Source organism: Durio zibethinus, chromosome 17 (genome assembly GCF_047325235.1).
Source record: "Durio zibethinus cultivar Kanyao isolate XHJ-2024 chromosome 17, ASM4732523v1, whole genome shotgun sequence".
NCBI classification, from domain to species: Eukaryota; Viridiplantae; Streptophyta; class Magnoliopsida; order Malvales; family Malvaceae; genus Durio; species Durio zibethinus.
Genome location: NC_143178.1, coordinates 11,928,997 through 12,001,085, shown reverse-complemented (window position 1 = coordinate 12,001,085; position 72,089 = coordinate 11,928,997). Strand labels below are relative to the sequence as shown.

The window sequence follows — 72,089 nt, the reverse complement described above, 5'->3', positions numbered from 1 at the left end:
GATTGCATGTGCTACCTATTAAGATATGCATGGGATAGAATGTATGTACCATCTATTAACATGTGCATAAAATGGAGTGTATGTATTATCTACTGATGTATATAAGACTGAATGCATGTATTATCCTATTATGATGTACATAAGATTGGATACATGTATTATCTTATTATTTCCAAAAATGTATGAAAGAATGAAATGAAAAACATGAAAAAACATTCAAACTCAAAGCTTTTTTTATTTTTATAAAGAAAAATTCAAAAAACACATATAACATTCAATCACATAAAATGACAAGGATTCAAAGATTTTTTTTCTTTATCCATTTTTGTTGTTTTTGTCTCTTTTTGTTTTATTTAGAACAAGGAAAATTTCAGAAACACAAAAAGAATCACACAAAATTAACTAAGATTCAAATATTTGTTTTTCATTTCTAATTTTTATTATTAAGCCGATAAACAAATAACTTAAGGAAAACCCTTTATTCTTTTTTTTTTTTTTTGCCAATTTTGGACACTAATAAAATGAATCAAACTACATGAATGAAGAAATTTTACTAGAAGTATTTTTTTCTTTTTTTTTTCTTTTTGTTAACACCAAGGATTGTTTTTCTTAATGATTCTTTTCTTTTCCTTTTTATGAAAAGAAATAATGCAAACTATTGAACTAACAAAGAAAAAAAAAAAACAAACAAGAAAAGTGAGAAGTTTTCTTTACGTGACTTATTCGGGGAAATTATTATGGAAATGATGCCACATGGCTCTACCTAGGGCTGGCTCCCTAAAGCTGACTGTATGCTAGGTCAAGAATTGATGCATCTAAGGTTGTCAAATTGCTTCTCACATCATCATTCATCACATACTAACGTGGCATCTTAATCCTCACTCATTAAAAGTTGCGAGTAGAATGAATTCAATTTGAGTGAAAGTGTTTAACTAGCTATTGCGACGGTTTACACCTCATGAAGACATAGCTACTTTACTTTCTCATAAATAGGGTTAGAACCTGAGTAGAGAGCTTATGCATGCAATATAAATGTGAGCGTGTGCGAAGGAACAACCAAACCTTTCACATTTTGCTAAACTACCCCTATCCTAAATGCCTATAAATATTAAGAACAAAATAAAGAACAACAATATATAATAAATACTATAATTAAAATATGCATGAAATGTAAAACATGCACTTTTTTTTAAACAAAGAAATTAAAACATTTTTTTCAATTTTTTTTATTTTTTTATTTTTTGAAAACAAGGAAATTAAAATCAAGACTTTGTTCTTTCTTTTTTCTTCAATTTTTTATTTTTTATTGATTTTAATTTTTTTTTAATTTCACTTTTTAACAAAATCGAGGAATTAAGATTAAACACTAATTAGGACAATTAAATCAAAATTAAGAATAACATGCAATCAATATTTGGTCTAACTCTCTAAATGTATCCCCAGTTGAGTAGCCAAGCTGTCACGACGTCTCGAGACCTGAAGGTGGATGACCCCAAAGTTGAATGAATAGGGAAACTTGGAAAGCAAGGACTTAAACATATTTTCGATAAAAATCAAAATAATGAGTCACAACCAATCTGCTTTAGGGTGTGATTAGCCACCCAAAAAATTGTATTCATTTAATAAAACATTTTAAAACGGGATTAAAAGTTTTAGAAATAGAGTAAATTTATGATCTGTGAAATCATAGTTGAGTTTAGGAGTCAGTTATGCATAGGAAAATATTAGTACACTCATAATGCTCGTCGAAGATGATACCAATTGATTACATGTTATTCTTTAATTTTGAAAATACTGGTCCTATTTTTCTTAATGTTTAAAATTATTTTCTTTTTCATTTTCTCTTTTCTTTCTTTTTTTTCTTTTTTTGTCTAGAAATAAAAATGAAATGAAATTCCAAAAAAAAAAGCAAAATTCTTTTTTTTTTATTTTTAGATCAAAATGGAAACATCTTAAATATCAAAACACTTCTTTCCCTCTACTATAAGTAGGTAAAGCTTAAAAATATTTCTAATTTAAGGGTTTTCAAATTAACCTACAAAACCAAGATAACACCTATCATCAATAATAATCATCGAGAGTCCCCTATAGTTAGGTAAGATCTCAATGACTATAATTACTTGAAATCTTATCTTATTTTAAAATATTTGAAAACCAATATTTGAAAAACAAATGCATAAGATACATGAACATAAATAAATATGATGAATGCATGACCATATAATATAGATGACAAAGTATGAATGCATGATACTATAAAAATCCACATGATGACAAGGTAAAATGAAGTGCAAATGCATGATTAATTTAAGGTTTGAGGATTGATTTGAAGTCTAGGTTAAGGCTTATGGTTTTAGGGTTTAGGGTTAGGGTTATGATTAGGGTTTAGGGTCTTACTTTAGGGTTTAATTTATGGTTTAAAGTTTAGGGTTTAAGATTTGGGGTTTACAGTTAGATTTTAAGGTATTAGAATTAGGTTTCATGGGATTTAGGGTTTAGGGTTTGATGGAATTTAGGGTTTGAAATTTTCGGGTTTCAAGTTTGGGATTTCAATTTTTTGGGGTTTTATAAAAGTGAACATGAAATGAATTCAAATTACAAAAATGCCATTAATGAATGCATGTACCAAAAGTATGATCTTGAAAAATAATTACAAACTATGGTATTTTTAAACTTAATATCACAAACATGTAATGCATGAAAATTCAAGACCAAAATGGATCAAACATTAAAAAAAAAAAAAAAACTTTGAATTTGGTTTGAATGTTCTACCATTTTTCATCATTTAACTGAACCAAGCAACTTTAAAATTCCACCAAAAACAACCATAAAACAATATTTTTTCAATGAAATTTTTGTTCAAACATGTTAAAAACTTACAAATCATCATAAAAAAAATAACCTAATACAAGAATCAAAGCACCAAATATTCATAAAACAAATAGTATGGCTTGGCCAAACATAAGCACACCATAGCCAAACTTACCTAGCCTACTCTTCAAGCATTTTTTCATCCCATTTCATCCAAACAAGCATTAACCACATGAAACTTATCTCATGAAGGGATTTATAGCATTAAAACAATCTCAACAAACATATAATGATCCAAGAATGGCAAAGAAATCATGAGAACAAAAATAGTAACCAAATAACAACATATACATTCAAAGAACCAAAAATCATGCTAAACAACAATATATTCATCATTTAAGCATCATAAGCTACCTTTTGAAGCAACAAGATATTAAAAAGGGCCAAAAAGGCATTCAACCAAACAAAAGCACACCATGGTTGAACCTCTAACTTGTTTTTGTATGGTGTATTTGTGGTTTTTGTCACTTGAATTTTGGCTTCAATCCAACTATTGGTTAATTATATGAAGTTAGTTCAAGCTTCAAGTAAATAAAAATGAACTAAAATACTTCATAAAAATAAAGAAAATGGAGTGAACTAAAATTAAAATGCTATGAAATGTGATGAAGAATGCAAGAAGATGGAAAAATAGGGTTAAGAAAGTATACCTTCAAAACCAAGTACAAAGAATTTTTCTCTCTTTTTTTCACAATTTTTTCTTAAATTTTTTTTTTTCGTGAGCTTCTTTGTTTCACATTTTTCTCCTCTAGTTTCTCCATATGGAAAATGTCCATTCTCTTGAATGAAGAAAAAGTCCACAAAAATATCTTTTTAAGATTGAATTATGGCCATAGGATCAAAACTCATCTAGTGACAAAAATTTTCCCTTGTTTTTAATCCAATAACCAAACTTTAGCCATTGGATCAAGATTTCTTATTTAGATCTAATGGTCTATATTGTTTACTGCAAATGTTGAATTTTTACAACCACTAAACCAAGTGAAAAGACAATTTACCTTTAATTCAAAGTTTTCAATCTTTAGGTCATTTTCATAGAAATCAATGTTCTCATGCTCATTTTTATGATTTTAAACCATCAAAAATCATGAAATATTATGAAATTAAGATATAAAAATTTTCGTGAAAATTTGACCTTAAAAAGATCGAATTACAAAATTAACCTTAAAAAATATTTAAGTAATTTCACACCTTTTAAAGTACTGCTATGATTTTGAATACACCAAAAATCATCAAATATTATAAAATCATGATCTAAAAAGTTTCGTAAAAAATCAACTTCAAAAATATCAAATTGTGAAATTACCCCTAAAAGGTATTTTGAAAATTTCAAACCTCTCAAGGTACAATCAAAGTTTTCAAAATTTTAAAAATCATCAAATAATATTGAACTATGATCTGAAGTGTTTCATAAAATTTCAACCTTATGAAGGTCAAATTATGAAAATACCCTTAAGGGTATTTTTGTAATTTCACACCTCCTAAGGTGTGATATAGGTTTTCAATGCATCAAAAATCATTAAGAAATATTCAATTATGATTTTGAAGTTTTCACAAAAATTCAACTTTGAGAAAGTCAAATTACGAAAAATACCCTTAAGGATGTTTTAGTAATTTTTCACTTCTCAAAGTACAATCAACTTTTTAGTGCTTTAAAAATCATAAATTTTGATCTTTATACACATTAATTCCAACCTGATTGTGAATTTTGAATGTTGACCCAAGTTTTATCCGTTTTCACTAATGATTTACAAATGGTCGAAATTTTGCTCGGATAAATTTAACTATCTACAATAATCATACAATAAAAACGATCAAAATAAGACTTAAGATAACATATAACTAACTAATGGCTTCACTCTTTAATGTCTCTAATGGATTTACCAAATTGTCATAACATTTAAGTCCAAGAACCTACCCATTAAACACAAAAGTATGGAGTCATCATCAATCTTTTTAATCTAAATATGATTGATCACCTATGTGAATCTATATTTTTTAAGATTGTCTTAAGCTTAAATTAAGAGTCCCTAAAAAGAATAAGTTTTAGTCTACATCAATAGAATTAAGTTTAGGAGCCAATTATATGTAAAGAATGTTTTAGCACCTCAGAACGTCCAAAAATTGATACCAAATTGGTTTGAAGTTATCTTGTTGAAGTCTTAATTCAAATGATTTTTATCCCTTATTTTAATTAATTTTTATATTTTTAAATATTGAAAAAGTTTTTACGCTTTCATCAAAAAAAAATTCTTACCTAAAAAATATTTAAGATAAACTCATTATTTACTTAAAGAGGTGCCGTTATCAAATTTATTATATATCTTATTAAATTTTGATTCCTTTTATTTATTTACAAATTATAAATTTTAAATTAATTCCAAAATGATTGTACAAAACAATCAAACAAATATGTTGTAAAAAAAAAGTTACAATTTCCAAAGTTCACATTCTCAAATTATCATATAAAAATAAGAAAGCATTAAAAATTGAATAAACAAAAAAATTAAAACAAACAAAAAATAAGCAGAAAAAGAAAAGAAAAACTTAGCAATTCGAGTCACGTCGGCTTGGTGCGACGCCCGTATCGCCTTTACACAAGTCGTGGGTCTGCAGCTCTCCTTGATCAAAACGGCAATGCTCTATTATTGTTTAAAAGCAAAATTTCTTGACTTGTTCATTTCCTACTACAGCTATCTCTCTCCCTACTTTCAAACTCTCGAACTTCTCTCAAAAGATTCTTCAACCCAAGAACAAATTCAACCTGAAAACGAAAAGCCTGAACCCATCGAACATCATCGTTACCGCCACCTGTTATCTTTATCATTTAACCACTGTCAGGCTTCTTCCTCTTTTCCTTTTCTTCTCTTCTTTCGTTCTTTTACACCGAAATGCCAAAATCAAAAATCCATAATCCAGACCACTGAAAAACCTCCAAACTCCTCTTATTCTCCTCTTCTCTTTTTCTCGAAAGCTTCTCTTCAAATTCTCTTTAAAAACCCAAAAATTGGCCTCCCTCTCAACCACTAGAAACACTTTAAGCTGTGACCCTTTAAAACGCAAATTCCATCCAGTTTGAACCCTTGTCGCAACCCTTTTCAACTGCCCAAAAGCACCGAAAGCTGCTTCCTTTTCTCGCCAATTATTATTTGATACCACCAAGAATCTCTAAAGCCTTCTCAAACTGTGACCTAAAATAACTTTACCCCAATTTCCATTCCTTCGTAATTTCTAGCCTTCTGTGTGAACTGGTTTTATTATTGCTAGAATTATGCTTGCTCTTGATGATGTGTTGATGTTGGTAGATTGATTTTCGATTTTTTTCTTTCTAGGTTTGGGTTTAGGTATAATTTTGCGCTCAGGCTTTGGTTCTCAATATTCTGGGTTGAGGCTACTAAGTTGCTTGGGTGTTCGACCCCTTTGTGTGCCCTGGAAATTGTCTCTATTCCAATTCTTTTTTTTTTTTTTTTTTTTGCTACTAGATGCTTGTGGGTTGCAATTGGTGGGTCTATTATTGGTTGTTTGGGTTTGGTTGTTTGTGTTGTGCCTTTGTCTGATTTTGTTTGCTAATTGAGGTCATTCTCCGCTTTTTTATTTTTCTGTGTATGATTCTGTGCAAGGTTCGGTTTTGCTGACAATTGAGTTTCTTTTGTATTGAAATTTAGGCATGGATGATTCTAGGTTTGGTGGGTCAATTCGATTTTGCTTTTCTAGAAATTGCTTCTGGTAGTTTTTTGGCTGATGAGCGATTGCTTGCTATTTGGATTATGGATTTTGATTTCTGTTTGGCGATTTCTGATGGGTTCCCGAATTGGCTGGCTACTGTAGGACTGTGTAAGGCCGATTCTATTTTTGATTGCGAATTTGTGATCTCAACTGCTGTTGAACGCTTCTGCCCTCCTGATTGCTTGATTGTCTAGACTTTTCTGAACCAAAAACATTGTTTGCTAGGAATGGCCTTGACTAGGTTTTTGGGTGCCAATTTTTGTTCTTCCACCCTAGAACATTGGTACTGGTCAATCTATATAGGAAGTTAAGATCAAAAATATCTAAGACACTATTAAGAAAAAATATTGAGGAATTCAATCTGCCAAAATATTCAATTAAATTCCTTTCCTTTTGCACAATTTTGAAGCTTTAAATTTTCCCTAACACAAACCCAACAATTAATTTTCAAAATTTGAAAACAAAATCGCAATCTAAAAGAAATTCGTATTTAATTTCAATTTTCCTTTTTTTCTTCTGACCAACAAATAAATAAAATAAATAAATAAAATTATTTTGGATCTTTTTATTTGGGCATAAAATGTAATTGCATAACTAAAAGTTTAATATCAAATTAAATCTCGGAGTCCAATAATATCGATAAAATTTTGGACAAAAAAAAGTGTTTACAATAGATAAGAGAAGGAGGAAGACAACAATTGTCAATTTTGTCTAATTGTATTGAACATTATTTTTATTTTGCTTTGGATTTTGATTTTCTAAGAAAAAATTGGATTGTGAAGAATGATTTCAATTTACTTTTACATCAATACCTGAAGGCTTGAAGGTATTTTTGAGACTTTCTAAATATTAGGATAAAAACTGACACTGCTGTTTCATTTTGGCAACGAAAGTCAACTATGTAGTTATAAGTGCGAAAAAAATTACATAGGAGTGAATCTGAAAAATGTGTACACCAAAAGGAGTAAAGAGTGCATATGAGGTTTACCTTTTAAATTTTGTATCTTTTATTAATCAAAATTAAAATTATATTTAGACAAAGTATAAATTTTAGTTAGTAATTCGTCCATTATAAACACTTTACAAACTAAAATAAATTGTAAAAATTAGAATCAACATAAAAAAAATCATTCTTTATTATCACGGTAGAGATCACAAAGCAAACAATTTACAGTCAACTTGTTTAGTTAGACGGAAAGGAGCATGCATAATAATTGAATAGGCTAATTTGTTGGAAGGACTGTTTAGCGAAATAATTAATTTAACCTTATTTTCTGAAGAAATATCTATTTTTGATTCCCCTTAGGATTAACAAGGAGCAAGGAGTAAAAACTTACTGATGATTTCACCTTTATTTTTTTTTTCTAAAATTCTTATATTGACTTTTTTTTTCTTTTCATTTTCCTTTTTTTTCTTTTTTTTTTTCTCAAATTTTATTCCCTTACTATATCTCTACTTTGGCATCCCATTCAAGTATGATAGGCAACAGATTTCAATATCTAGAGCATTAATCTAGTGCTTTTAGAGATTAGAGGTTTATTCAGATTAACAGTAAAATTAATTTTGATGAGATTTAAAATAATAATAAAGATAAATTAATTATTGTAACGATAATATTAAAATAAATACTAATATATGTTTTTGAATACAAAAGTAATCATAGTGGTAAAGAGAATTATAATAAGAAAAAAAATTTATCATTAAGAACATTACACTAAAAATTATATGTAATAAGCATTTTAAATTATTTAATATTTATAAAATTATAAAATTATTTTTAAATGAAATAATAATGTTGATAATAAATAATTAAATATTATTTATTTATATATTAATAAATTTTTATTTATTAGTACATAATTTTAAATAAAAGTAAATGAAAAAAGAAAAGTACATTTCTATTTCTACAACTTAACTTGAAGGATAAAAAGAATAAAAACAAAAAAAAAGCCAAAAAAAAATCAGCAGAATGAGACATTGGAACAAAATTGGCCGGTAGCCAATTGTGTCGCACTGGCCTTTCATTTGGGTATCTTCGGTGCGGTTGGCACCATTTTCGATTATAATCAACAACCCATGGAGTGTTTGATGCAATCCAAATGAAGTCTAGATCAAGCTATTGGTGCAACAAATCAACAATTTTAATCAAGTTGTTAAAGAATCAGGAAAATTAAAAAAAAAAAAAATTTTGATCCAAACTACAATGAAAAAATTTGTTATTTGTATTATCGTAAAATATTTTGATTTCTACAACTTTTGTCTAGCAATCAATGAAATTAAAATTATAATGATAAAACTCAATAAAATTGAAAGTATAAAAAAAAATTTCAACAAAGAAGTATAGTTTTAAAATTAAATATTGAATCATAGTATAGTGGCAATTATCACCTTAACAGCAAAACAATTTTTCCTAACATTAAACTTTAAAAAAATTATCCAAGTGTTGGACTATGAATCCAAAAAATGATTCAACAAATTTTCTCAGTTATCCGGGCTTTGAATCCAAAAATAGATTCAACAATACTTCTCAACATTAAACTTAAAAAAAAAAAAATTATCCTATAGTTGGGCTATCATCCAAAATTGATTCAAGCTATTAAGTACAATAAATTAACAATGGTCAAATTGTACCAAAGTTCCTTGTATTTTGTAAAAATTTAAAATTTAGTTCCTATACTATAATTTTTTAAAAATTAGTCCTATGCTATTTTTATTTGATAATTTTAATCTAATTACTAATTTCATCAATTTTTTAATGTTAAAAATGTTGATTTAGGCATGATTTGATGATATAAGCATTGATTTTGCCTACATAAGTTGACTTATTAACATGACAACTTAGATAATTAAAATTAGTTATTAAAATATAAAAATAATCCTTATACTTGCATAAAATTTGAAACTTAATCTCTCTAATATAATTTCATAACAATTTAGTTCTCATACCAGTTGAAATTAATAATGTTGGTACAATTACTAATAAAAATCTTTTTTTACTTTTTATAAAAATTAGATTTTATTTTTTAAAAAAATGAAACAAATATCAATTTTTTGTAGAAAATTTTCATTTTTTAAAAGCCAATTTAATATTTTTTAAATATTTTAATTTTTTAAAAATATTTTTTTTTAATTTTTAAAATCAAATTTTAATTTTTAAAAAATTCAATATTTTGAATTTTTTAGAAATTTTCTAGTGTTTTAAAAGTATTAAACGTTTTTCCAATATTTTAATTTTTAAATTAAAAACTTGTTTTGAATTTTTTATTTTTTCAAGTTTTAACATTTTATTGAATCAAATTATTTAATTTTTTGTTTTTAACTTTTTGTAATTTTGATGAAATTTTTTATGTTTTTTATATTTTTTTAATATTTTAAATAAATAAATTATAAAGAAGACACAAATCTTTAAAATTTGTTCTATTTTAACATATTTGAGGTGAAATTGCATAAAAATCTGGGGTAAAAAAGAGAAATAACGACGCACGAGCAGCTTTTGATTTCAATTTACTTTTTACTTGAATAAGATAAAAAGAATGTAAAAAATTTTTCATTTTAAAAACTTTTTTTTAAACATAAATATTATAAAAATTTCCTAAAAACATAAAATTAAAAAATATGGAAAGTTTTATAAAAATTCTATAAAATTAAAAATAATAAAATTAAATAGTTTGTTTAAATAAACATGTTAAATTTTGAATAAATAAAAAATTTTCAAAAAAATTAAATTAAAAAATAAATATACTATTTTTTAAAATCTAGAAAATTTATAAAAAAATTTCTAAATATTGCATTTTTGTACGAAAGGGATTAAATTTTAAATTTTGTACAAGTGTGGGGACTAATTTTTAAATTTGATACAAGTATAAAGATTATTTGTATAATTTAACAACTGATATTATCCATCCAAATTGCTATGTTAACAAAATCAATATCGCACTAGCAAAGTCAATGTTACCATTATGAAATCAACAGTCACATCAACATTTTTAATGAAAAAAATTCCTGGAGTTAATTATTAGATTAGAATTATTAAATCAAAATAATATGATGATTAAATTTGTATAAATTATAGTATAAGAATTAAATTTTAAATTTTGACAAAATGCAAAGACCTCTTATATAATTTAACCATCCATAATTAACAATGCATAAAGAGAATGGAAAAATAACAAATATATTATATAAAATAAAAGCATACAAAAACAAAAAAGAAAGAAATTTCCTCAAAAGTCTCCTTAAGGTTTAGGGTTTTGTAGGAAAAGTGTAGATATTGTTCGAATGTAAAAGTACTACTTGTAGACTTTTAATTTTGTCTTAAATACTTTATCTTTTAAAATTCAAGCTCGGTTCTGCAATTTGGCTCTAATTATAATTTTTCAGGTCTGAAATAAGCATGAGTTGGTATGAAAGTCTCTAAAAGAAATTATAGAAAGCATGAGTTTGCTAAAAGAAAATAATTTTGAGGATAATTATATTTGACATCATACTTATTTATGTATATTTTTATATTGAGTTAAAAATAAAAGTTTTAAAACTTTTATGAAAAAAATAAAAAAATAAAATATTTACTAGTTATATTTCACTAAAAGTGGATTTGAAGGCCTCTTACTAAAAAAAAATCACAAAATAGTGAAAAGATAAAAAAAAAAATTACAAATTGATTAAATATATATGATATATAAATAATTAAATGGGACATTCTTTAATAAAATAATGCATATTTGCACATGATAGGGGTAATAAGAATCAAAAGAAATAAAAAAAAATTACCATCATAGTGTTTTAAGATTTTAGTATAATTTTATAAGCAAATTTTACAGCTAATAAGTTTAATACACTTATTAAAATAAAACCTTTAAAAAAAAGTCTTTACATATCTTAAAAGAGCTAAAATGTTTTGGTTTATTTATTGATTTTATTCAAATATACTAAAAGTATAATTGTATTAAAAAAATATAAAGTATGGAAATAGAATCTGTGGACATCAAATTTGTCCAGTCACAAATAAATAATAAATAAAATAATAATACTATTATTAAATACAACAATAAAAATTAAACAAAAATACAAAAAATATATAAAAAAAACAAAAAAATGAGGGATGGCAGTGGTGCCTTCCCCAGCACCACTGCCACCACGCCCTACCCACCATACCTTATCCTACCACTCATACTCTGATCACCCATCCCACTGGCTCTTAGCCCTACCACTGTCAGATCAGACAAAAATAATAAAAAAGGCATGGGGCTCATGCTTGCACCCCATACCAAGCCTTGTGCCACACACGGTCAGAGCTCTATAAATAAAGCTCCTAGTCGAACCTAAAGAAAAGAAACGAAGAAGGAACCCTGTGAAAAAAAAAAAACACATTCTACATAAAAAAATGCAAAAAAAAAAAACAAAAGCTTAGTCCTCCCCGCAGGGAGGAACCCAGCGCCGAGAGCCCTTGCACAAAGAAAAAAATCAAATCAAAATACACAAAAAAAGAGAGAAAAGGTTTTAACCGAAACTTCAAAAGTAGATCTATGCCGTTTAGGTTGCTTTTTGGTAAAACGGAGGCCAGATTTAGGTTTAGGGACTCGAGAAGAATATTTTGATGATTTTTCAAATTTTTTGGCAATCGGCGACTGATGACTGACGGTCAAAACGGTGGTTGGTGATCGGCCGATCACCTTAAAGAAAGAGGCTCTGAGAGTGTAGAGAAAGAGAGGGAGAAGGGAAAATGAGAGAAAATTTTTTTTTGGCTTTTATAGAAATTGTCAAGGCCAAAATGACATCGTTTCAATAAAACCTTAGGATCCGCACGCCAACCTGCTGATCCGACCCAGGATCCGTGTAACTGACCAGCGACATGACTTATCCTTAGACCCAGATCGGTTCAGCTGAATGGGCCTAGACCAAGTCAAACAATCAAACCAACAAATCGCGCCTGAACCGACCGGACTCGCGTTGACCAGACCATTAACCGATCAGGTTCATGTAAAAAAATTTTTTTTTTTGAATTTTTTTATTTTATCTATATATATATTATTTTCAGTAATATTTTACATATTAGAACATTCATATATGTTAGATTAAATGATGAAATATGTAGTTAAAATTTTTATAATTTTGTTAATTTTTAAAATAAACTTTTAAAAACAAAATAAAATAAAAATAAATTTAATAATAATTAATTAATAAATAAGAAAAAAAATTTTATCCGACGATGAGATTCAGAGGTACTCCGCGTAGTGATACCTACGAAATCTCTAAGTGAGAAAATTTTTAAAATACTACCAGTGTATTGGAGTATTTACAAAAATATTTTCAATACAATAAAAAAAATTTTTCTTATAAAATAATAAATAAAAATTAATCAATATATTAAAAAATAATAATATAAATAAGGAAAAAAAGAAATTTTATCCAATGATGGGACTTTAAAAGTATTTTGAGTAGTGATGCTTTACGAAAATCCCTAGGTGAGAAGTATTTTTTTAAATATTACCAGTGTATTGAAATATTTATAGAAAATCTTCAATATAATAAAATTCCTTCAAATTTTCAATTAAAAAATAAAAAATTAATAAAACAATAAATAAAATTTCTAAAAAAAGAATAAAATGTGTGCATCAATGTGGTAATATTCTGCATTGTATGCATGCATAATTTTTTATGAAAAATAAATTCGAGCCTCAAAGGATGGGATTCTGAGGTATTCTGAGAAATGATGCATAAGAAATCTCTAGGTGAGAAAAAGTTCTTCTAATATTACCAACGTATTGGAACATTTTAAGAATTATTTCGATAAAAAAAGTTCTAATTTATCTTTCTCGAATAAAAATGAAACAACAATTAATAAATAATAAAAAAATAATTTCTAATAAATAAAATCAAGAAAACTATTTTTTTAAACATAAAAGGGACTGTTTTTGTCAAAATCAAAGGATAATACATAGTTAATTGGTACCATTTTTAAACGGACGCTGTGGGGGTACTAATCCTTCCCCACGCGTAATTGACTCTCGAACCCAAACTATTACGCAAACCTTAAAATTATCCTTTTAATAAATTCTAATTAATTTCATTAAAAGGATATGTTTTAATAGGTGACCAATCGCACCTAGCCAAAAAAGATTGGTGGCGACTCCATTTTTCGTTCTTTTATTTTCGTTTCCAAATTTGTCGGGCGAACACAAAATCGTTACGACAGCTTGGCGACTCCACTGGGATGCCTTTTGTTTTCGAAAGTCAGGTCAAAATTAACTACTTGTTATCCTCAAATTTTGATTTAAACAGTCTTAATCAATTTCTTAGATTTTTATTTTTCATTTTCAATAAAAAAGGTCAAAAAAAAAAAACAAATCGAAAATAAAAAGCAAAAAAATTCACACACATTTCTTTTACTATGCCTCTTATGTTTTATTTTTCTGTATATATATTACTCTTAATAAATTAGGATATATTTGCACACAATGGCACGATGCATCTCATGCATGAGCTCTATACTCGAGCTCCGTCATTTATAAGAGAAAGTAAAGTATGTATGCCCTCGTGAGGTGATAACCTCTGTAAAGGCAAACGAAATACTTCCACTCGAATTGAACCATTTCTATTTATAGTCTGTAATGGGTGAGGATCGAGATGTCTTACTAGTCTAACATAGACTACAGTGAGGAGCAATTTGGGAACCTTTAAACTGTGTCAATCCAAACCCAACATGTAATAAGCCTAAAAACCAGCCTTAGGTAGAGCCTCATCTACCTTCTTGTAAGAAATACCTAAGAATAAAAGTTACGTATAATACAAAACAAAACAAAACTAAAAAATTTCAAACTAAAAAAAAATATTTTTTTCTTAAACCACATCCTCACACTAACTTAATTTTGTTTCATTTTTTTTTCTTTTTACATTAATCATACTATACAATTCTGCATCGAGATATTTGCTTTAGGACATATTTCTTCCAAGAAGTTTTCACGGATCCCGTAGAACTATAAATTTACTCATCCTCAGTCAGTGTGCCATGTGAGCCATATAATGAAGTACATGTTTGGTTGAAAAAAGCTTAACAAAAGAATGAAGATTGTTTGCCTACCAGTTATGTGTCTGAATTACCCGAAAAAGTGTATTTAGATCTCACACAGAATGATTTAAAAGAGTTAGCTGCTGTCTGGGGTCAGTTAAGTGAAGAAAGAAAAGAAAGCTTTTACAAAAAGTACGGGCAGATTACATCATTCATTTTAGTAGTGATCGATGAATAGCTGGTCAAGACAGCTATACAATTTTGGGATCCATCCTATAGATGCTTCACTTTTAATCAAAAAGATTTGGTGCCAACTATTGAAGAGTATTCCATTTTGCTTGGAATAAAACTACAATGTCTAAATAAAGTATTTACCCAAAAGTCAAAATCAGGTTATCGCAAAAAGTTAGCCAAGCTTATAAGGGTTAAAGTAGAAACCATTGATTCCTTTGTGAAGCCTAAAGGTGAACATCTCGACGTCCGTTAGGATTTTTTTTGAAACTTCATTCAGGGGCATTTAAATGATGATCAAAGTATGGTTGTGTTTGCTCTAGCATTGTATAGCATGGTAATCTTTTCAAAAACTTTGGGTTATATTGAAGTAACTGTGGTAGATTTTTTTGAGTAAATTAAAACCCAAGCAATTAATCTCGCACCAGCAGTCCTAGCTGAAACCATCAAGTCATTGAATTTTTGTCGACGAAATAGAAAAGGATAATTCATAAGATGTGCATCTCTATTATATGTATGGGTTAAAAGTCATTTCAAGTGTAAGAAGAATGCATTTTTGAAACCATATCTTTAAAATAAGGCACCAATCAAAGAGTTTTGTAAAAGTCAATGGTCGACGTTGAAGACTAAGAAAGAATGGGTTTTTTTCTTGTGAAGGCTTACTGAGGATGAAATTGAATGGATGGTGCCTTGGATGCATCGTGTCCCCTTGTTGTATCGTGGAAAAAACGAGCCATGGATACTGTTATTAGGGCTATAGGGCGTTATAAGTTATGCTTCATTAATGATGTTTAGGCAATTTGGTACAAAATAGTTTGTTCTTGTTACTCATGGCCTAGTCCAAGTAGAATTTATTTATGGGGAATCGAATCCATCAAAAATCTTAAAGCAGTTGATCTAAGCATGGAAGAAAACACGAAGAACGAAGTTAGAGCCTCTCATCGACAAAGTCACTTCTGATTATCAGATTTAGAAAGTAATGTGACCTAGAGACATAGTACTCCCTCTTGATAATAGCTCATATCAATTGGTTAATCTTTTGGAATAAGTGCAATTATCAAAAGTTGAGCTTGTTAAAAAAGAATTAGAAGCTAAAAAAGAAGAAATAAGAAGAAAAAATTTGAGACTTTGTGAAAAAGTAAGACAATTGAAATATGAAACAGAGATACAAGAGAGTAGATTAGAAAAAGTCATAAAAGAACAAGATCTGATTAATAGTGATTTGAAAAATCTATACTAGGAAAATAAGAGGTTATGAGTCTAATTCAAAACAAAAAAAAGTCACTGAGTCTTATCTTAATCGGCAACGCGAAATGGATGAGCTCTGAGAGAAAATGACCCAATAAAAGGGCAAAGCTCAAGAAAAGCAAAAGGAGACCACCCAAATTTCTCAAAAATATCAGAATTGGAAGGGATTATACTCTACAACCTCAGTAAGATTGGTAGAATGCCAAAACAAAAAGGAAATGTTGAAAGTCATGCTCACAAAAGAGAGAAAAAATCACTTCACCAGGTGATCCAAGGGTTAGAGATACAATTACAAGACTATAAGAGCCATATTTCAGTAATAATAGATGAGTGGCATAGAAGGGAAAAAGATTGGATCTTCACATATAATTCAAAAAGGGATGCTCACATGAGATAGAAGGAAAAAAGCTTAGGGAGGCAACAGTACATAGAGCATTGGACTAATCAAGTTTGCAAGGCAGTGAAGAAAGCATGGGAGATGGTTGAAAAGGTAGAAGCATTAAGAAGAGAAGTCAATCCCATAGGAGAATATGGACAACGCCTAGTGAACTTTCTAAACAAGGCAAAAGACCATTATGAACAAGTCAAACACTTCTATGGATATAACTTTAGGATGGTAAATCTCATGTAATAAAAGTTGTATGGAATCAATAAAAATTTCTAATGTTGAAATTCATCCAAGAGTAAATATCTCTCACTTGCATTCATGCATCATGTACATTATTTTTCATCAAATAAGTGAAAAATAAAATTTTCAACACATAGCATTCTAATTTTTTTTTTCTTTTTCCTTTTCAAAAAAAAAAATTGTGGTAACAAAAATTCAAAAATAGCTTGCCCATCAAAAATTTTGACCCAACCTACTCGTCATTCATACAATACCAAGACGTAGACAAGAATCATGGAGCAAGAACATGCCAGTCGATTTGAGAGAATAGAAAAAGTTTAAGAAGAACTAAGAGGGGATCTCAGTACAATAAGGGAAATGCTCAGGAAACTTGACAAGGGAAAAATAGTTGAAGAAAATCCTAGCTTTCAAGAGCAATCGCCAGATATGGTATATCCTGTTTATCCTTCAAGGTTTGAGCCACGATCGACCCAACCTTCTCAAGGAACTAGAGTACCAATTTTAACTTCCAGTAGATATCTCGATCTTTATCTAGGAATGACATCCACACCTACTCCGGGATAATTTTAAAATTTTGTTAATCCTGTCATGATGGAAAAATCACATGAGTCGATCTTAGTTCTTAATTTAGATGATCCCAAAGAAAGAGAAAAGCTAGGGATAAAGACAGCTGAGAAAATGAAAGATACCAGTGCCTAAGAGAAGATAAAATTATTAGAAAAAAGACTTAGGGCCATAGAGGAAATGAATTTTTATGGCCCTACAGATGTAACTGACCTTTGTTTAGTCCCAGATGTGGTCATTCCACCAAAATTTAAGGTCCATAAAATTGAAAAATATGATGGCATGAAATGTCCAATGACTCACATCACCATGTATTATCGTAAGATGACAGCACATACTCGTGATGAGAAGTTATTGATGCACATATTTCAAGATAACCTTATGAAATTTATAGCCAAATGGTATGTTCAACTAGACAAGACTCGTATTTATTCTTGACAAGAGCTCACAAGAGCATTTCTTACATAATATCAGCATGTCAGAGATTTAGCTCTAGATCGTCTATCTTTGTAAGGAATGAAAAAGAAAGTAACTGAAAGCTTCAAAAAATATGCACAAAAATGGAAAAACATGGTTGCACAAGTTTAACCTCCCCTCACTGAGAAAGAAACAACTGTTTTATTTGTGAACACCCTGAAAGCACCATACTATGAGAGGTTGATAGGTAATGCAACCAAGAACTTTACAGATATGGTGATATCAGGTGAAATCATTGAAAAGGCCATAAAGAATAGTAAGCTCGATGCAGGAGAGACAAGTAGAGCAAGAAAAAGTGGAGCTCCTAAAAAGAAAGAGAATGAAGTTCAAGCAGTAAACTATGTGGGGCAACAATTCAAAGGTTTCACACCTTATCCTACACCAGTCTACCAAACCCATTACCTTTCTATAAGTAATATTACATCCACTTCTTATCTATACCAGTCATACCAGCCATTACCACAACCAGCTTATCCATCATATTTTTAGTCATCTTTTCAGACACCCACCTACAATCATCCTATTGCACCTACAAGACCATAATAGAAACCTAATCCTAATAATATTTTGAGTGCCCCAAAAACTATCCAAGAAAAAACCACGTTCAATCTCATACCCATGACATACATAAATCTGTACCCTCAACTTATCGAGAAACAATTATTAGCCATTGTTATTGTTGAGCCTTTGAAACTTTCATTTCTTAAATAGTATGATCCCAATGCATATTGTGATTATCACTATGAAAATCCAGGTCATTCTATTGAGAACTGTACTGTTTTAAAGCGTAAAATACAGGGGTTAATCAATGAAGGGGTGTTACACTTTGATACCAGCCAATGAAGAACTCTAAATGTTAATGGAAACCCTCTGTCGAATCATACTAAACCATCAATAAATGCTTTGATTGATGGGCAAGCAAGCTATGTGAAGAAAGGGGTAAAAAAAGTTAAAACTTCGATGGTTAAAGTATTTGAAGCCTTGGTCAAAGCTAACATGTTAAAACTAGTAGAGCTTCAAAATCACTCTGAAACAATTAACTCAATTGAAAGATGTGACTTTCACAAAGGTGCTTTGGGGCATTCTATTAAGAATTGTCAACAATTTTGTCAAAAGGTACAAAAGTTAATGGATATAGGTCGGATAGAGTTTTACGAAAAAAAAAAGAATTGATGAAAGCTGAAGTGTCTACCATTGATTCAAAGAATAAATTTATGCGTAGACTAGTAACAATTTATTATCATGAGAAGTCAACATTGAGGCAAAAAAAACCCACTTTTTGACCAATAGTGATAATTAAAGTTTCTAGCTCTTTTTCATATTAGAATGATAAAGTAGTACTATAAAAGTATGATTGTGATGTTGTAGTCAACCCAGATACTACGAACATAATAAGCATAGGAGGCATGACTCGAAGTGGGAGGTGTTATACCCTAGAGGCTTTAGAAAAAGCTAAAAAAGAGAAAGCCAAAATAGGAGAAAAAAAGAAAAGTCAGAGTGATCTTGACGCAGTCCTAGAAAAAGAATGTCAAAAGCTAGTCTCTGAGAGTGAAGCATGTGAATTTCTAAAGTTAATAAAACATAGAAAATATAGTGTGGTAGAATAGCTTAATAAGATGCCAGCTAGAATTTCGTTATTGTCATTATTGCTCAGTTCAGAGTCGCACTGTAATGCTTTGCTGAAGGTGCTAAATCAAGCCTATGTATCTCACAATGCTTTTATTGAATATATGGAATAGCTTGTTAGCAATCTGACAATTTCAAATTATATCTCTTTTAGTGATGAAGAGATTTCTCCTGAAGGTCGAGAAAGTACTAAGGCTCTTCACATTACTGTGAAATGTAAAGGTCATATAATGGCTAAGGTTTTGATTGATAATGGCTCATTTATCAATGTTATACCTATGACTACTCTAGCAAAACTCCATGTTGATGGATCTTATATGAAACCTAGTCATATGATAGTGAAAGCTTTTGACGAAACCCGAAGAGAAGTGCTGGAAAACATAGAAATGTCATTACAGATTGACCTATGCACTTTCAACATGAAATTTCAAGTTATGGACATCTTTCTTTCACACAATTGTTTATTGGGTAGGCCATGGATCCATATAATAGGTGCTATTCCATCCTCATTACATCAAAAAGTTAAATTTATTGTTGAAAGAAAGCTAACATATATGGCAGAAGAAGAAGATTTATTGGTAACTCAACCGATAAATACTCCTTATGTGAAATCAATAAATAAAGCTCTGAAATGCTCTTATAGATCTTTCGAGATTGTCAATACAACATATATAGCTGAAGGATCTAAATTGTATTCATCACATTTGTCTACGATAACTAAAATGATAGTCAAACAGCTTACCAAGATGGGATGGTGACCTAAAGCCAAACTTGGGAAAAACTTGCAAGGAATGACGAAGTCATCAGCCATATATAAAAAAAGAGATAGATTTGGGTTGGGATATAAGCCAACAAGAAGGGACAGAATAAGAATGGTGAATGAGAAAAGAGATAAAAAGATAGCTAATCTTAGGGGATATGAGTCGGAGTCAGAATCTATGGTTATTTCATACCTCTATGATTTTTTTCACTCGAGAGGATATATTTATCCAGATTTATCAAGAGCCCTAAGTGCAGGATTCGTGGAAGAATTTTCAGAGCTGGCCATTCAAATGGTGGATGATAAAAAAAAAGAGTCGAAGTGAAAAGCTGTTTGTGTACCATTGTCCTTCAGATTTTGAGCTAGATAATTGAAAAGTTATAGAGTTGCCTGTTATCTTTAAAACTTTAGAAAAGTAATGTACTGTGAAACTTTAAATCCCTAATTGCTTTCTATGAGTATTAGGAGATCTTTTGTGATATGTTTATGTTTGTCATTTTAATAAAAAACTTAAAAGATGCATTCGTATTTCTTCTATTATTTTCATCTTTATTTTGTTTTCCATTCTTCTCTTTCCATCATTTTCTTGCCATTCCATTTTTGTGTGCCAATATTCTCTTCATCTTACCTTTTGCAGGGTCTCAAATAATGAACACGAAGATAATCATGGCAATAATATCAGATTTGATTTCGAAAACTTAATTTATATTGATGAACTTAATAATGAGAAAGATTCAGATAACTACACATTGCCTCTTGATTTGTTAAAATTAATAGAACATGAAGATAAGCTAATTAAACCCTACCAAAAAATTATCGAATTAGTGAATTTGATAGATGGTGAAAATAAAAAAGAGGTTAAAGTTGGTATATGTCTTTTGCCAGCTTAAAGATGAAGCTAGAAGAGCTACTCTAAGAATATATAGATATGTTTACGTAGACTTACCAGGATATGCCAAGACTCAGCACTGATATTGTAAAGCACAAATTACCTTTAAAACCAGGATGTAAGTCGATGTAGCAAAAGCTAAGGTGCATAAAACCAGAGATGTTACTAAAAATTAAAGAGGAAGTGAAGAAGCAATTTGATGCTAGATTTTTAGAGGTGGTAAAATATCCTGAATAGGTAGCCAATAATTCTTAAGAAAGATGAAAAAGTGAGAATGTGTGTCGATTATCAAGACTTGAATAAGCCTAGTCCCAAGGATAACTTTTCTTTACCTCACATTGATACTCTAGTGGATAATACTGCTAGGCATTTCATATTTTCCTTTATGAATGGCTTTTCAGGCTATAATCAAATTAAGATGGCTCGTGATGATATGGAGAAAACTATATTTGTGACTATGTAGGGAACATTTTGTTACAAAGTCATGCCTTTTGGGTTGAAAAATGCTGGTGTCACTTATCAAAGAGCAATGGTGACTCTTTTTCATAATATGATGCATAAAGAAATAGAGGTATATGTCGATGATATGATTACGAAATCTCATGAAGGAGAATATCATATGTCAATCTTAAAAAGTTGTTTGACAGGTTGAAATGATTTCAGCTGAAGTTGAATTTTGCTAAATGTACATTTGGTGCCAAATCAAGAAAACTATTTGGCTTTATGGTCAGTAAAAGAGGAATCGAAGTGGACCTAGATAAGGTACAAGCCATCCAAAACTTATCTCCTCCTTTACCCTAAAAGAAGTGCGAGGTTTCCTAGGGAGACTAAACTATATTGCTCATTTCATCTCTTAACTCACCTACAAGTGCGATCTTATTTTCAAGCTTCTTAGAAAACATAATCCAGGAGAATGGAATAATGAATGCCAAGAAGCTTTTGACAAAATCAAAGAATACTTACAAATCTACCTATATTGGTACCACTTGTTCCAGGAAAGCCTTTGATCTTATACTTAATGGTACATAAAAATTTCATGGGATGTGTGCTGAGGCAAAAAGATGAAACTGATAGAAAAGAATGAGCAATATACTACTTGAGTAAAAAATTCACTGATTATAAGTCCAAGTATTCACCATTAGAGAAGATATGTTTGCATTAACCTGGACAACTCGAAAGCTTAGAAATACTTACTTTATCACACTACTTGGCTCATAGCAAAGCTGGATCCTATTAAGTATATCTTCGAAAAGCCCTCATTGACAGGAAGAATAACGTGATGGTAAGTTATGCTTTCAGAATATGATATCATTTATGTGACTCAAAAAGCTATAAAAAAAGTTCATAACCAAGTTTCTTGCTGATCGTGCTATCAAAAATTATGAACCAATGAACCTGGAGTTCTCTGATGAAGATGTATGGCCATTGAAGAAAATGAATCTATTGAAGAGTCTTGAAGGATGTATTTTGATGGAGTGCTAATGCTTTAGGTCATGGTATTAAGGTAATTTTAATATCTTCTGATGGTCACTATTATCCCATTACAACCAGGTTAAATTTTAATTACACAAATAATGTGGTTGAATATGAGGCCTGTGTTATGGGCCTACAAGTAGCAATTGAAAAGAAAATCAAAGTATTAGATGTGTTTGGAGATTCAGCTCTAGTCATCTATCAGTTGCGAGAAGAATGGGAAACCAGAGATTCTAAGTTGATACGATACCATAAGTACATCTCTCAGTTGGTCAAACAATTTGAAGAATTTTAATTTGAGCATTTACCTAGAGAGAAAAACCAAATTGCTAATGCACTGGTTACTCTAGCTGCAATGATTAAAATAGATACAAATACTAAAATCTAACCCATCAAGCTGGATATGAATGATGAACTAGCATATTGTTCAAGTATTGAAGAAGAAGTTGATGGGAAGCCATGGTATCATGACATTATGCAATATATTAAAAGCTAGCAATACCCAGAACATGTAGCAAAAAATGATAAGAGGACTGTTAAAAGGTTGGCTATGAGTTTCTTTCTTGATAAAGACATCTTCTATAAAAGCGATTGAGATCAAGTACTCTTAAAGTGTGTGAATACAATTAAAACGAAGAGGATTATTGAAGAAGTGCATGATAGAGTTTGTGGGGCACATGCAAATGGTCATATGATGGCTAGACAAATTATAAGGGCTGGATACTATTGGTTGATAATAGAGAGTGATTGTATTGATTATGCCTGAAAATACCATAAGTGTCAGATCTATGCTAACAAAATCCATACTCTTCCAATAGCATTGCATGTTTTGGCTCTTTTATGGCTATTTTTTATATGGGGTATAGATGTCATCGATCTTATCACTCCAAAAGCTTTAAATAAACATAGATTCATATTTGTGATGATTGATTACTTCACAAAATGGGTAGAAGCCATATCATATGCTAGTGTGACCCGATCTATAGTATGTAAATTCATAAAAAAAAGAGATAATATGTAGATATGAGCTTTCAAAGACAATTATTTCTAATAATGCCAAAAATTTAAATAGTAAAATGATGAATGAGGTTTGCACTCAGTTCAAGATTCATCACCGTAATTGACACCATATCGTCCAAAGATGAATGGGGCAATGGAGGCTACAAACAAGAATATCAAAAGAATCTTTGAGAAAATGACTGATACTTACAAAGATTGACATGAAAAGTTATCTTTTGCTTTGCATGCTTATAGAACATCAATCCAAATATCTACTGGGGTCACCTCATTCTCTTTGGTAGATGGAATGAAAGTTGTGCTATCGATCGAAGTGAAAATTCCCTCGTTGAGAGTCTTGATGGAGGTAGAATTAGAGGAAGCAGAATAGGTTCGAAATCGCTACGAGCAGTTGAACTTCATTGAAGAGAAAAGACTTACAGCACTTTATCATGGTCAATTATATCAAAAGAGGATGATGAGAGTACATGACAAGAAAATTCATCCCCGTTACTTTAGGGAAAGAGATTTAGCGTTGAAAAAGATCCTTTCAAATCAACATGATAATCGAAAAAAATAGACACCAAATTAGAAAGGCCCGTATGTGGTGAAAAAGGCCTTTTCTGATGGGATATTAATTTTGGCAGAAATGGACAAAAGTGATTTACCTACTCCAATAAATTCAGATGCTATAAAGAAATATTTTACTTAAAAAAAAAAAGAAGAAAAATGATGTATCTAAGCTGAAAACCTAAAAAAGGTGACTTAGATATAAAGGAGAAGCATCATCAAAAGAAGATCCTACAACACCAAGGTAAGCGTAGTTTGACAAACTCTGAAGAATCAAAGAAATCATCTAATTTAATTTTAGAAAAAAAATCTGAGAATATTTTGCTCATAATTATCTTTTGATCATTACTTGGGCACCTTTGTTTCAACTCAAACACTTTTGTTGCCATGCACTTATTATCAGTCTAATGAAATATGCTATCTTTTCTTTGAAAATAATGCCTATCCATTCCTCTATTCTCATTTGATATTTTTGTTCACCGTACAAATAAGAGAGATGTATGATTGCATTTGTTTGTTTTGAACTTAAAATGATGGAAAGAAACACAAACATAAAAGATCTCAGCATTACTTTAAAAAAAAAAAGTTGACAAAGGCAGATGAAAAAGAATGAGAAAAGCATGACAAGACATTGATGTTGCAGACTTTTGAAGAAGAAAAATATTATGGTTAGATGTTAAGAACAGATTGGTCATATGAGAATTCTGATAAAAGAAGTCAAAAAGTGAGAGATTTCGAGAACTTTTTTAATACAATGAATAATTTTGATTGCATTACATGCATTACATTTAGAACACTCAGTACATGCATCCATGAGCAGTTTTAATAAGGACAGAGACTTTCTATTTCCTAATGAAAAACAAGATCAAACAAAAGATTTCAAAAGAGAAAAATTTACTTGTTCAAAGATGAAAACTCGATTTGGAGCTTTTTTTCATATGAGATTTTTAAAGTTGTTGAGCCTCTGCTGAGAGGAGCTTTTTGTATATGAAATGTTAAAGTTGTTGAGCCTTTACTGAGATGAGCTTTTTTCAAATGAAATTTTAAAGTTGTTGAGCTTCTGCAGATGAGAATTTTTAAAGTTGTTGAGCCTCTGCTGAGATGAGCCTTTTTCAAGATGAGAATTCTCATTTTTAAAGTTGTTGAGCCTTTGCTGAGAGGAGACCTTTTCAAGATGAGAATTTTTAAAGTTGTTAAGCCTTTGCTAAGAGGAGCTTTTTCAAGATGAAAATTTTTAAAGTTGTCGAGCCTCTACTAAAAAGAGCTTTTTCAAGAAAAGATTTTTAGAGTTGTTGAACCTCTACTGAGATGAACCCTTTTCAAGATGAGAATTTTTTAAAGTTATTGAGCCTTTGCTAAGAGGAGCCTTTTTCAAGATGAAAATTTTTAAAGCTATTGAGCCTCTGCTGAGATGACCCTTTTTCAATATGAGAATTTTCAAAGTTGTTGAGCCTCTGCTAAGAAGAGCTTTTTCCAATGAGAATTTTAAAGTTGTTGAGCCTCTGTTGAAAGGAGCCTTTTTCAGATGAAATTTTTAAAGTTGTTGAGCCTCTGCTGAGATGAACCTTTTTCAAGATAAAATTTTTAAAGTTGTTAAACCTATACTGAGATGAGCTTTTTCAAGATGGATTTTAAAGTTGTTGAGTTTCTATTGAGAGGAGTTTTTTCAATATAAGATTTCAAAAATTGTTAAGCCTCTGCTGAGATGAGCTTTTTCAAAATGAATTTTAAAGTTGGTGAGCCTCTGCTGAGAGGAGCCTTCGTCAGATTTTAAATTTTTAAAAATTATTGAGCCTCAAGTGAAATGAGCATTTTTGATTTGACGAGAAGACTTTTTGAGTAGTTTATGTTAAAAAAAAAAAAGAAAAAAAAGAAAAAAAATCCATTTGGATTTCGGACAAAATTGTTGTCTTTGTCTTTGCCCTATTACTGATTATCAGCAATATGCAAAGAAGGACAACTGTGGACATCAAATTTATCCGATCACAAAAAAATAATAAATAAAATAAGAATATTATTATTAAATACAATAATAAAAATTAAACAAAAATACAAAAAACATATTAAAAAACATAAAAAAAGAGGGATGGCAGTGGTGCCTTCCCCGACACCACTGCCACCACGTCCTACCCACCATACCTTACCCTACCACCTATACTTCGATCACCCATCCCACTGGCTCTTAGCCTTACCACTGTCAGATTAGACAAAAATAATAAAAAGGGCATGGGGCTCTTGTTTACACCCTATGCCGAGCCTTGTGTCACGCACGACCGGAGCTCTATAAATAGAGCTTTTAGCCGAACCCAAAAAAAATGAAGAAGGGAACCCTGCGAAAAAAAAAACACATTCTACCAAAAAAATGCAAAAAAAAAACAAACAAAAGCTCAGTCCTTCCTGCAGAGAGGAACCCAGCACTGAGAGCCCCTGCATAAAGAAAAAAAATCAAGTCAAAATACACAAAAAAGAGAGAAAATGTTTTAACCAAAACTTCAAGAGCAGATCTAGGCCATCTAGGTTGCTTTTTGGTAAAACAGATGCCAGATTTAGGTTCAGGGAGTCAAGAAGAACATTTTGATGGTTTTTGAAATTTTTTGACGACCGGTGACCGACGACCAATGACTAGCGGTTGGTGATGGTCGATCACCTTAGAGAGAGAGGCTCTGAGAATGTAAAGAGAGAGGGGGAGAAGAGAAAATGAGAAAAAAAATTTGACTTTTATAGAAACTGTCAAGGCCAAAACGACGTCGTTTCAATAAAACCCAAAAATAATGTCGTTTTAAACCCCAGGATCCGCACGTCAACCCGTCGACCCAACCCGAGGTCCGCGTAACATACCCGCGACCCAACTTACCCTTAGACCCAGATCGATCCAGTTAAACTGACCTAGACTAAGCCGAATCGCACCCGAACTGTCGAACCAACCGGACCGTGCCTGAATCGACTGGACCTGTGTTGACCAAACCATTGATCGGTCCGATTTAGGTAAAAAAAAATTTTTTTCTTTCTGATTTTTTTTTTTATACATATTATTCTATTAATATTTTGCATATTTAAACATTTATATTTGTTAGATTAAATGATGAAATATGTAGTTAAAATTTTTATAATTTTGTTAATTTTTAAAATAAACTTTAAAAAATAAAATAAATTAATAATAAATTAATAAATAAAAAAAGAAATTTATATTCGACGATGAGATTTAGAGGTACTCCGAGTAGTGATACCTACGAAATCTCTAGGTGAGAAGATTTTTTAAAATACTACCAGTGTATTGGAGTATTTATAAAAAAATTTTCAATACAATAAAATTTTTTTCTTATAAAATAATAAATAAAAATTAATCAATATATTAAAAAATAATAATATAAATAAGAAAAAAAATTTTTATCCAATGATGGGACTCTAAAAGTATTTCGAGTAGTGATGCTTTACGAAATCCCTAGGTGAGAAGTATTTTTTTAAATATTATCAATGTATTGGAGTATTTATAGAAAATCTTCAACATAATAAAATTCCTTCAAAATTTTAATTAAAAAATAAAAAATTAATAAAACAATAAATAAATTTTTTAAAAAAAGAATAAAATGTGTGCATCAACGTGGTAATATTCTGCATTGTATGCATAGTATAATTTTTTACGAAAAATAAATTCGAGCCTCGAAAGATGGGATTCTAAGGTATTCTGAGAAGTGATGCCTAAGAAATCTTTAAGTGAGAAAAAATTCTTCTATTGTTACCAACGTACTGAAATATTTTAAGAATTATTTCGATAAAAAAGGTTCTAATTTATCTTTCTCAAATAAAAATGAAACAACAATTAATAAATAATAAAAATAATAATTTCTAATAAATAAAAATCAAGAAAATTATTTTTTTAAACACAAAAAGGGACTGTTTTTGTCAAAATCAAAAGATAATACGTAGTTAATTGGTACCATTTTTAAATAGGCGCTGTGGGGTTGCTAATCTTTTTTCACGCATAATCGACTTTTAATCTAGATTATTACACAGACCCTAAAATTATCCTTTTAATAAATTTTAATTAATTTCATTAAAAGGATATGTTTTAATAAGTGACCAATTGCATCTAGCCAAAAAAGATCGGTGGCGACTCCGTTTTTTGTTCTTTTATTTTCATTTTCAAATTCGTCAGGCAGATACAAAACCGTTAAGACAGAATCGTTAAAATTTATGATTATAGAGTTGTGGCCACAATCAATGCCAATTATTTCTTAAAATGATAAGAATGAGACAATATGTTTAAAGCATATAATTGATATGCAAAATGAAATATATGGACATATTAGTCTAAAGTGATTATATTAGAGATTCAATCTCAAGTGGAAATAATTACCATAAAAGAAAATTGAATTTCAAGATATTTTATTAGTAGTATTAAAAGTAGTTTGGATTTAATCCCTTACTATTAGCACTAATAATAGGAACCCAACTTTAAATTAGTAACATCTAATTATAAAGTTTAATTAGTGAAAACAAGTTATTGTTATGTGTTTGTTAAGCACTAGTAAAATCTATTCGAAGTTTAAAAATTAATGTGATCCATTATGTGGGGAGGATGAGATTTTATACTCTTAATAGAGTTTTAAATATTTAAAGTAATGGAGGCATAATGAAAACTCTACTTATATAAACATAGAAGTGGTGTCGTTTTAATAAAAAGAATTAGAGTCCCTATTGTAAATGTTTATGAATAGAATAAGCATATAGTTATAATAATGCTAAAATAGTTATAAACCTCTGATAAAAGAATAAATAAGTATTATATGTGTTATATCTTCAATTCTGACACTAGGAGTTAAGATTTAAACCGTGAACACTATTAACTTTGTTAGAATTCAAAGATATTTATGTTAATTGAAGGTTTAAATCAAAAGATATCTTCTTGTATTTATAATATTTATTTGTGTGTGAGGTTAAAGATTAAGTACCAATATTTCAAACTAGTGGTGGATTGTTGGTAGTTTAAAATATAATGCATCCAACATTGGATAAAAAATTTTAATTATTGATGAATATAATTAATTTTTGTACTAATTTTATTTATATTTTAAATAATTATATTTGAACATAAAAAATTATCATATAACAAATAATTATAACTATTTGAATATAAATAGATTATATATTATTCATAAAGGTCATGATAATACAAAAAGTCATAACAATTTGAATAAAAGTTTGTGTATGTTTAGTTATTATAAATAGATTTTTTAGTATAACTATTTTTATTACTTCTGCTTAAAGAGTTTTGAAACTTTGTTGTATCCTAAAGGCATAATTATCTTTAAGAAAATATTTTTCATGCCTTAAAGTGATTTTTTTTAATATTTCTATTCTTTTTTTTTTTTTCTAATAGATATTCCTACTAGAGCTCATGAATGAGCTGCATGCTATTGAAGAGATCTACTAGTCTTAGAATGTAATGCTCATAATCCCACATTGGAAGAATGTGTAAATAAAAAATGATATATACGTAAAGATTTAAACATAAATTTGTGAAATACCTTTTATAAGATAAAATCGTAAGATCTTCAAGTCAAAACAGATAATACCTCCCAAGTTGAGTACGGGTCTCCACAAATAGTATTGGAGCAGTTACCAATCAATAGGAACTATATACTATATCGTGGGAGTCACTAAATGCTATATCGTGGGACCATGAAAGTCATTAAGTGTTACACGATAGGGAGCCACCTCTAGAATCTTAATATTTGATGTTATCTTGGTTCTGTAGTTAAACTCGTCAAAAACATCAAATTTTAAAGGTAAAGAAATTGTAACACTTTTAATCTCATATTGAAAGAATGTGTGGATAAAAAATTATATATATGTAAAAATCTAAACTTAAACTTGTAAAGTACCTTTTGTAAAATAAAATCATAAAATCTTAAATCAAAATAAATAATTCCTCTCGTTGGGTGCAGATCTTCGCATAAAAGATTTCAGGGAGCCTGCATCGACCGGGAGTTCTTCTAATGGGAAGTCAAAAGACATGTTAAAAAAACAAAAAAATAGAGTCAAGCTAAAAAAAAATGCAGCATAGCACCAAAAAGAATGACCAATCCAAAGGCAAGTGCTACAATAGTGATGAGGTGGGCCACTAAAAGAAAGACGGCCCTAAAATTAAAACATCGACTATGGATAATCGTTTTGTTATAGATGCATGTTTCATGCTTTGTTTAGAACTCTATTGGTATCAGAAGTTTGGAATTACAATTTGGTGTATTATAGGTGCTGCAGTGTAATTGCTGCCACTGCCACTCCTGAATCCTTTTTCCACTTGAAACAATCAACCCCGATACTTCATTATCTCAATCTCTAATGGTACATTAGAGGTTATATTGATTACGATGAATTTAATTATTGTAGTGATGAGATTAGATATTAATATATTATAATAATAAAATTAAAATTAATGACAAAATATATATTTAGATATAAATACAATAATGATGGTAAGACAAAATATAATGAAAATATAAAATGATCATTAAAGATAGTATATTCAAATTTGCTTATAATTTTTTTTATATTTTTAATATTTATGAGTTAATAATTAATTAACATTTACTATAATTATTTTTATATAAAGTAATAGTTTTTATAAAAATTAATAATAATATATTTGAAATTAAAAATATTAACCTAAAAATATACTATATTAATAAATTATTTTTATTTATACTTTATATTTTAATTGATAGTTTGAATGTATGAAAATGTTATTTTTATTGGATATTTGTGAGTAAATGTCAATAAATATAAAGATAAAATTGGATTAAAAATCCAGACATGAAGATATAATTATCCAACTTGAGCTTACGGTGAGCCACCATACCTCTTTTCCTCCGGTAGAGATTAGAATCCATGGTGAAAAAGTTTTTGGTGCAATCTTGCGATGATTGTGCTTTGTAAACAATTTATCACAGTGAGATTGCGTAAAAATGGTGCCAAATCGTAGCGATCTGCGCCTCAGATTATATCCAAATGCAATCTAACAGTTGTAACCTGGGCTGTGACAAGTTTTATGGATCACCAAGCCACGATGCTATACCATACTGCCTTGTCTTATGGAGGTCCAGTGTTCTTGGGTGCAATGAAAAAGGTCATGTTCAATTTAGTCATTTTGAGTTTGGATTTGTTTTTATGTATTTTTTTTATTAATCTCAACTTGGTGAACTTCAAGAATGAAGAATCCAACTTTGAGAGAATTCTTCAAATATGCTTTAAGAGCGTTTTTTTTTTTTAGATTTATTGGTCAATTCACCCCTACTTGGGATGCAATAAGGGCTGTCGAATAGTTTAAGGGTGTGTTTATACGAGGCATTTGGAGGAAGGAATTAATTTCAAACAAGTTTTTAAAAAATTCAAAAATAAATTTATTTGTATGGATTAAAATTAAAAAATAAAATAAAATTTAGGTGAAATTTCAAAAGAGAATTTAAGATGCTAAGGCTCTGTTTGATTTAAGAAAATATTTTTTATTTTTATTTTTATTTTTTAGAAAATAGTTTTTATTTTTTATTTTCTAAAAAACATGTTTGGTAAACAAAAATAAAAATTATTTTTTAAAAATGCAAAAGTAAAAAAATAAATAAAATATTCAATGATATTACTGTTAATGGCATCTAATCATAAATTATAATATATGTTTATTAATTAATGATATTAAAATGTATTCAAATATGGCAACTTGCAAAATATAAGAAAAAAAAGTAAAGTGTACATCCCTTGTTTTCACAATTGAAAATATCTTCTTTTTTTTTTTTTCATATTTCAATTCATTTTTATTTTTATTTTTTGAAAATTTGTTTTTATTTTTAATTATCAAATGCATTTTCATTCATATTTTTCATTTTTCAAAAAAATATAAACAAAAAAGGACTTTATTTTTTAAAACCAAACACTACCTAATATTCTCTCTTGAAATTCCAACTAAAAAGGTAGTTTTTCAAATTCCTCCAAATCTTCCATCTTTTTATAGCACATACCATTATTAAATACAAAATTCAAAAAATAAAATAATATTTTATTTAATTTTAATATATATTTTTTATTTTTATATTATTAATAATATATATATTAATAAATCTAATGATATGTGTATTGTATATTTTATTTATACATATTTATTTTATTTTTAATATCATTAATTTTCTTTTATCTCATTAAATTTAAATAGACTGAATTTGTTTCTAAAAAATATTTATCTAAACAAAATAATAACAAATGCTAATATTTTAAAATAATGTATTTTAAAATGATTTTATTTCAAATTTTTTCAAATTTTCAAAATTATCCATCCAAATGCACTTTAGGAGATAAAATGGAGACTTATAAGAAATTACTTTGCATTAAGGAGATTCTAACCACTAAACACCATTGAAGAGGATCAAAAATATTAACCTTAGGGCTAAATTTTCTGCAGCAAACTAAGTTTCAGAGGCTTGCTTTTAATTTGAAAATGAGATGGAGAAGAATTCTGAAAATATGAAAAGTATATGCAAATGTGCTCTAAACTTCTCTATTTATACAGATTTGATTAAAGGATCATTTCTCTTTGTTTGTAGTGTTTTCAACAAACAATTGTGTTATTTGATTAAAAACACATATATTTGTATAATTACAAACATATCTTTATAAGTGAACAATCACTTTAAAGATCATATGCCAATTGACCAAAAACTTAATGTTTCATTCGAAAGTTACAACTTTTGAACTAGGGTAGTTGACTCTTCCATATGGACAGTCAACTTCCCTAAATTTCAGAGTGCTTATGACTTGATAGCAGTCTACTCCTTTTTAAAGCAATTAACTTTTACAAATATACAAGGTATTTCTAACATGAGAGCAATTGACTCCAACTAATAACAATTGACTTTTCTTATTTTTTTCCTAAAATATAAGACCTTCGATTTTTAAGTAGTTGACTGATTCTAGGTTAAGCAATCGATTGATTTGATTTTCAACCATAGTAGACAACTGCTCTAAGGTTGAGAATCAATTGCCTCTTTGTTTTTTTCTTGAATCAGAATGTACTAGGACTTTGAGACAATTTTATAATACATGACAATCAATTGTTTTGGCATTAGCAGTCGACTACTCCTTATGGTATAAGCATGGCAATCGACTCCTCTTAGGGTTGCAGTGATTGCCTCTTTAACAAATCTTTTTTATCAAGTCCTTTAGATCATGAAACTTCCTTGAGCTATTTTATAACTTTCACTTATTTTTAAAATAATTTTAATAAGATTGTTTTATGTTAGAGTAGAACTTGGATTATAAAAAAAATAATAATTAAGTTTTTAATTAATAAATTTTTATTTAAATTTTTAATATTAAATTTGAATTATTATGAATTTGAGTTGAATTGGTATAAAATTGGATATTTTTCGTTCAAATCTTTTATATTTTTATTTATTCAAGTTTGAGTGTGTTAGAGTTCATTTTTTTATTTTTTTTATATATATTTTAGATTTTGTCACCTCTATTTTATACAATTGGGTAATAGAAAGAACCATAAAAAAATCAACATAAAAGGAAAAAGGTAAAAAAAAAAAAACTCAATATATGTTTTTAATTTAAGTACAATACGGAAAAAAAAAAATCAAGTTTCACTTTTCGTATGGAACATGAACTAAATACTAAAATACAAAGAACCGCAATGAGAGGCAAGGATGAAATATAATTTAGATAGAAATTTTAACTTTTTGAGAATTAATTTCTTTCTTGCAAAAAAAAAAAAAAAAAAAGAAAGAGATTCAATCTAATTTTAAATTTATTATTGAACTAAGTGATAATTGAAATATATTTATATATTCTAATATGAAGGCAAAGCGTCAAATTTATTTTGTAATTAGAGACTTGTTAATTGGTCACATTTTACTTGTTATAATTATAATATGATTAATTAATCATAATTTATAATTATATAGAATCTATTATAATTTTATATAGATCTTATATTGTGAACTTTATATAAGTTTTTATTATGATTAGATAATTACAATATTATAATAAAAAAATTATCCATGTTTAATCTTGCCACTGATTTCATTTTAAAAAAAAAATTCTTGCTACTGAACACAGAAAATAAAAAAAAAAAAAACGACTTCTAACAAATTTCATATCTTGCCGTGAGAAAAGAAGAAAGAAAATTCAAACATCTTGTGGGCATTGAAAAGAAAAGAAAACAAAGAATTAAAGAAGTGGCCCAAACAATTTCAACTGCGACTTTATGATAGGAAATTAATACTTTTTTATAGGCACCAACAAAAAAAACAAAAAAAGCTTAAAGAGTCTCAGACTTCTAAACAACTTCCACCTGTGGAATTTTATATTTAAAATCTTTATAAAATATAAAAGACTTATCTTTTTGATAAGCTGAAAAAAATAGCATTAAACTAGGAAAACATGATAAATAAAATAAGCCCCTTTTTGTTATTTACTCAGTTCCACGAAAAAATAATTTCTAAAATGAAGAAAATCTCTAAAAACTAGACAACTACACCTATAAGGCAACACAGAGAAATCAGTGTAAAGAGAGAAAGCCATCGAAAAAGGGAAAAAAAAAAAGAAAAAGGACAGTAAACGCTAACTTTTGGCTGCACTTTATTTGTATTGCAGGCAAATCTTCTCTGTTTTATTGAGAAACTTCCTCTCCTCTTCTCTGATGAACCCTAGTCAAGGAGCCAAGCATAATTTTCATTCTTCTTAATGTTTTTGAGGGCGGGTATTTCTATGCCTACCTTTTCCTGTCACCCTTTAGCAACAAGGTTTTATTCTCTCTCTAGTCTTTAAAGATTACCCTTGTTTCTCGTATATACATTGTAGGCTCTCTCTCTCCTCTCTCTCTCTCCCTCGGTCTCTCTCGTTTTTACCTTTGCTTACGTATAATGGACGTTTGGCTTCCATAGCATCCAATATGCTATCTTTAAGGTTGGTTTCTTTTTTTTCTTTTTCTTTTTTTTTTATCTGTGGGTTTTATGAGACATAGCTTCCTTTGTGATTCAATTACATTTTTTTACATTTGGGCCAGTTGCATTTGCTGATATTATGCTTAGTATGCGTTTATAGCCAATTTTATGCAGTTGTCATTTAATATTTAGTTTATACTTTGCTTTGCTTTAGTTTTAATAATGGGTTTATGAGACTTTTAACGTTTCATTTATTGCTTCAATTGCTTGCTAATAAATTAGTACATTTCATGGATATAGGGATCTTTGGAGAAGGCATAGGAGGAATGTTTTGGTTACAGCAGGTATTTTAGGAAGTGGATATTTTTTATATAAACTGTATGATGCTCACAAACGTAGGCTTACTGATTTGGAAAGACAACTTGCAATCGAGCGGGAAAATGATGAATTCATTAAAGCCCAGTAAGAGTGATCAAAATTATTATGATCTTAGTGGAACAATTCATTGTTTTTGTTCTTATGTTTTCTGGTTTTGTAACTTGTGATAGAATGCAAGTCCATTTTGAGAACATTCAAAGAATAGCTGATACAACAACATTGCCTCATGCAATGCACTATTTAAGTTGTCGGATAGCTGAAGATTTGGACCTTTCACATCTTACTGAGAGACTGATGAAAGGGAAGGGTCAGCCCAACAGTTTGTCTTCTGCAGAGAAACTTGAATTATGGGATATGCTTAAAATTTTAAGTATGAAGCCGTTATCTTTTGGTTTCTAGTGTTTTGGTGTTCTGGACATTATAAATTGCAAGTTTCTAATGCCATGGTGAATCTAATTCATAATTGATATCTGATATGGGTTTTTCCAGGTTTTACGAGAATTGTGGTGTCAATATGGGCAGTAACAATGCTTAGCTTATATATTAGAGTTCAAGTCAACATTCTAGGAAGACATTTATATATTGATACTGCACATGGTCTTGGAAGCCCTCATTTACTCGTAAGAGCACTATATTTTTATCCATAATGCCTGATAATATGTTCAATTCATCTATTTTTACCTACAGATGATTTGTAAAACTACATAAATTTCAGTCTTTACCTCTCCATTTACTGAAATTTCTGAGATTGTTATTTTAGTCTAAATTTGCCTCTGCTAATGATAGTTGGCATATCTACTTGATTCCATTTTAGTTGCCTCTGCTGTTTGAGTAACAGAGTATGTTTTAGTGTGATTCTTTTCAGTAAGCTGATTTATTAAGGTGGAATAATATAGACTTGGGCTTGTATTTCTGAAAATGTTAGTTGTTATGCCAAATAATTGTGGGATATGCACTCATTTATTCAAAATTTGCCTTGTGTTTGCATATGAAAATATCCCTCAAGTGGTGGTTAAAGATGCAGGGATTCAGGGGTCGAGGGGGGTTTCCGGGCTTTGGAAGAGCTTAAGTAAATTTGGGTGCTGTTTGAACCTAAATTATACCTCTCAGATGTATAAAGTAGTTTGCAATCATACTGTGTCATGGAACTATTCATTATTTAGAGCTCTGCTTTAAAGATGAATGCTTTTGTGTGTGTGTGTGTCTGCATGTGTGTTAGTTAGATGAAGAGATAGATAAAGTGTATGAATTCACGTGCCTCTTTGTTTTGGGAGCTTATAGGATTCTATTTTTTATGTTGAATTGATTGGCCTTTTTAAGAGGCTAGAGCAATTCTTTCTATTATACTAAAAAATGAATTTTCTGGTGGCTTGCCTTGCCTTTTAGGTTTTAAACTTTAAATTTTGGTTTAATAACAGTTACTTTCATTAATGTATAGAAAATTGGCTGTTGACAGATAAAAAATCCATGATTATAGTTATGATTTCGTATATGTTACTGGCCAGATTCTTATCTGAATCCATCATATTGCTCCTATAAAGCTTGATATTGATGCAGTTTTGTGCTGAAGAAGGCTACATTTACATTACATGACCCTGCATTACATATTGTTCCTATTATTGTTATATGGTGGCTTCTTAAGTCTAAAACACCAAAACTGATCCATACAGATTGAGTGATACAACTATCAACAGAGAAAATGATAAACGAAAAGAGATCAAGATGGGAAACCTCAATATTTCTAATTATTGAATAACCTCATAAAGAAAGTTTTTAATAAGAATATAGTACTTGTCATTATTCTTATGGACTCTACTGAGTTTGATGACTATTTGGTTGTAAATGAGAAATTTAATCTTTGTATAATCCTGGATCTAAGAAGCCAGTAAGAATTAGTGGCATTAGTTGTTAAAATATTAAGATAGTACGCAGTATGTCAATTGATACTAGGTGCTGACTCTAAAAGCTGTCATGTCAACCATATAAATAAATAGTGCTTGATATATGTGATAACTGATTGTTGTAAAGATTTCTGTGGATTAAACCATTCATGCTTGTAGTCCACTTGACCATCTTGGCTACATCCCAATTTCTTCTTCTTTTTTTTTTTTTTTTTTCTTTCAGTGTAATGTGATGTTGAGTGTTCATCATTTTTCTACTGTTTATGCCATCATCTTTCTGGCATCACTGTATAGTCTCATTGTGGATCACTCTCATTAGACTTGTTATATTTTCGGCCCATAAATCCTATTTAGCATTCTTTCATGCATCCTTATCTATCTTGTTCTCTAAACACGGTCTTCATTCCTTTCATGCAGGAGGATGCTGATCTCATTCATAGGGATGACCAGCAAAATTTTCTGGCAAGTGCTGACTTTCTTGCCAATTATGGCTTGCCAAAATTGATATCCAATATGCAGACAGCAGCTACAGAAGTTCTGAAGGCGTAAGTGCCTTTCCAATTCTTTATCCTTTTCTTTTGGTTTATTATTCTTGGAATTAACATTTTTAATAGGTTGGCCAAAAATTGCGAGTTGAAGTAATAAGCTAGCGTCGGACTGCGTATGTAAATATTTTCAAAAAACCATAGCCTTAAAATGGAGGAAAATAATTTATATAGCTAACCCAAATTGGTTTTTGGATTAGGGCTTGATAGAGGTGAGCATTTTTCAATGTGTCCATCTTCAAATTAGGCCTGATCTGTCAATTTGATCTTCCAGTTTATGAAGTAATCCTTTGACATTTCTTCTCCCGATCAAGAAAGAATACACTGTAACATAAAATAATGAGCTTAAAATGAGGTGATAGAGCACTAAGAACTGAAAAAGTAATAAGGATGACTATCATGACGTGTGTGATACTTCCTACTCCCAAAAGTTAATCAGTAGCCAAACCTAATGTCAATGAAATGACAGATTTCTGATATAATTTCAACACTCTTCAGATTATGTAGTCTAGCTTGAGTTTTGACCTTGCTACCCCTTTAATTGGATCTGTCTTTTAGATATTTGGATCCTAAGAGAATAAATATATATATGTATATATATCAAAATGGTTGGAGGGCAAGACCTGAAAGTACAAGATACATCAGAATAATCCTTCAGGCAAACATCTTTAACTATATGGCATTCCTTGCCAACTGTTGAATTAACTGATAGACGAGCCATCTGTCACGGTTCACACTAACTTGTGAGGTATTATCCGCTCTAGTCCGCTGGCCTCACGGTTTTGTTCCACAAAAAGCGTCTCACAAGTTGAAGGGGTGTGAACCCTTATATCCCAAGATCAATTCTAGTATATAGCCGATGTGGGATTCATGACTCATTTCTAGGACCATGACATCCTCCCCCACTCCAACGAAGGCCTACCGTCCTCGGTGGCACATCGCTAGTACATTCAAAGTCTGCTCTGATACCAAATGTCACGGTCCACACTAACTTGTGAGGTATTGTCCGCTCTGGCTCACTGGTCTTACAGTTTTGTCCCACTAAAAATGTCTCACAAGTTGAAGGGGTGTGAATCTTTATATCCTAAGATCAATTCTAGTACACAGCCAATGTGAAATTCATGGCTCCTCTCTAGGACCATGACACCATCTGTGCTTTCACCTCAATATTAAGAAGATGCTACTCTGAAACTTAATTGTTGTTTCCCAAATAGATATACTGGAATACTTCATGAATGTTGTCTTACATTATCAAGAAGATCGGATGAATGTTATCTTGGAACTTGGTACTTTCTTGCAGAATGCAGTTGAGGGACTTCTTTAATACTACAGTACTTCATCAAACTATCATGCAGATACTTGATGTGTTCCTTAGCACGCAAAGTCCTCATCTTTGGGTGGAAAGCTTGATGCCTGAGGACCCAAAGTTGTACAAGCTTGCCACAATGTCCAGCAGTGATAAAACAAATCGTCCTGAGGTTACACAATTTGATAAACTTATGGTTGAGACACGAGAAGTGCTTTCAAGGTATCATTAGTACATTGGCCCTGAAAATGTTGTTTTGTTTTATTTGCTTCCTGTTTAGCAATTTATGTGTGTTAGAATTTAACAAGGGGTGGTGTATGGTCAATTGCATGGTTCCATTGTGTCTCAACAATGGCTTTAATGCCAACTATTCTTATTTTGTGGTAATTAGTTAAGAATGTTGACGACTATCCAATCATCCTATTTTTCTTCTTTTTATTGTGAACTCATTAAACTACAACCTCACAACTTTTTTTCATTCTTTCTTGTAGTGTGTTTAATAATTGTCATCTTAGAAACAAGCGAAGAAAATAATTATAGATGTTAGACGCTGTAAACTCTTTATCTCATGAAGACAACTTTGTGTGTGGTCAAGTTTGATTTTTATCATAACTTGTTTCTTTTGCCTTGCAGTGCCGAATTTGGTAGTGTTGTTGAAATATCATTAAATGCAGTGGTAAACGGCCTAGTGGAGGAGAAGGGATTTCAATCCGGAGGAGGCAGTCTAACATTGGGGATGCCTCTAGCTAGGCTTTTGCCGCGAATTGCACAAATCTGTCCATCTTTGGTTGAAGAACCAAGCAAAAACAAGTTTATCCAAATCATACAAAGTGTTCCAGAAGTTGGGCTCTTCTTCACCCTCCTTTATGCGAATCTGTCAACCTCATAGAGAGCATGTTTGTACTTATATTTCACATTTAAGTTTCACACAGAAGCACCAATGTAAAGATTCCAAATGGGGCTAGGTTAGAGGTACAAAATTCAAGTTGGGGAAGGAATAAAACTGAAGGATAGAGATTATTATTGCATTAGTTTGTAATTCTTTCCGCATTTTGTTAAGTTGGTAACTTGGTGATTTCAATATGGTAAAATCACCTATTTCATCCTTTGATTGAAATGATGCTAAAACAAAGCCAGAGATTGAGGCTTTTACGTTTATCATTTGTGGAAAATCTTGGCGAGCCGTCGAATCAGAAATCATCAAAGATTAACTTGATGCATATATTTGATTATTGCTGGGTGATGGAATTGGATGGCGCGACCAAGGAATTGGAAGTTGGCAAAGAAGCTGAGAATGATCAGAGCCAGCTACAAACTTTTGGTATTGGAGCGGGAGGTATGAATAGTGGTCAGTATATCAGGACCAGAATGGGAAAAGTAAATGAAGATGTGCCGAAAGGAGAAACAGTTGAAGAATATAACAAATTGTAACAAAGTCGTTAAATGTGTTGCGGGAATATAGGGTCGTTGCAATTTGGGAGAAATGGAAAAATGTGAGAGACTATGTATATAAATAATACTGCAATCACATGAAATTCATGAATGAGAAATACTACTTCTTTTCCTAAACATTCTTATTTCTTCTTCTGGTTTCTATTCTTCTGATTCTATAACAATTTTGGTATAAGAGCTTTTACGATCCAACCACAATCTGGGAAAAACTAAAAAGAACACAACAATGGCAGAAGGTACCAAGTTGTTCGCACTTCAAGAACAAATGCAGACTTTGCAGAATCTGGTGGAAAAGATACAGGTGGCAAGGGAGGAACCGAGGAAGAGCACTGAACGCTAAGTTGACCGAAAATAAGGAATGCATAAGTCAGTTGCTAAAGTTGTTGTCACCAAAGAAATCAACCCAGAATCAATCACAATCAGGAAGGGTTACAAATAACCGGCCGACACCAACTTCATGATTTAAGAAAGAAGGCGAGGCTCCGGTGGAAGTTACCATTATTGACGATCAAGGGATGTATACGTATAAAACTTTTGAACCTGGATTATTAGCCAATACCTATTCAGAAATAGCTCATTCATGCATCAAAATCCTTTTAATCAATTTAAGCCTTTTGATAACTCTGTTGGGAATAGTTCTTTTACAACTGCTGCTCATGTTTTTTCTTGAAGGCCTAAAGTTGAATTGCCATTTTTTATGGTAATAACCTAAGGGGTGGTCAAAAAAATGTCGAAAATATTTTGCATTATTTTCCATTGCAGATCATTAGAAACTAGAGATTGTTGCTATGTATTTGGTTGTAAAATCAAAAATATGGTTTGATGGCTATATAATGCAGAAACAAAGGGTTGATGGACTAAGTTTGCAGTAGATCTCTGTAAGAGATTTTGTCATAGATCTTGTTCAGATGTTATTGAAGAGTTTAACAAACTCTTTCAAAGATCTATGGTGGAGAAGTATCAGGAGAGGTTTGAAGAACTCGAACCTTATATGCTGCAGTATAATCCTTACCTTACTGAAAATTATTTTGTCTCTAGTTTTATCAGTGGACTAAAAGAAAAGTTGAAGCCTAGAGTAAAAACAAATGAGCCTGTTTCCCTAGCTATAGCCTACAGAATAGCTAAATTGCATGAACTTGCTTTAGAATGGGAAGCTACGAAACACAAGATAGTCCCAAAACCTAACTTGTCCAATACTAAACCAACTAATTCCCTATTTAACCCATCTCAGAAGTTCTCTCTTACCTTTACCGTTATCAACCCCAAATAAAACCTATTTGAACAAAGGAGAGCTCAAAACCTGTGTTTTAAATGTGGGGATAGATACAGTCCAAGTCATATATATAAAGCTAATCAGCTAAATGGAATTACAGCAGAGGAAGGAGGTGAAGACACTGTGGCTATAGAAGTGGAACATGATAATGCTGATGGTGAGCCAATTAGGGATGAAGATAAATAAGAGGATGCCTTGGAAATATCCATTAATGCTTTAACAGGTAATGTAGGACATAGTACCCTCAAATACATGGTAGTGTGAATGGTAAACCAATGAGTGTGCTTATTGATAGTGGTAGCACCCACAGTTTTGTAACTCCTAGATGGACTAAGAAAGGAGTAGAATTGAAGCATACAAGTTATCCATTATAGTGGCCAATGGAAAAAAGTTATATAGTACAGCACGATTAAAGAGATTGAAATGGACCATGTAAGGGCATTAATTTTCGCATGACCTGAGAGTTTTGTCATTGACGGGCAGTGACATGGATTTGGGAGTCGACTAGATGAAAAAATATAGTCCCTTGACCCTGGACTTCAATGAAATGTCTTTGACGTTTTCATAAGGAAGGAATTCCAATTACACTTAAGGCAGGAACAACCACTGCAGCTCTCAAGATCATTTTTGGGGAAAAGTTATAAAAATTGGTTGTTAAGGGCACTGAATTGATGGGAGAGATTTTTATGATCAGTGTTGATTATGAAGTGACGGAAGTAGCTACAGAGCTCCAGACACTACTTGTTGTATATTTAGATATCTTTAAGGAACTGAAGGGCCTTCCATCAGTGAGAAACCATGATCATAGTATACCTCTCAAGCAGGATTCACCACCTATGAACTTAAGACCGTATAGGTATCCACATCATCAAAAGGCCTGTATCGAGAAACAGGTTTCTAATATGCTAGGTACTTCGATCATCCAACACAGCCAAAGTCCTTCTGCCTCACCCTATTTACTGGTCAAGAAGAAGGATGGGACATGGAGGCTATGCATTGACTATAGGCAACTTAATGCCATGACAGTTAAGAATAAGTTTCCCATTCTTGTTATGGAGGATTTATTAGATGAATTGAGAGGTGCTACATTCTTCTTTAAGATTGACTTAAGGTCAAGATATTGGCAAATCAGAGTTAATGAGGATGATATACCAAAAACAGCCTTTAGAACACATCAAGGCCACTATGAGTTCAAAGTAATGCCTTTTGGACTCACTAATGCTCTTGCTACTTTTAAATCTTTGATGAATGATGTGTTTTCTCCATATTTGAGAAAATTTATGCTTTTTTTTTTTTTTTATGATATACTTGTCTATAGCATTAACATAGATGAGCATGTGAAGCATTTACATATTGTCTTTGAGTTGCTGAGATCACACAGGCTGTTTGCAAAGAGGAGTAAGTGTTTTTTTTTGGCAACAACAAGTGGAATATCTCGGTCACGTTATTTTAGCTAATGGAGTGTCCACTGGTCCTTTCAAGATAGAAGCAATGAAGAACTGGCCTATGCCTACAACATTGAAGTCATTAAGGGGTTTCCTAGGACTAATCGGCTATTGCAGGAAGTTCATTAAGGATTATGGCTCAATTAGCAAACCCTTAACTGACATGCTAAGGAGAAATGGCATTACATGGCATCCTGAGTCTGTAGCAACTTTTCATCATCTTAAGAAAGCAATGACCAACGCATCAGTGTTGGCCTTGCCCAATTTTTCTAAACCATTTTATTTGGAAACGGATGCTAGCTTTAAGGGTGTGGGAGCTGTGTTAACCCAAGAGGGAAGACCAATTGCGTATTGAGCAAGGCTTTGGGTCCAAAACACCCTGATTTGTCGATTTATTAGAACGAATATCTTGCAATACTGATGGCTATCGCTAAATGGAGGCATTATTTGGAAGGCAGTCCCTTTGTAATAAAAACAGACCATGAAGTACTCAAATATTTGCTAGAGTAGAAACTCACAACCACAATCCAAAAAAAGAGGTTGACCAAGTTATTAGGCTTGGACTATTTTATACAATACAGAAAAGGTAAAACTAACAAGGTAGCAGATGCATTATCTAGGCAGTTTGAAGAAGAAGGACCGCTCTAAGGTTTATCGGGGTCTGTGACTATGCTTCCTGAATGGGTGAAGGAGGTCAAGAATAGTTATAGTGGAGATGAAACAACTCAAGAAAAGATCAGAACTTTAAATGTGAACTCTGGTGCTGATTCCCATTTTACTTACAACAATGGAATATTAAAGTTCAAAGGCAAGGTGTATATTGGAAGCCAAGGGCAGTTGAGAAATCAGTTAGTGCAAACATTACATGACTCTTCTGTAGAGGCTCATTTACGTAGTCAAGCTATTATTACAGGCTGATATTGTATTTTTATTGGCCTAAGATGTAGAAACAAGTTCAAGAGTATGTCTAGCAGTGTGATGTTTGTCAAAGGAACAAAATTGAACATGTTGCTCCTCCAGGGTTGTAACTGCCCATTCCAATTCCTATTTAAAGTTGCGAGGTGGTTACTATGGATTTCATCGAAGGCTTACCAAACTCTCAAAAGTCTAATTGCATATTAGTTGTGATTGATAAACTTACTAAATATGCTTATTTTTTACCACTCACACACCCTTATACAGCTTCGAAGGTAGCAAAATTGTACCTCAACCAGGTCCATAGATTGCATGGTACTCCAAAAACTGTCATATTAGATAGAGATAAGGTTTTCACCAGCTCTATTTGGCAAGAATTGATGAAGTTACTGGGTACTAGTGTCTATCTCAGTACAGCCTACCATCTAGAGACTAATGGGCAATCTGAAAGACTGAATCAATGCTTAGAGCAAAATATCTGTAGTGTATGTGTTTTTTGAAGCCTAAGTTGTAGGCCAGTTGGCTATCTCTAACAGAATGGTGGCACAACACCAGTTTTCACATAGCATTGAAGATTACACCCTTATAAGCCTTATACAGTTACCGGCCTCCTGGATTTTCTTGGGATTGTAGTTTTGCTGCCAAGGTCTCCACTGTTGAAGAATTACTTAAGAAAAGGGAGCAGTTAAGCAAGTTGATGGTAGAACAATTACAAAGAGCTCAGCAAAGGATGAAATTTTATGCTGACAAAAAAGGGAGTGATAGAGAATTTCAAGTTGGTGATGAGGTGTACTTGAAGATCCAACCCTATAGACAGACATTTGTAGCTCTCAAGAAGAATGTTAAGCTCTTATCTAAGCACTATGGACCATATCCTATAATTGCTAGAGTTGGAGCAGTAGTTTACAGGCTTTAGTTGCCACCTACTTCAACAATCCATCCTGTTTTCCATGTTAGTTTGTTGAAGAAAAAAATTAGCACACAGGTGGTACGTAGTATAACTCCTCCAGAGGTTAATGAAGAGGGTCAGCCTTTAGTTTATCCTACTGCTGTATTAGATGAAATGATGGTAAAGATGGGTAATTAGGCAGTACCTCAATTACTGGTGGAATAGGTTAATCTTGGTCCTGATTAAACTACTTGGGAGGACTACACTGTGCTTATCTCTCAATTCCCATTTTTGATCCTTGGGGACAAGGATCGATTGTAGGAGGGGGTATTGTGATGGAATTGGATAGTGCAACCTAGGAATTGGAAGTTGGAAAAGAAGCTAAGAATAATCAGAGCCAGCTACAAACTTTTGGCATTGGAGTAGGAGGTAAGAATAGTGGTCAGTATATTAGGACCAGAATAGGAAAAGTAAATGAAGATGAGTTGAAAAGAGAGACGGTTGAAGAATATAACAAAATGTAACAAAGCCATTAAATGTGTTGAGTTGTCTATTTGTAATTAGCTAACTTGATAGCGGGAGCTGTGAGGAGTTGCAAGAATATAGGGTCCTTGCAATTCAGGAGAAATGAAAAAATTAAGAGACTATGTATAAATAATACTGGAATCATACGAAATTCATGAATGAGAAATACTACTTTTTTCTTTAAACACTCTTATTTCTTTTTCTGGTCTTTATTCTTCTGATTCTATAACATGTTTGTTTGTGCCATGTTTCTTGTATAAACTTGACATCGAGTTCCTTCAAAGAAAAGCAGTGATCTTTCTTTTTATTTTCTTTTTGAAGTTAAAAAATTGGCAAAGCCAATTTTTCAAAGGAAAGAATGACATTTTGTGGCTAATTCAGTTTTTATTTATTTGAAGAAAGAGTTATAACTGTGTTGAATCAGTTGGGCCAATTGTACCATCAGGTAACTAAGGGGGTTTGGATCATAACATCAAGTATAGGCAAAAGGTTTAATGTTGGAATGGGAACAATGTAATTTATTTTTGCTACTGCAACAGCCAAGCAGTCGGAATCTAAGGGAAGGATAAAAAAATGCATGACTGAATTATCAAATCAAATAAAGAAATAGAAACCAAGTTGTAAAAAACGCAACGTTGACATATCAATTAAGATGAGAAAAAAAAATTATCTGGAAGGTTTATTATGTGGAGGAAGAGACATCATAGAACTTGTTCTTCTGTTTTACTTGAAGGAATTTTTTAAGACGGAGGATCAAAGTTCACCTACTAATGGTTAATGGTATGAGTAAATGATCCAACTTACCACCATTATATGGAACTTTTCTTCGTTGGTTGGGATTATGGCCTAAACGGGCCTTATCCGTTAGTACTTCATAATCAAAATGTTTATTCATTAATGTTTTATATTCAGTTTAATATCCAAATATTTTCTCAATCTTTTTTGTATAAAATGATAATAAATTTTGTTAGGGACATTTTATGATTCAAGGGGTAAAATAGACTTTTCATCCTAAAATGTGAGTCATTTGCCAAACAAGTGCATTTTAGTCAATTTGACCCAAATTGATGTGTCAAACCAACTTGAGCTCCTAAACTCTACATTAGTTCAGCCACCTAAACTAACAACTTGATGTCATGAGCGGATGCTAACTTGTCGTCTCTTGATTGAGTAATTAACTACTAGCTCAGCTCGAGCTAACACGTCATCCCTAATCTTGCCATTTGGAGCCCAAGCTACCTAAACCCAGCATTTTCACCATATAGGTATAAATAGCCATTCTCAAGTATTATCAAACAACGTCAACTTTTAGTATCTACTTACTAGTTTTCTCTCTTCCTTGCTTTCTTCCCAAGCACTAACTTGAGCATCAAAGTACAAACGTTAAAGAAACCTTCAACCTTTGCTATTAACTAACCTCCCACTTTATAATTTTAGGTTTTTTTTTTTTTAATCAAAATAGCTTGACACCCACATTTTGATGCACCAACTTGGGGATTCTAGTTTAACTGAACTAAGATAGCATTCAAAAAATAGTCATTAAGGAAGGATATAACGCTATAGTTGGGACAACACCCAACACAGCCAACAATATCCTGATCAACCTACATAAGTGGCCCAACCATGGTATAATTTAAAACCCTTACCTAACAATTACAATCTCTAAAAAAAATGATACAAAACTTGACCCTACTAAGGCACCGAACCTCACAACCTTGAAGAATCCACAAACATAAAAGTTATGAACGTACGATGATAGTGCTACCTTTTTGGCACTTGAAGAAGATAAAATATCTTTAAGCCATTACCCTACAAATACCTAAACACACACCACCACCCAAAAATTCAAACAAGCCACCTTGAAACCTCAACGTAATAAAGATTTGGAAGCTCGAATGGAGGCAATGGAAAAAAAGCTAAAGAATAAATCCCTTGTCTTTGAAAACGAGCTAAAGCTTTTGGAAACCTCTCCAATCACCAAGGACATTGATCAAGCTTTCCCACCTTAGGGATTTAAAATGCACACCTTGGAGACTTATGACAGTACCTTTGATCCCTTTAATCACCTCTAGCAATACCAAAGTAATATGCTGATATAAAGAGCTAACGAGCCTTTTATATGCAAAGAGCTCACACAACACTCAAGAAAATGGCTCGATCATTGTTTTGCAGCTTGGAGCCAAGGTCAATCTCCTTATTCAAGTAGTTTGGCCACTATTTTTTATCTCATTTCATCAAAAGTCGATGAGCGAAGAAAACAACACTAAGCTTGATGTCTATTTATCAAGGAAAAAATTAATCCTTGAAAAGGTATATCATACATTTTAATCCTAAGGTTTTTTTACTGAAAGAGTTAAAACAAGTCACTGCAATGGTCGTCTTGATGAACTATCTAAATGATAAGTAATACTACTTCAAGCCCGCCCTTTCCTTAGAGCTATTGAAGACTTTAGTTGATGTGCTTTTAATAGTAGAAAAATATATCAACACTAAACCTACAATGAAAAATAGTCAAGGTAAGAGAGGCACATCCCCCCACCTTGACTTTAAAAGAGGAAGAAAATTCAACAATCCCCTAAGATTGAAAAAATCTAAGGGGTATCCTAAGGCAAAAAACCCAAATAAAAGATATAAATACTACACTACACTTAATACCTCTCAAGAAAAGATTCTTATACAAATAAAAAGGGACTTGATCGTAGATGGCCTAAGCCACTAAGTCAAAATAGTAAAAGAGACTCAACAAAAAAATGCACCTTCCACAGAGACTATGGTCATAACACCAATTGACTTGATAAATGAAATAAAGAATTTGATTAAAAAAGGTCGATTGAATAGGTTTATGGATAGAAGAAGGTAAGGCTAAAGGAGAGGAGATTTTAGAGGAAGAGACTATGGCTATTGGGTCCACAATCAAGAAGCAAAAAGGTTTAAAGGATGAATGGGCTTCTTCAGCTCCGAAAATTTGAAAGGGATCTAGTTTTCACATGACGACACCATCATTATATGGAATGTGGTCTATAATCATATGGTGAAGATGATCTTATTTGATAATGAGAGCTCGACGAACATTTTTTATTATTCAACTATGTTGAAGATGAGGATTACCAAGGTGATGTTAAAGGCTTTCACTACCACTTTGATCAAATTTAGGAATGAGTAAGTGTAGTGAAAGATATGATTAAACTACCAATCACACTAGAGATTGAGCCAATAAGTGTCACCTTAGTCATTGAATTATAGTGTTAAACATTCCCTTAGCATATAATATGGTTTGAAGTTGGCCAAATCAATATATTATGAGAATCATTGGCTCAGCTTTTCAACTTAAGATCAATTTCCTACTTCTAATAGGGTCAGAGAGGTTCAAAGAGACTAGTCCACGGCAAGACAATACTATGTTACAACCATGAAAGGTATGATTATGAAGCAAATTGGAAACTTAATTGAAACCAAGGAAACCCCAATGAAAAAAGAGATAAAGGTCAATGATAAGACAACCAAAAGGGTAAGAGATAATAGTTAGGGTAAAAAGCATAAGGGCAACTAAGCCAAAGAAAAATGAAAAATGCTCTTTTAAGAGCCAACATTGAGCTCTTAAACTCACAATCTGTAAATATCTTTTAAAGATTTTTTTATGTTAAACTCTTAAACCGACATTAAAATAAAATTTTGATTGAGCTCTTAAGCTAGTTCTATGAATATACAATCAACTACATTTATCGAATTATTCAACCCAATTTTCATATTAACACATGACTCTATCTAAACTAATAAACTACAAACATCAACACTTATATCTAGATTTGTCCTTATCATAAGAAATAGTCCCAACTTAAGTGAACAAAAAGAAATCGTTGACTAAAGGCCTAAAACTGACATTAGTCAACCAAAATCGATAGAAGACCTTGTATTTATGCCTTTTTTTTAAAAAAATAAAGACAAATGTATGCAGATAGAGGCCAAGCTTGACTAGAAAGAATAATTAGTACAGGTATTATGAAATAACGCTAATATATTTGATGTACCCCATTAGATATGCCCAAAATTAATCTTGTGATAATGGTCCATATAGTACATACTAATTCGAATATGAAACCAATTCAGCAAAACAAGAGAAGTTTTACCCTTGAAAGCTAAAAAACCATTAAAAAGAAGGTCAGTAAGCTGTTAAGGGCTAACCTTATCAAAGAAACATATTACCTTGAATGAATAGCCAATGTTGTGATGGTGAAAACACAGCGAGAAATGAAATATGTTCGTTGACTTCACTGACCTCAACAAGACTTACCCAAAAGATAGTTTCTCTTTATCGAGTATAGATCGGTTAGTGGATGATAATGTCGAATATGATCTGCTCAGTTTCATAGATACATACTCAAGGTATAATTAGATCAAGATGTTGAAGAAATATGAGAAGAAAATAACTTTTATGATGAAGAAATGCTTGTACTATTATAAGATGATGTTGTTTATGTTGAAAAATGTAGGGATGACTTATTAGAGGTTGATCACCGAAATGTTCAAGACCAGATCGACTGAAATGTTGACATGTATGTTGATGACATAATTATGAAAAGCAAAAGCTTGACTGAGCATTTGAGAGACTTAAAAAAAAAATGTTCAACACACTTAGAATGTACAATATAAAGCTCAACTCGAGCAAATATGCATTCAGAGTTACACAGGGAAAATTCTTGGGATATGATCAATTAGAGGAGGATAAAAACTAACCTAAAAAATGTCTAGGCCATTTTGGATATTAAAGCACCTACTTTAGTAAAAGAGGTATAAAGATTGATTGGGAGAGTTATCATACTAAACGGATTCATATTAAGGTCGACAAATCGATGCTTATCAAATTTTAAGATATTTAAAAATATCTCTAATTTTAAGATGACACTCAATGCCAACAAGCTTTTTGAAAAGCTTAAAAAATTATTAAATAAATCAAATCAGAGCTAATTTATATTCTTAAAGTTTATCTATTTAACTAGAGAGATCTACTGATATTAGAGACAGATATCAGTGAAGAACATTGGGGATGTGTCCTTAAAACAAAAAATTTTCATCAAAAAAATGAATTGATATGTGATTATAATTTCAATAAATTTAAACCACTGAAAATCTTTCCTTCGCCATCTAATCTCTTTGAAACTGAAATATGTCATTCACTTCTCATCGACCTTCGTTTTCATCATTTGAATCTCCCAAAAACCCATGCAACGACAAGCCACCATAAGTACCTGTCGCTGGCATCATAAGCCACCGTCTACCGCAGGCTCCGAACACCTCTTCTTCTCTCCTTTCTACTTTTCCAAGTAGATTTTCTAAAAAATCAATCCAAACTTCTAGATCTAAGTTCAAAAGCCATAGCTTCTAACTCCAAAAAAACTTATCTTTGAGCTCCAAACACCAGCTTCTCAAAGTAGGTGCTTCCCCTTATCCTAGGTTTCCTCTTCACCAAAAACCAAGCCATGAAATGCCCCAAAACATTGTACGCCGAACCCTTTTCTTTTCTATAATTTTTATTTTTTAGTGGTTTTGATTGTTTGTTTTTGGATTGTGGTTTGTGTATATTTGCTGTTTTATCTTGTTAGGTGATTGTTAGTTGCTATAGTTTTTTTTTACTTCAAGATGCTGGTGTCGGTTGTGGGAGAGAGCATTTTTGTGCTAGTTGTTTTGGGGTGGTGATAGTGGTGGTTTCAATGTTAAGGTTGAGTTACTAGTGGGTTTGGGTCGTAGGTTTATGATGGACACTAGTGGTGGTAGGGTTTTCAATTTTTCTAGACAATTGGCAAACAATGGGGATTTCGAGTTAGGTTTGTGTTGTAATGAAGATGGTCAACCATCAATGGTGGTGGCTTTCATTTCTGGCTTGAGTGTTTTGTCTGATAGTAGCATTTTAGGTTGGGTTGATTTCGATTTTTTTCTTGCTAGGGTTTCAGGGTGGTTGTTGATAGTGGCTCATGTTGGGATGTGTATGAAGGTAATGCATGGCATTTTGTGATGGGACCGGGTTGTGTAGCACTGGCGTTGGGATGATGGTTCATGGTGGAGTTGTGGACAATAGCCACATTGGTGGTTCAACTATGGCACCTCTAGCCCACCATCCTCATGATTTTTGCTCAGCTTTTTAAAAGAAATTGAGATCTACTAGAAAGTCTAACAGTAAGCAAAAAGAAAAGATGAGGATACAGGTATAGGCTGGCTGAGTAGAAGTGGGGTGGCTGTAGAAGGGTCGACAGTGTGTAAGGTGGCTATTAATGCTCGATGCAGTGCACGGCATCATATTTCATTTTTTTTTCATTCATTTTTTAGATTTTTAAATTAATTAAAATTTAATAGTTAATTTGGGCTTTAAGAGAACTTTGGGCTTCACAACTACACTTTAGGATTTAATTGGGCCTTTCTACAAAATGATCTGAACACGATTAATTTAAAACAAAATCTAAATGAACTTAGTTAAATAAATCGAATTAAAGTACTCAAATCAAAATGCCTAAATCAAGTATAAAAATCAAACAAACTAGAATTATTTTAAACAAAATTAAATATTTGCGCTATCAAATTCTTTACATTTTAATGCATGCAAATAAGTTTACTATATTTTATTTTGCTTAAAATAAAATCATAAACTTTTAAAGTAATGTAATTACGTCTATTGTCATTAAATGAGACTAATGATGTCATGTGGATTGATGACATGTTATTTTAATTTAAAAAAAGCTTAATATGCAAGTATTACCTTAACTTTTTGTACAAAATGGATATAAGCCTCCGTTTTTTATTACATTTTTCATTTTTTTTCATTTTATTTATTTTTTAAAAAAATTAATTATTAAAATAATTTAAAAAAAGAAAATGGGGAATGAGTTTAAAATTTTTCATAAATTAAAAAATCTAAATTTATGCTAAAATCTTATTTTCCAAAAACAAAATCAACAAAAATTTTTTAAAATTTTTATTTTTGAAATTAAAAATTACAAAATTAGAAAATAAAAATCTAAAAAAATATTTGTATTAAAAAATCAAAATATATGTTGATTTTTTTTCAAATACAAAATTTTAACAAAACATAAACTTTATTATTAAGAAATGATAAAAAAAAAATATCTTTATGTTAAAATTTTATTTTTTCTTAAATTTTATTTTTGAAATTAAAAAATAAAATTTTGGAAAATAAAAAACTAAAAAAATCAAATTGTTTGTTTTTCTTTTAGAATATATTTAAAATTTTAAGAAACCAAAAATGTTTTCGGAAAAAATATTTGTTGATGTAAAAAAAAAAAAACAAAATTTTTGCTTATAATTTATATTTTTTAATTTAAGAAAAATGTTAATCTGTTTCTTGATTTTATTTTTTATTTTTATGATTTTTTATTTGTTACTTTTTTTTTCAAAAATAAAAAAATACAAAAAATACAAAATGCAATAGAAAGTCAAGGGTTTATATCTATTTTATATAAAAGGTTGTTACGAGAAACTAAGCTTTTATTGACAGAATTTTTCATCAATAAAAACTATAATTATGTCGGTAAATGAGGGTATATTTGCATATTAAGGTTCTTCAGTCAAAATAGCAAATCATCAATTGATGTGTACATCATTTTACATGTAATATTTCATATATAATGTCAATTATGCAATACAAACGACTTTTAGTCTCATTTAAAGAAATTAGATATAATTATGTAATTTTGAAAGTAATTGGTTTCATTTAACGAGATTATAAACTTTTTGTATGCAATAAAAGGTTAAGGATTTATATCCATTTTACAAAAAAGATGTTGAGGATATATTTGGATATTACACATATATATTATAAAATTATTGGATAAGATCTATTAACATGAATGTTTACGTTAACAATCTCTCTTGACGACGCGTAAGATATTTAAAGTTATGTTATGTTTATAAATTGTTCAAATATTGAAATCTTCGAAAATTCTAAATTAAATTATAATAAAAATAGAAACTAAAAAATTCATTTTATTTAAATTTAAATATCAAAATCTATCTAATTATAATAAATTAAATGGCTACTTATTTATTTAAAGTAAAATAAATAAAAAGAAAACACATAAAAATGATACATATACATAGGATTTTCAATTAGAATTGATTAAATTCACTTACTTTCATTTTGATTTGGAAAGATAAATTTAATTTTTCAAAGATTATGCACTTATAACAAAAAAAAATCCTTAAAATGAAGAAGAAGAGAATCATTTCATATACTCCAAGTTGGTATGAAGATTCATATCATGATTAATGAGAATTATTTTGGAGATTAAATTTAAAAACATCATTAAGAGAGAAATTTATAACAACATAAATGGTGTCCCTAAACAAACATGAAAAATGTTATCTGCTCAAAACCATCATTTTTTTCAATTTAATTGACAAGAGATTATGCAAGTTAAATTCCATGCATAATGGAAACCAATGAATATTTTTTAGTGATGGAGTTTCAATTTTTTTTTACAATATTTAAGTATAAAATAATAAGAAAAACTAAAATGAAAAAGTAGAGCATCATTTCCTTAATTTACTAGAAATAATTATTCGTTACGTAGGAGTAAACTATTTTTCTATCAAAATTTTTTATTATTAATATTTATTAGTTTGTTATTATTTTGAATATATTTATAATTATTATAATATGTAATTGAATAAAGAAATTATAATAATTTTCAAAAAAGAATGTGATTTGTTAATTTCTTATAACAAATTATAGTAGGAGAAGTATTTTTGTAATTATGGTAGTAAGAGTTTTATAACAAATTTACCAAATTATGATAAGAAAGGCATCATCGTAATTTTAACTAATTTATGATAAGAGGGGCATTTATATAATTATGATAAAATGGATATTATAATCATTTAAGACAAATGTTAACTCTTAATAAAAAACTATAAGGGCAATCTAATAATCTCAATGAGATGTGTAATTTAATATATAGTTAATTTTATATTATGTTAAAATTTAATATATGTAATTTAATGAAAGTAATATAGCGATTTTCAAATAAAATATAACATGTCAAATTTTTATGAAATGATGATAAAGGTATTTTAATAATTTAATATGTAATTAATTTTATATTATTATATTAAAATTTAATATGTAAATTAAAAGAGGTATTATAATAAATTTTAAATAAAATGGCATATGTCAACTTTGTATGAAGTAATCATAAGGATATTTTATAATTATGATAAGAGATATTGTAGTTAGTTTGATTAATTTTGATAGGATGTCATTTTCAAAATTATGATAGAAAAGTATTATAGTAATTTTTATTAATCATGATAGTAAGGACATTTTGTAATTATAGTATAAGAGGCATTATATTAATTTTAACCTATTATGATATAAAGAGGATTTTAATAATTATGACATAAGATATTATAGTAATATTATTTATAAGAGAAATATTTTCGTCATTTAAAACATAAAAAAGTATTATAGTAATTAATATTTATAAAAAATATATTTTTAGCATTTAAGAATGGAAAAACATTATAAGAGTGCATTTGGTTTGTGAAAACTTGGATTTCGAAAGAAAGTGTGATTTTTGAAATTTATGATACCCGAGGCTTTCTTTCATTTTAGGGCATCTTATATTCAAATTCACTCATTTGATTAGGAATAATTCATATATATTAATTCTTATATAATTACCATAATATCTTTACATATATGATAGCAACTTTTCATTTCATTTTATTAATAACAAATACTCAAAATGATAAATGATACTTTTACCAGCAAAAAAGAAAAAAATATTTTAATTGATTTTTTTATTTATAATATATCATCAACTAAGGCATTTTTTGTCATTAACGCTTTAATTGAGACATTTTATGTTTTTAATAAAAGAATTATTTAAGGCGTTTCTGTATTAAATAATCCTTTTAACCTTAATTGATCAATTATTTAAAGAGTTTTTGCACATAAACATCTTAATTGAAAAATATTTTTTTTAACTAATCATTTAAGGCGTTTTTGTCCAAAAATGTCTTAAATAAATTTTTTTATTTTTTTATGCTTTAATTAATGATATTTTATAAATAAAAAAATTCAATTAAGTCGTGAAAAATAAATTAATTATTTAAGACGTTTCTATCTAAAAATGCTTTAAATGAGATATTTTATCTTTTTTATAACTGATCATTTAAGATATTTTTGTCTATAAATACCTTAAATGATTTTTTTACTTTATTTTTTTATGCCTTAATTGATAATATTTTATATAAAAAAAAGATAATCAATTAAGTCGTAAGAAAATAAATGAATCATTTAAGGCATTTCTGTCCAAAAATGTCTTGAATGATCATTTTATTTTTTTCATCTTAATTGATGATATTTTATAAATAAAAAAATCAATTAAGTTATAAAAAAAAAAATTATTTAAAGTATTTTTGGAGAATTAGTTAGAAGAAAATAAAATATTCTATTTAAGGCATTTTTTCATACCAAACATCTTAATTGCAATAAAAAAAAATACCATTGAACAACTAAGTTTTAATTATTTTTAAATATATTTTTCAAAAGGATAACGGTTATGTTTTTTTTTTTTAAGTCAAATTTAAGAATAAAGTACTTTTTCTTTTAAAATCTTAAAATACTTAAGAAAAGATAAATTTTTAATTTTGAAACTTTCAATACTATTAAAAATTTGATTTTTTTCGTAATTAAATTATCTTGAATTAAATATAAAAAATAAATATCTACTATCAAAATTTTTAAAAAAATTATAAATTTTCTCAAACTAAATATACTCTAATAATTTATCATTTTAAAAAAATATTTTCGTCGTTCACAGAAGAGAGTCAATGTCATCTTTTTAAATAGACATCAAGTAAATAGTAAAAAATTGTAGGGACAAATATTTCGTTTCCTTAACGGTGGGAAGAAAAAAAAAAAAAAAGAGCGACAGCGGCAATGACGAAAAAGAAGGAAAGAGAAGAAGGTGAATAGTTGGATTTGACAATTACCTGTCTGTTAGAGCCTGTTATTGTTTCCGTCTATGAATTTTTAAATGCGTCTCAAAGGAATAATTGATTGTTGACTTTCATGCCTTGGGGTTTATGAATTATTATAACGTAGTCGGTAGTTAAAAAAAGAACTATTATGATTAGGACAGTAAAAGAGTCGAGTCGAGTAGTGAGAAGTTCGAGTTCGAGCTCGACTCATAACTCGAGACTCAATACTCGATTCGAACTCGATCGAGTTTTATTTTTTAAGCTCGAGCTTGATTCGTAATCGAATTCGAGCTACTCGAGCTCGTTCGATTAAGCTCGATTAATATGTAAAAATAAGCTCGATTCATATACTCGATAAGAGTTCGATTATTCATGCTCGAACTCGAACTCGAACTCGGATTCGAAATATTTTATTAATTAAAAAAAATAAAAATATATTTAAATATAAAAGCTCGATTAGGCTCGCGAGCTACTCGAGTCAGATATAAGAATACTCGAATTCGGCTCGATCGATAAGTCGAGCTACTCGAGCTCGAGCTCGACTCGACAATAATCGAACCGAATTCGAGTTTTTTTCGAATCGAACCCGAGTAATTTACGAGTACTAATGTATCATTTATACCCCTAATTATGACGCATGTGGTGAGAGCATCCTAGTAAATATTACAAGACTAACAAGAGTGACCTCATGGAGGAAAATTAGTCTAGTATAAAAATATTTTTTTTTTTTTACATAATAGAGTGTAGTTCGAAGATAAAGAAAAAATATATATTAAGATTTAAATTTTAAATTTATTAAATATAATTTTTTTAAAAATAATTATATAAATAAATTAAGTTAAATTTTAAATTTAATTTATTTGTTATTTGATTATTTTAAGATAAAAAATTCACTTATATTAGTGAAAATATTTTATTTTTTTAATTTTTGAATCAAATTAAACTCATAACACGTATATTTAGTTATTTTGATTTAAAAATAAAAAATGTATAAAATTTATATTAGTGTAAGTAGATTCATTTTCTTTTAAATTTAATGATTAATTTTTTATTTTATTTTAATTTTATTAATTTTAAATATATTTTTTATTAAAATAAGAAAAATTATTTTCCAAAATCTTATAATAAAAAGATTTTCAAACCTATTTTTAAAATTTTTAATTTAATAAAATATTTAAAATAATAAAAGTTTATGAATATTTACATATATAACGAACTTATTATAGATATTCCATGTATGTGGAAAGTGAAACAAATTATAACAATTATTTTAAGGAAAAGACACTTACTACAAACTAATTCTGACAGTGTTTGAATTTAATTTCATGAAAAGTGACCCAAAAGTATTTAATCCACTTTTCCTTGACGCCATTTCATGTTTTATTTTTTGTTGGCTAGATCCTTTAGCTCACCCAGTCCGTCAGCATAACCCGCACGTCTCCGCTCTAAATAAGCCCACTCAACAACTTCCCACTCCATAAATAAAACAACATTAAGAATCATTTTTTTTAACACCATTTGCTTTGCCTTGAAACTTGAAGAGTTCAAACAATTATACATCCAACAATGATGAGATTTCCAGAAGAAGAGCACCCCAACAAGGCTTTTGGATGGGCAGCCAGAGACACTTCCGGTGTTCTCTCCCCCTTCAAATTTTCCAGAAGGTTTTCACTATCTTTGAATCTGTGAATGTTTGATCTTAATTCTTCCACGGGTCTTTGTTTCTTCTTGTTTGATAAAAATGATGTGGATTTGCAGGGCAACAGGAGAAAAGGACGTGGCTTTCAAGGTGCTTTATTGTGGGATATGTCATTCTGATCTTCATATGGTCAAGAATGAATTTGGCAGTTCGGTCTACCCTCTTGTTCCTGGGTATGTCTGCATTAATTTATCTATCTGTCTTTGTTATTGTGTATTGTAAACAAATATAAATATATATATATATATATATGTATGTATGTATATAAATAATATAATTTAGTTGATCAGTTTCCTTTTTGTGATTTATGAGACAAGTTCAACAAAATTTTCATTTATATGAAGTTTGAAATGAAATTGAATTCCTAATTTATATATCAGCCCATGCAATGATACACCACAATTTATTGATGTGAACTTGAGGTCCTGAACAGTAGATTAGATTTGAACTATTCGTTTTCAATGCAGGCATGAGATTGTTGGTGAAGTGACAGAGGTGGGAAGTAAGGTACAAAAGTTCAAAGTTGGAGACAAAGTTGGAGTGGGGTGCATGGTTGGATCATGCCATTCCTGCGATAGCTGCACCAACAATCTTGAGAATTACTGCTCCAAAATGATACTTACCTATGGGGCCAAGTACCGTGATGGAACTATTACATATGGAGGTTACTCTGACACTACGGTTGCTGATGAGCACTTTATCGTCCGCATTCCTGATAACCTGCCCCTTGATGCTGCCGCTCCTCTTCTTTGCGCTGGGATTACAGTGTATAGTCCACTGAGATATTATGGACTTGATAGGCCTGGTTTGCATATTGGTGTTGTTGGACTCGGAGGCCTAGGCCATGTGGCTGTGAAATTTGCCAAGGCTATGGGGTCTAAAGTTACAGTGATAAGCACCTCTCTAAATAAGAAGAAGGAAGCTTTGGAAAATCTTGGTGCTGATTCATTTTTGGTCAGTCGAGATCAAGATCAGCTTCAGGTTTAGCTTTGAAAACGTTTTTTTTTTTTTTTTTAATTCTTCCAATAGTTTATTAATGAGAGACCCTTGTGTGAGTGTATATATAGTAATTTTATAAATTCAATACATCATATATGTTTACTGTGTTTAGGCTGCCATTGGCACATTGGATGGAATCATCGACACAGTATCTGCTCAACACCCTCTGCAGCCTTTGCTTGAGCTACTGAAGACTGACGGGAAACTTGTTCTTGTTGGTGCTCCAGAGAAACCAATTGAGTTACCAGCCCTTCCTTTGCTCCAAGGTAAGAATCTTTGATCAATATGTTTCCGTGAGAGTGATATCATGAATTCGAGTCGTTATGCTTTCTTTTATGCGTACAAATATATCTTCCAAGATTGATATAATTAACTTGACATTAAAACTGACAGGGAGGAAGGTAGTGGGAGGAAGCATGATTGGAGGGATGAAGGAGACTCATGAGATGATTGATTTCGCAGCTAAACACTGCATAAAACCAGCCATTGAAGTTATACCTATAGGTTATGTGAACTCCGCCATGGATCGTCTTCTCAAAGCAGATGTCAAATACCGATTTGTCATTGACGTAGGGAACACGCTGAAGGCCACATCTTAAAGTTTGCTCCCTATTATCACACAACAAATTGGCAAGACTAGTCCCAAAATTCTTATGTTCTAGTAATAGTTTCTGGTTTTCCAAGCAAGTGAAATGAAAGTATGAGATTAGTGGGTGCAGCACTATTCAAATAAAAAAGCATGTAATATATTTTGTTTGAGGATATTGTTTGCTTTAAAATTTTACTAGACGACCGTCCGCACTTCAAACAAAGATTTGCATCCATTAGGTTTTAAAAAGTTATATCAATAACATGTAATATATAAATAAAATATAAATAAGTAAAATATAGATACATATAAATAACAAAACATATATTTGTATAATTAAACAAAAAATAATTATAATAATTATATAAAAATATACAGATATTAACACACAAGTATCAACAAATTAATTAAGATTATTTAAAATGGTTGTCTTACTTTGAATTGAGATTATCCTTTAACAAAGCCATGTATTTTCTGAGTGCATACATAATATATTCACCAATAATATAAAGTTAATAATGTTAATTTGTATTTGAACCTCAACAAAGTAAAAGTTGTTGGTATGACTTAATTAACCCAAAATCTATGGAAAAAATCAAATTCAACCCGAAAAAATATAATTGTATTGATTGTAAATACCCCTCAAATCAACTTTAATCACTCATCCCACTTGTCTAAAAATTGACCTTTATATTAAGTTGGTACAAATTTAATATAATTGTATTGATTGTATTGATGAGTTTATGTGATGGAAAATAATCTGCTCTTAGACAAACACTAATTTTGTAGGCCAGACGGATGATGTGTCAAGATCATCACTGTTGAAACCAAGGCCCACCAAAATTGCACCCAACAAATCAAGTCAGGATGTTGAGCAATAAAAGAAGGGGTGTGGTTCATCGGCCTAGGTAGCTTGCTCTTTTACCTCAATCATATCCCTTTAATATATATACAATTAAATGAATAGTAGAATTACTTTTTTGGCACTAAATTAAATTTTGGAACAGTTTAATATATTGTATAGATGTGCCATTTGTTTTGGTTGATTTCTTAATTAATTAATGAGAAATGTTTTATGCACTCCTTAAAAGTACATAATATTTTTTAACTTGGAAAAATCACATGAATCCTAATCTTCATCTTGCCACTCAATTAAAATCTTCTAAAATTAGATAAAAAAAAAAAAGTCCTCTTTTGGGTTAAAACATAGATCAAATAAGACGGAAAGATTTGGATAAAGTTTTTTAGATGAATTTCATGAAATTTTTTGCTAAAAAAGATTAAATAAAATGAAATAAAAATCAAAGCTACGTAAATCAAGAATGCAAAATTGGAAAAAATAAACAAATAAATTTTGATATAGTTTTTAGATAGGCATTTTTAGTAAAAATTTTAACAAAATTTTTACTGTTAAATAAGTATTGTATATACATAATGTTGTCCAGATTGATTGAAATGGATCCGAATTACATTCGCGATTTTAATGTATCCAACTTAAATGTATTTAGATATTTTGATCATTATTATTTTATATTATGACTAATAATTATATTTTTTAATTAATTTTAAAATAAAAAAATCAACTTTGGTAGCTGAAATTAAGCTGCGAAAAAGTTTTTTTTTCTTCATTTCCCCAAATAATTTTTTGCTTTTTATACGCAATTAGAATGACATTGTTTGGAGATAGCCCTTAACCTATACTTTAACTTGGCAACCTGTGCACTAATCCTCTTTAGATGCAACATGAATCATAGGTTTCCATTTTTTTCTTTTATTTTTATTTTTTATTTTTGATTTTGATGTTTTTGTTTTATTTTTTATTTTTTCTATTTTCTATGTTTACTATCATTTTGTTTCCTTTTTTTTTTTTTTTTTTTGTGTTATTGAGTTAAAGTGATAGGGAAAAGAAAACAAAGAAAAAAAAGTTTAGAAAAATTTTTATAGTTTATTTTTGCATTAATTTTTTTATTTTTTATATGTATTTTGCATGATATTTATATAATATTTTTGTATGAATAATTACAATATATATTTGCATGGTATGTTGTTGCATGATATTTTGCTGTATGATTTTTTGTATGATTTTTATTATAATATTTTAGCATGATTTTTTAATGATATTTGCATGATTTTTTCAAATGTTTTGATTATGATATTATTGCATGGTGTTCTTGATAGTATTTTTGTATGAAACTATGTTGTAAATAAATAAATAAATTGAGGTTTGATTTTTCATAAGATATTTAATAAATTTAATGATGGAGTCTCTTCAAGTGAATAATGAGTTTATCTTAAATACTCTTAAAGTGAAAAAAAAAATTTTTTTGGTGACAGCCTAAAAACTTTTTTTTAATATTTAAATTTCGAAATTAGTAAAAACCATTTTTTTATTAAAGCTTAAATATAAAACTAATTTGGCATCAATTTGTGGGTGTTGCGGGGTACTAAAACCTTCCCTATATATAACTGACCCTGAATTTAGTTCGTTGATGTAGAGTAGAACCTATTCTTTTTAGATACTTTAGTCAAGCTTAGGATAACCTTAAAAATGATATATTCATATATAAGTAGCCAATCACATCTAAATAAAAAAGCTTAGTGACAATTTCATTTTTTGTGTCTAATGAGCATGTTCTTAGATCTGAACGTTACGACAGAGGTAAAAAAAAACTATCAAAGATAATTATTGTTGATGTTTTAACTAATTGATAAAAAAAAAAAAAAGAGCTAATGAAGGCATATCATGGAATTTTTTACAAGATATCCTGCTTTCAAACCTTAAAAAAGATCATGTTATGGATATTTTCGCCTTGGCAATTTACGGTTTATTGATTTTTCTAATGGTTTTAGGATACATAGAGGCCTCGACAATTGATTTCTTTGCACAGTTGTAACAAAAGATTAATATTTCATTAATAGCAGAAACCATTAGATCACTAAATTATAGTTGAAAGAAATAAGAGGGAAGATTTATGGAATGTGTTTAATTGCTATATGTCTAGGTTTGGAGTCACATTTGGGGTACCGACAAAGCTCATTTAATGTCATTCGTAATGTTTTTGGTTCCTTTGCTGAGTTCAACATAAGAGATTGGCTCATTCTATCAAAGGAAGATGGACTATTTTTTTTTAAGCTTAAAAAATGGTGGTTTAAATTGGAAAGCCCCTTGGATGCCTTGCATTTCGATCCTGTGTAGTTATGGTGATTGACCTTTGGTTTCACTACTTGGGATTTAGAGAGTTACCGGTTACACTTTATTAATGGTCAGCAGACAGTATGGATCCCAACAATTCATTCTAAGGAAACAAGGATTAGATCAAATAGAGTTCGATAATGACGAGAAAAGCAATGTGGGCAAAGTACACAATATCATAAAGACTTGGGGACAAACATTTTGATCGGAGTTAGAAAGGTACACTAATGATGTCACATCAAAAAATTTAGTATAAAGGGCTAAGTGAGTTAACGACATCGTACTTTCATTAGATAATAAGTCAGTCCAACCAGTTGATCCATAGGCCACCGTTAGAGGTAAAAAAAAAAAAAGATAAAGAAAGAAAATCTAAAACTACAAGAATTGTTGGGGTAGTTAAGGTGTGAAGAAATCATGTAGAAAGACAAGTTCAAAAATGTTGTAAAGAACAGAGATATGGCTCGAGCAAACCTTAAGTATTGACATTTAGAAAACAACAAATTGAAAGCTTAGTTAAAAAAAGAAAGGAAATATGGTAAGTATTAGGAAAAGATAGAACAACTTAGGGCAGAAATGTGACTTTGGAAATGTTAAGCTTGAGAAAATAAACAAAAGGTTATTCATATGGTGTGAGAATGAAAGGATTTAAAAGAAATGCTTTTTACTAACAGAATGATAAACTAAGAGCTAAGAAGAGAATGAGAGATTGAAAGAGTTGAAGAATGAAAAAAATGATGCATTTGGCCATTCAAGAAGAAAAAGGATTTACTCAACGTAAAAATCAAAAGTTTAGAATAACAATTATGGGAAAATAGGAATTACATTGCCCTAATGCGTAGAGAATTGCAAGAAAGGGAAACGAATAAAAGTATTTGGGTGAACAAAAAATAAAAGCTCAAAAATAATGCAAAGCTAAAAGTTCTGAAATATAGATGTACATTGACCATTTGAATGCCCAAATCCACAAGGCAGTCAAGCAAGCTAGGGCAATGATGGAAAATGTAAAAGCTCTAAGGCAAAAGGTTGTTCCTACCATCAATCATGGTCAGCTTTTCCTAAATTTCTTGTATAAGACAAAAAGATAGTACAAGCAAGTGCAATTTTTTTATGGATCTAGTTTTAGAATGGTCGATGATATGTACTCTTAAAACGTTTGGAATTAATGAAAATTTTTGTTGATTAGAGTTGTCTAAGAATAAATGTCTCCATTTATATTTTGTAAATAATATGTTGTATTAAGCCCATGAAAAATGAATGGTGGTTGTAAATATTCTTTCATCATACTTTTGAGGCAAAAAAGATACCTTTAAAGAACCCTGCCTAAATATAAGAGATTTAAAATAGTTCATTTTACAAAAGAGAATAATATATCTTGGTATACATGAGACACATCATTTGCTTCAACTTTTTTTTTCCATGCTAGCTTAAAACTAGGAATGATGGTTGTAAATATACTTTCATCAAATCTTCAATGTGAAAGAGATATCTTTAAAAATCTTGCTTAAATATTGGAGGATTTTTAAAGAATTATCTTTTACGGCAACAAACAATAAATTTCATACTATGTGCTTCTAACTTATGATAATTAATAAAGGTTCAAGGATAGCATACCCTAGAAATCAAGAACAACCTATTTTTTGCTCATATAATTTGTGAGCCCATACCAAAGTCATGGAGAATGAGAGTGCAAATAGGATTGCAAAGGCTGAAAAGCCTAAGAGGAAATAAGAGAAAGTGTCATAAAGATATAACAAAAAACTAATAGGAAATTGATAGAGTTAAAGCATTTGCTGACAGGACTCTTACGCTATGTTTGGATAAATATTAATAAAAGAAAGAAAGGAAAGGAAAAGAAAGTTTTTTAAATGAAAGGAAAAGGTACATGTAACCCTTGTTTGGATAATTAAAATTAATAAAAGAAAGGAAAAGAAAGGAATTCTAACAACCATTGTTTGGATAAAGAGTGAAAAAGAAAGGAAATGATTCATTATAACAATTTTTTCCAATTATAACCTTTCATTGCCCGTGATTTTATAGCACTTTTAGACCATGATATGTTTGCTATCTTGTCTAACCTCACAATTGCTGCTATATCAATGGTTTTTAATTAAGTGAAATAGGAAGATATTTTACAAACATGTATTGATGAATTTTGAGCTAGTTTGACATCTCATAAACCCAAAAACTATATCTATTCATATTCAACCATTCATCAAAATCAAATCACAAAAAAATTATAAAAAAATTTTTATATTGGAAGATATATGTGAAACTTACTTGAAAAAAGAGATGGCTTTGAAAAAATTACAAGATGATTATAATCTACTTAGGTTTTTAATATTAATAAAAAGATGGATATAATAGTATTTTTATAAAAAAAAAGTTCAACTTTCATTTCCCTAGCTTTTCCTCCAAATTGGGGTATTAAAAAAATTGGGTTTATAGGGGAAACCAAAGGTTATTTGGTTTCCACCTCTTTCCCTTTCTTTACATTAAAAATTTATCCAAACAAGAGAATGGGGGTTTTGTTTCCTTTACATTCCTTTACTTTACTTTCCTTTCATTTCTTTCCCCTCAAACCAATACACTATAAAAAAGGAAAGAGGTTATTGAGACTTAAGGGCAAGGGAAGAAGTCATCGTTGAAAAGCCATTATACTCGCCTGGGTTCACACCTCCTTATACTTAGAATCCGCATATTGTATATACACATCTAACAAGTTATTAGCCTTACACCTATACAGGTCCTTCTACTAAGCCATCTTTAAATCATATAAATGTCAATCTAGTTTTTACTTTTGTTGGTCCTATCATAGTGCCAAATCTTGGCAATCCCAAAGAGCAATAGAAGTTAATAAGGATATCAGAATTGATGGGGAACATAGAAATGTGAAACAAGTATAATATGTTAGATGAAAGGTTCACTGTGATGAAAAGGCATGATATGCATAAAAGCATCGATGCCAAATGGGTTCACACCTCCTTATACTTAGAATCCGCATATTGTATATACACATCTAACAAGTTATTAGCCTTACACCTATACAGGTCCTTCTACTAAGCCATCTTTAAATCATATAAATGTCAATCTAGTTTTTGCTTTTGTTGGTCCTATCATAGTGCCAAATCTTGGCAATCCCAAAGAGCAATAGAAGTTAATAAGGATATCAGAATTGATGGGGAACATAGAAATGTGAAATAAGTATAATATGTTAAAAGAAAGGTTCAATGTGATGAAAGGGCATGATATGCATAAAAGCATCGATGCCAAATGGGTTGAGTTTGGTACCTAACCTCATCACACCAATAAAATTCAAGGTTCTAAATTTAGAAAAATTTGATGGAACCAAGTGCCCTTTGGCTCATATCACTATATATTGCCAGAAAATGATAAGACAAAATAAAATGATAAACTTTCAATCCACTGCTTTCAAGATAATAAGATGGCACATTCAACTAGACTAGAGCATAATCCATTCCTAGAAAGATTTAGCTAGGGCTTTCATTACACAATATAAGCATGTGGTAGGCAAAAGACCGACTATCCTTCCAGAATTTGGAAAAAAAGTATTCTAAAATTTAAAAAAAATATGACCATTGATGGAGAGATATGCCAACTCATGTCTAACCACTGCTAATGAAAAAATAGACCATCGTACTTTTCGTGAAAACCTTGAAGGCCTTTTATTATAACAAACTAGTGGGTAACATCATAAAAAAACTTTGCCAATATGGTGATTTCAAGGGAAATAATTGAAAATATAATAAAAATGGTAAAATTGAAGGACATAAGGCCTTTGGTGCTAAGAAAACTCCAGTCCCCAAGAAGAAAGAATCAAAAACTCATGCCGTTACCTATAAATGCCCATCGCACTGACCTTTTAGCCCATACGACCCATACTTGACCTATCCCCTATTATCCTCATTCAAATCAAATGTCCCAAACATCGTACCTATGTTCGTCACCTTCATAACTAATGTATTAGCCAAGTTTTCAACCTCGAATGCCTCAGTACACCCCAACACTAGTGACATAGCCATTCACTAAAGAAAATAGTCAAACACCTAACCAAAAAAGTCCATGTAGTAACAATAATCGTGAAAGGACTCATATTAACCTAATTCTCATGTCATATACTAATTTGTATTCATAGCTCGTCAAGAGTCACCTTATTGCTCCTATTCTCTTGGAACCTTATAAGCATTCATATCCTAAATGGTAAAATTCTAATGCTTGATGTGATTATCACTTTGATAATATAGGTCATTCTCTCAAGGTTACATAGCCTTAAAATCTAAGATGCAGAGTTTGGTTAAGGTTAGGTTGCTAAACTTTGATACTAGAATAAAGTCAAATATCGGTGGAAACCCATTACCTAATCATACTAAAGGGGTAACTAATGTAATAGAAGAAGGTAAAGATGTTAAAATTAAAATATTGGTGAATGAGGTGAAAACTCCTATGGAATAGGTGTGTAACGTCTAGTCAAGACAAGTATGATTCAGCCAATAGCCTCAGAAGTTAATGTCAACCCTCAAGACTTTGATTTGATTTATAAGTACCGTAGAGCGACAGTGGGGCATTCTATTTAGGAATGTGAAGCTTTTACATAAGTGCTGCGAAGATTGATGAATTTAAGATTAATAAAATTTTATAATGAATGTAAAGAGAATACTATGAGCATGGTAGTGGGACAACCTTTAAGTGGATCTTTTATTCCTAAGCCTGTGATTATTGTTTATAATGAAAAGCTAAATAATGAGTTTGTGTCATTCCTTAAGGCTGTAATAACAATATATATACCTAGCTAATTCCCATACGAAAGCGACAAAGCAATCCCTTAAAGATATGATTATGATGTAACGATCCAAAAGCCTAATGTCAGTATTACCCTTAGTAATTCAAACATTAGGAATGCAACAAACATAATAAGGATCAGGAGAATGACTCGAAGTGACTGATGCTACACCTTAGAAGCATTAGAACAAGTGAAGAAAAAGAAAGCAAAAGAAGTAGAAAAGGATAGAAATAAAGAAGGAAAAGTCCATACTGCAGTGAATCTAAGAACACAGTATAAGAAACTTATGACAAAAAAAAAGCCTATAAATTCTTAAAGATTATTAAACATAGTAAATACAATGTGATCGATCAACTTAACAAAATGTCAGCACGTATTTCGCTTCTATCTTTGCTATTAAACTTTGAACCTTATAAAAATGCATTACTAAGAGTTTTGAACCATGCCTATGTTGACCATGATATATCAGTAGAGAAAGTAAACAACATTGTTAGGAACATAATAGCTCCAAACTTCATCACCTTCAATGATGATGAAATTCAACCCAAAAAATAAGGTAGGGTAAAGGCTCTACATATTATTATAAAATGCAAAAGCCATACAATAGCTAAAGTGTTGATCAATAATGGATCATCAATAAATATCATGCCAATTGCTATATTGGCAAAATTACTAGTCAATCCATCATGCATGAAGAATAACCACTTGATGGTCAGGGCTTTTAATAGGTTGAGAAGACAAGTTGTTAAAGATACAAAGATTCTATTGCATATAGGTTATTGCACATTTAATTTTGAATTTCAGGTATAGATATTTCACCATCTTACAATTGTTTACTTGAAAGGCCATGGATTCACACTATGGATGCCATGTCATTATCATTACATCAAAAGGGAAACAGGTATGCTTGGCCAAAAAAGTGGTTTTGTTAGCAACCAAAACTTTAGCCACTCCATAAGTGGAAGCAATTGAAGAAGCACTTGAATGCTCATTCATAGTTTTTGAAGTTGTTAATATCATTTATATGGGTAAAAGTTCAATTAGACCTATTTCACACTTATCGAGAACCATAAGAATGGTGGTCAAGTAGACAACTGAGAAAAGATGGCAACCTAAGTTTGGCCTTGGCATGGCATTGCAAGAAATGAAAAAGGCATTAAAAATTATGGAAAATAAAAAAAGATTTGGTTTGGGGTTACCAACCAACTACTATTTATAAAAGAAAAATGATGATGGAAAGAAAAAAAAAAGAATGGCTCACCCCAAGGGGTAAGAATTAGATATGGACAAAATGGTGTTTTTTTATCTTTATGACATTTTTCGTTTTGATGGATATGTCTACCTTGAATTACAGAGGTGAAAATAGGAAAACCAAGATAAGTTAAAGGTAGGCTTTTTAAGAATGAAGTTAGAAGCAATGAAATAAGAAGAAACAATGAAGATAGAGTCAGAAATATTTATGTTTCCTTTTAGTTATGGAATGTAAGGATGTAGTTTGTTTATTTTCATTATCTTTGAACCTGAACTAGAGTAATAAATTGAAAATCGAAGTGCCTCTGCCTAAGGGTATGCGAAAAGTTTGTATGGGTGTATCTTTCATTATCATTAATAAAAAGACAAATACAATGATTTTTCATGACATATTTTGTCCATTTTCATTTTCTTTGATTTTCTTAAACATATCTTTTATTCTTGCCAATATATCCATATTTATACCTTTTATTCTTGCCAAAATGCCCACCTATATCATTGTGATCGTAATAATTTTTAGGTTTTCAAATACTAAACATCATGGATAATCATGGCTAATATTCTGGATTTAATTTCAAAAACTTTATTCAAGTTAACAAGCTTGATGTTGATGAGGACTCGAAAGATTACACTTTACTTGTTGATTTGATAAAACTTATAAAACAAGATGAGAAATTAATAAAGCCTCTTCAGGAGTCCATTGACACAATTAATCTGAGAAATGATGAGAATAAAAGAGAACTAAAAGTGAGTACTTCCCTTTCACATGAGGAATGACAAATGTTGAAATAATTGCTTCAAGAATATATATATATGTGTTTACGTGGTCATATCAGGACATGCCAGGACATAGTATGAATATTGTGCAACATAAGCTACCATTAATCCTAGAATGTAAGCTAACAGAACAAAATTTGAGGCGTCTGATAATTTTTCATTACCCGAAAGATAATTTTTCATTGCCCCAAACCAATACTTTTGTTGACAATACGACAAAGCATTCCATGATTTTCTTTATGGATGGTTTCTCTAGCTATAATCATATCAAGATGGCTTAGAAAGATATGGAGAAGACTACTTTTGTAACAATGTAGGGAACATTCTACTACAAGGTTATGCCATTTGGGTTAAAGGGCAATGGTAACTCTTTTTCACAACATGATGTACAAAGACATTGAAGTGTATGTTGATAATATGATCATTAAGTCTCATAAAAGAAAGGATCATGTTACGAATCTTAAAAAACTTTTTAAAAAATTACAAAAATATTAACTCAAATTGAACTCGGTGAAATGCATATTTGGAGTAAAGTTAAGGAAGTTATTAGAATTTATGATTTGTAAAAGAAGAATTAAGGTAAATCCATATAGAATTCAGGTGATTACAAACTTGGCTCCTCTGTATACACAAAAAAAGGTAAAGAGTTTCTTAGAGAGGTTAAATTACATTACATGCTTTATCTCCCTACTCATAGTAAAATGTGACCTTATTTTCAAATTGCTTAAAAAGTATAGCCTTAGAGAATGGAATAAGGAATGTCAGGATGCTTTTAATAGAACTATAGAGTATTTAATGAATCCACCAATGGTAGTACCACCTATTGTAAAAGAACCTTGATCTTGTACTTGAGAATATATGAAACCTCTATGGGATGTTTGTTAAGACAAATGATAAATAGGCAAGAAAGAGCAGTTCATTTACTATTTGAGTAAAAAGTTCATTGAAAATAAAGCTAAGTACTCTCAATTCGAGAACATGTGTTATGTTTCAGTATGCATGCTCATCGGTTCAAACAATATATGCTCTATCATACAACATGGCTTGTGTCAAAATTAGACCTTTTTAAGTACATATTTGAGAAATCATATTTGTTAAGAAGAATAACAAAGTGGCAAGTTATGCTCTCTTCGTATATATGGCTCAAATGGCCATAAAAAGAAGATGATAGCTAACTTTCTTACTGACTAAGCTATCGATGATTATGAACCAATGAAGTTCAAGTTCACAAATGAAGACTTGATGGCTATTCTATCGACTAAAAAAGAAGAGTTGGTGGTGAAATTGGGAAAAATGTTCTTTGATGGGGCATCGAATGCTTTAGGCCATGACATTAGTGCCATATTGATATCCCTAAAAGGAGAATATTACCCTAGCATTGTGAAGTTATCTTTTAATTACACCAATAATACAGAGAACTATGAAACATGCATTATGGGTTTGCAGATGGCTTTAGATAGGAGAATTAAAACAATAAATTTTTTTGGAGATTTAGCTTTGGTAATCTATCAATTGAAAAGTGAATGGGAGACGAGGGACCTAAAATTGGTTTTACACCAAAGGTATATCACTAGATTTATATAACCATTTAAGCATATTCAATTTCAACATATCCATCGAGAAAAGAATTAGATAGCTAATGCTCTAGCTATGTTGGTAGTAATGTTCAAGTTGAATGTAAATGCTAGGTTTAACCCATTAAAATGCAAATTCTTGGATCTCTGGCACATTGTGCAATTGTAGAAGAAAAAGTCGATGGCCAATCATGGTATTATGACATCATGCAATATATCAAACTTTAGAAATATCTAAAGCATTCATTAAAGAACAACAAAAAGATTTTGAGAATGCTAGTATGGGATTTGTTCTTGATAGGGTAATTTTGTATAAAAAAAAGTTGGGATCAAATATTGCTAAGATGTGTAAATACTACATAAATAAGAAAAATACTTGAAGAAATGCATGAAGGAGTATGTGAGACACATGCAAATGGCCATATAATGGCTAGATAAGTTATAAGGGTGGGATACTATTGGTTGACATTAGAAAGAGATTGTGTCAACTATGCACGTAAATATCATAAGTGTTAGATTTATGCAAACAAAATTCATTCTCCTCTTGCACCATTGCATGTTCTAGCACCTTCATAGCCATT

At 30.2% G+C, this 72,089-nt stretch overlaps 2 protein-coding genes across 3 annotated transcripts; both read left to right on the top strand.

The window, feature by feature from the left end:
• The first annotated feature begins 34,634 nt into the window (after positions 1-34,634).
• Positions 34,635-40,295, top strand: LOC111282004 (peroxisome biogenesis protein 3-2-like). Of its 2 annotated transcripts, none has more exons than XM_022869872.2 (7): positions 34,635-35,029; positions 35,308-35,469; positions 35,556-35,755; positions 35,875-36,005; positions 37,704-37,831; positions 39,132-39,359; positions 39,771-40,295. In XM_022869872.2, exons 1-7 carry the CDS (start codon positions 35,016-35,018, stop codon positions 40,024-40,026), a joined length of 1,119 nt encoding a protein of 372 aa, XP_022725607.2. In that variant the 5' UTR covers positions 34,635-35,015; the 3' UTR covers positions 40,027-40,295. The 2 variants fall into 2 exon arrangements, with proteins under 2 accessions (XP_022725607.2, XP_089602596.1); XM_089746470.1 differs by having other exon boundaries at positions 34,711-35,029; positions 35,308-35,351.
• A 17,571-nt stretch (positions 40,296-57,866) lies between these two features.
• Positions 57,867-59,780, top strand: LOC111288725 (putative mannitol dehydrogenase). The gene is made up of 4 exons (XM_089745821.1): positions 57,867-58,292; positions 58,387-58,500; positions 58,795-59,308; positions 59,439-59,780. Exons 1-4 carry the CDS (start codon positions 58,195-58,197, stop codon positions 59,604-59,606), a joined length of 894 nt encoding a protein of 297 aa, XP_089601947.1. The 5' UTR covers positions 57,867-58,194; the 3' UTR covers positions 59,607-59,780.
• The last annotated feature ends 12,309 nt before the right edge of the window (positions 59,781-72,089 follow it).

Bases quoted from the DNA above. Each gene is read 5' to 3' on its own strand.
- LOC111282004 (XM_022869872.2), top strand. The intron at 35,470-35,555 runs GTAAGAGTGATC...AACTTGTGATAG, and splicing joins GATGAATTCATTAAAGCCCA to AATGCAAGTCCATTTTGAGA. The intron at 36,006-37,703 runs GTAAGAGCACTA...CCTTTCATGCAG, and splicing joins TTGGAAGCCCTCATTTACTC to GAGGATGCTGATCTCATTCA.
- LOC111288725 (XM_089745821.1), top strand. From the start codon at position 58,195: ATGATGAGATTTCCAGAAGAAGAGCACCCCAACAAGGCTTTTGGATGG. The intron at 58,293-58,386 runs GTTTTCACTATC...GTGGATTTGCAG, and splicing joins CCCTTCAAATTTTCCAGAAG to GGCAACAGGAGAAAAGGACG. The intron at 59,309-59,438 runs GTTTAGCTTTGA...TACTGTGTTTAG, and splicing joins GAGATCAAGATCAGCTTCAG to GCTGCCATTGGCACATTGGA.